The sequence below is a fragment of the Lathyrus oleraceus genome, chromosome 2 (genome assembly GCF_024323335.1).
Source record: "Lathyrus oleraceus cultivar Zhongwan6 chromosome 2, CAAS_Psat_ZW6_1.0, whole genome shotgun sequence".
NCBI classification, from domain to species: Eukaryota; Viridiplantae; Streptophyta; class Magnoliopsida; order Fabales; family Fabaceae; genus Lathyrus; species Lathyrus oleraceus.
In genome coordinates, this window is record NC_066580.1 from 29,087,244 (window position 1) to 29,156,626 (window position 69,383).

General features: G+C 30.3%; 2 protein-coding genes across 2 annotated transcripts; both read left to right on the plus strand.

Annotated features, from left to right (window-relative positions):
- Nucleotides 1–23,277: 23,277 nt before the first annotated feature.
- Nucleotides 23,278–24,216, plus strand: LOC127117844 (albumin-2-like). Its single transcript, XM_051047964.1, has one exon. The coding sequence runs from the start codon at nucleotides 23,348–23,350 to the stop codon at nucleotides 24,011–24,013; it is 666 nt and encodes a 221-aa protein (XP_050903921.1). The 5' UTR covers nucleotides 23,278–23,347; the 3' UTR covers nucleotides 24,014–24,216.
- A 24,268-nt stretch (nucleotides 24,217–48,484) lies between these two features.
- Nucleotides 48,485–49,463, plus strand: LOC127117845 (albumin-2-like). Its single transcript, XM_051047965.1, has one exon. It carries the CDS (start codon nucleotides 48,568–48,570, stop codon nucleotides 49,258–49,260), a length of 693 nt encoding a protein of 230 aa, XP_050903922.1. The 5' UTR covers nucleotides 48,485–48,567; the 3' UTR covers nucleotides 49,261–49,463.
- The last annotated feature ends 19,920 nt before the right edge of the window (nucleotides 49,464–69,383 follow it).

Here is a 69,383-nt window from a genome sequence, read left to right on the forward strand (position 1 = left end):
TTTCCTTTCCTCTAAACTTCCTTTTACTAGTATGTGGAAATGAAACATAGAGCATGTATCACCACATGTGGTTGGTAATATGCCACTAGGTGAGAAACATGTGGACAACAAGAGTGGAAACAATTGTGTGGATATAAATAGTTCTGATAGTAGAAACAAATATCCCAAGTATCACTAACCATAATATTTGTTCTACTAGATCAATTGACCCATTATTAATGTTATCAAAATGTCCCAATAAATAAAAGGTCAGTCCCAAACAATATTAATTAAGTCAATCTGAATTCACTACTCACTCTATTTATCCCAACTGATAAATTTTAGAGCACATAGGAACTCAGTTGATCTCAACTAATATGAATTTGAGTATTTAAGGAAACACGGGGTATTACAATATTCATTCAGATAGATGTCGTGGTAAAATAGAAAGACTAACAACTATAAGGATAAATGCATGTCTGTTATTGTTTAGTGTTACTTAGAAACCTCAGTACTTCTTACCAATGTTACTCATCGCGTGCACATACGATGAAACAAAATATTTTTCCAGCAACTCGATTTTTATAAATATGCCCTATGCTCCCCAAGTTTAGAAAATGTTGAAGAAATCAAAGTTTCAGAGAATATTTTCACATATCTACGGTGAAGATATTATACCACAACCATTTATTCACCATAGTAATATCTCATTATTTACGCGCATTATTTTATTAAGAAACATTTCATCACGGTTCCTAAATCCAATCGTGGTCACAAAATTTGGGTGACAACCTTCGAATCCCAGCATCAATATTTTTCAATAAAAATAAGCATGTGACCCTTAACATTTTTTGTTATTTTAACATTGAAAGTATAACAGCTACGGTTGTTTCATTCAACCGTGGTTATAATTTCAAAATTTCACTACGGTTGTTTCTTGAAACCGTTGTGAAATTATTTTCACTTATTAAAAACGTAACAAATACTTTATTTCATTCATAACACACAAGGGTGCAATAGAGAATGAGACAACAACGATAGCGGAATCATTTATGAAAACAAATATCATTTCTGGAAACAAAATCTTTATCCTCTTCGACTTACGTTACGTTACCACTATGTGTTTGTTGTTCTCTCTCTCTCTCTCTCTCTCTCTCTCTCTCTCTCTCTCTCTCCCCCTATGTGTCTCTCTCGTTGTGGAAATGGTACTATTTTCTTAAAGTTAATGTTCTTCGCTAGGGTTACATTATATTTTTTAGTTTCTTTTCTTAACATAATGACATTGTGATGTGTATTGTTCATGTTTCCATGTTCATGTTTTGTGACTATAACTTTGTATAGTTACAAACTCATTATTAGATTGTTGGTTGTAGTCATGGTTATGAATATGCGTTAGATTTTGGTGTTGTTAAAGGAAGTAAATGACAACAGACACTAAGAGAAGGAAATTCTTTTATTCATTAAGATGACATTACATTTTGGATCCTAAAGACATTATATAATTTTGTTCTTCATCCCACTCTTCTTCCATTGGATCCTCCTTCCTCTTAGGATTTATCATTGTTGTCTCTATTATCCCCACTTTGGGATTTAACAGTTCTTCCTACTCCTTCTGAGACTTCCTCAGACTTCTGAATCTTTGAAGCTTCCTCAGGCTTCTACTTCTCTTTCTTTGCTATTTTCTTCATTAACTTTCTAATCTTCTTTTGAAAATCTCTCTTTTGAGCCTTATACTGCTTTGATTTACCAATTTTAGATGAAGAATAATGTTATTTGGATGGTTATGCAAACGTTTGTTTTTATAAGAAAAAATCTTGGATAACATATAATCTGCCTTGAAGACTATGTATCTTGGGAAGCTTTGCCTTACAGAATCTGACTTTGACTATCTTGGATATTATATATAATTGCTTACCTTTTTCCCCAACCATTGAGATTTTATGAATATTTTCTATTTTTACTCAGACTCTCTTATTTTTTTTATCTTCTGTGTGTAGATTCTTGTTCTTAAGTAACACAACTGCCTACTTCATATGAAGAACATCAAGAAGGAATATGGAAAAAATAACAAGTAAGTATTTTATATTCTTCATTCATAATTTATAGTAAGTTATAATTTTTAAGGTTATTTACTCATAACTATTTTTATTTGAAATTATATGTGTTTAAAGTCAAGACACCAAGAGAAAAAACACAAAGACAATAACATAGTATTATTTCTAAGGTTATTCACTCACCAATTGGTGTATTGATGTTTCAGGTCTGATACAATTTAGAAATATTCAAGTTAAAAAAAAACAAATAATATCACAATGGTTGTTATACATAGCGCGCTACTTAACTTATAACAACGGTCACTCGCCCGTTTTGGAAACCAGCATACATACAATCACACCTTACCTAACAACAGACATACAACTGTCATTATATGTGTTTTGCAACCGTCATTATATATTTTTTGCATAGTAGTGTTAATTGTTTTTAGTTATTTTAGGGAGGTTTGTAACCCCCACAATCTAACACGTTTTTTTTCATGTTGACTTTAAGTGACGTGGCGTTGCACGCCAGCTTTCGATATACCAAATAAATGGCAGAGATTAAAATTATGGACAAAATATTTTAGGAGAATCATTCTTTGGAAAATACTTTTATAGGGACTAAAACTGAATTTTGGATTATTTATAGGGAGCACAAAGATATTTAACCCTAAAATAAATTACTCTGGTAAATTAAATTATTAAGTGATAAATAAATAAAATTTTCTTTAAATAAAAACAAAGTGAAATATACTAGAGAAAATATAATTTATAACATTCAAATGTTAGATCCCAAATTTTATTTTAAATATTTATGGTATATAATAATGAAATAACCATAAAGAGGTCGAGGTGGACCTGCCTCTCAAGTTGCCAATAGTCCTTCAACAACCATAATAATGAAATAAACAATCTTAACCAAATATTCAAAATGTTTCCTACAACTTAGACTTACTTAGACTCAAAGTCTTTTTTAGAACCCTTGAACACATTTGACTCACGCACCCCTAGAAACAACACGATTTATCATAGTTAATGTAAAGATTTCAATTACTCGCTTTTAAATGACACAACATTTCTCTAGGATGAATATTGATTTATCTATATCCTACAACCTAATTGAGTCAGAAAAGATTTATATAATTTAGTCTTAATTCTCGATGTTTCAAAAAGTAAAAATTAACCTCTAATAACCATATATTATAAACATTAAGTAGGAAGGTAAATGCAATAAATAATCAACCAACAAGCAGGAAGCATACAACATATAATACCAGCATTCATATTTTCAACTATTTTCTTTAAACACACATCAATGATATTTATCCATAGTACTCGATTACATCATATCATTATACATTCACTCCATCAACTAATACAAAATTTAATTTAATAAAAAGCAAATATTGTTTCATTTATTTTTATACAGACTTATTTAGTATTAACATCACTAAAAGGATAGATACTTTCACATAAAATTTAATAAATTTAATATAACATAACTAATGTCTGAAATGAATACATAATCGAAAAAATATTATTTTTAATGCCAGACTGAAAAAAACATATAATTCATGAACAATTTTTCGTGACATTCTGCAGAAAACAAATAATACTGGAAATAACATTTAGTAAAAGAGAGATCGTATTAGATAGATATAACTGAAAATTATATTTAATGACAGACAATGATAAAATACGTTAGGCAGAAAATAAGTTATAGTGACAGACAATAATAAATAGATTACGAAGAGAAAAACTTATAATGAGATATAATAGTAATTATATTCCAAAGAAAAGAACTTATAATGACCGACAATAATAAGCCGATTATGAAGAAAAGAACTTATAATAACATATAAATAAAACAAATTAAGAAGAAAAGAACTTATAAAAACAAAATTTATAATAATAAAATTATCAAATAAATAAATAAAAGAGTGAAAATATGATTGCATATTCATTACTTACAAAAAAAAAATCTCTAATTTAAAATTAAAATGACTATCACATTTTATGGAGAAATTAATGCACCAAAAATAAAATAAAATTGTTGGCATGTGATGATCTGAATATGAGACTTAACCTCTTTAATGCCACAATTAGAAATATATATATATATATATATATATATATATATATATATATATATATATATATATATATATATATATAATATAAATTCAAGTATCAAGAAACAAAAATTACAAATGCTCTTAGCATTAATATGGAAAAAAACTAATTTCAAACATATAAAATTGTGGAAGAATATCATATGTTGCAACATTTTAAAAATAAAAACCAAATTAATCTTAAGGAAGTATTATTAACTGTGACATTCATTTATATTTATAATATCTTCGTGTTTTTTTGTATTATCACTCCCTGTATAAAAAAATTATAGAAGAGGAAACAATTATTAGGACACGAGTGTCGATATTATGTGATGAAATACGGATTAAATATTGTCTATGAAGACATTGATGATTCATGGAAGTAGGTCATTTTAAAGTTTTTATTATTAAGTATTTTTATATTTCATTCAACTTATAAGTGTTTATCAATCGAAAACCATTGATAGAAGAAGATATACATGACGTCAACTCACGTTAAACAACTTGCTTACTTAAGTTTTATGAGTCATGCCCATTTGATCGGTTGGTTATTGCCTTCTTGGTTGAACTATTTTATAAGTATCATAAATATTTTTAATTTTTGTTTTGGCCTTATAGTCATTAAATATAAGCTACAAAATTTGTCAATGAGTGGTTGCAATAAAAAATATGTAAACTTTTGAAATAAATATATTTTAAAAATACAAGGGATTTCACCTTGGTTAACAATTTCAAACGACATGAAAAGTGGTCCCTTGATTCGCATCTCTTCGGTTAACAGTCTCAACTGAGAGAAAAGTCAAAATTTCAACCGATGTGAAATGTGTGGAATTTCCAACTGTTTAACCTCTCAACTGAGGAAAACATGATGATTTTACCGTTTTTTGACTCGATCAATAGACCAATAAATAGAAGTAACACATTTATCATAATACCCTACCCTACATTACCTCGGCATCCCATGCAAAATAAGAATCATCTCCCAATAAAAGAAAACTACACGTAGTGATGGCGCATGATACGTGTAGTTTTATCTCGTATATCATGCAGTGATAAGTGTTTGTTATGTTCGAAATTTTTTCATCTTGTGCGTATTCAACTTTTATTATATGCTCTCATAATTTGAAAATTAACATAGGGAAGAATTTAAATATATGATATGTACATGTGAGAAGACATCGACAATTATTAAATATTTACATAATCATTCAACTGCATGTTGCATGTGAAGAGACGAGTGATCTCTAAAACAAAAGAGAAAATGGATTAAATATTAATAGTGGAAAATAGTCTTATACTGACAATTAATAATCATCAAATTAATGATATGATATCACACATGAATTTCTATTGAATAATAATATAAAATTATTTTATAGTAACCGTGCATCTCAATTAAATTCAAAATAAAAATTTAGAAATTTAGATGGTAAAAAACTTATTCTAAATTATATTTATATCATACAATATTCTTTATCTGCAGCAGACCTAGTTTAATATTAACCATTGCTGCAAACTTCCAGCTAAAAATGTGGGATATTGAATTTTGTTAATTATTTTACTTAATTTTTCATGTCAATCCTTTAGCGGAAATTAAATATTTAGCATTACTTCCACGTGCAGTTAAAATTATGCGATATAGCATGGAAATTTAATATTTAGCACTACTGCCATGTGCAGCTAAAATTATGGCATATAGAATGGAAATTTAATATTTACTGTCAAAAATAAATCACTTTATTGAAATTGTAGTATTTTTTATTATATCTTGTATATTTTTATATTTGAATTTATTTATTATAAAAAAACACCATACCTCATAAAAAATAATGTTCAACATAAAATTAAGGGATGTCAAAATAAAAGTTGAAAAAAAAAAGGAAATGTTTTGAAAACTAAAACTCAAATAATAACGGTGTAATAAACGAAAAGAAATGCTTCTAAGAAAAAATTAATCAAAAGTTATAAGTCAAGCATATAAAATAAAAATGTTTTAATATTTTGAAAGAAATAAAATTATGGTCTCTAATCTTTAAACTTTTTGATATAAAAAAACAAATATTTTTTTATAAATCCGACCACTTTACAACAACAAAAAAAACATTTAGTAAACTACGACTGACGATATATCAGGTAATATCGTTTAGATAAAATGCAAAGTGTTTATATAGTTCATATATTGTCTAATTTTTTATAGAGAAACACTAACAATTGAGAAATACTCAGGGAAATCATGATTTAAAAAATGATTAATCAATTATTTAGATTGTTTTAAAGTCTTACTTTTGTCAAGCAAATTATTATCTTTATGCTATAATTTGTTAATAGTCATGATATTGATTATGAACAAGTATTCGCAAGAATAAATTGTCATAAAAATAATTTAAAAATTATTTTACCTGAGTAAGTCAACCTTGTTAGTGAAACATGAATTCAAAATATTTTTGAATCATGTGATTAATTTTCTTTGAACACTTATTGATAAGTGTCCTGTGAAATACGTAAGGACTTGTTAACTTATTTTATAAGTTAACAATATTAAAACCCCGATTTATAAGTGTCAAATTTATATGAAATATGTAAGGACTTTTTAACTTATATTACAAACAAACAATATAAAATTCCTGATTTATCTATTAAAAGATATAAACAACCTTAATGCTCTCAATATATATATATATATATATATATATATATATATATATATATATATATATATATATATATATATATAGAGAGAGAGAGAGGTGTGGATCAACTTATTCTAAGATTAAGTATTTTTTAGCTTAGTGGAAATCAACGCCTTTGAATTTAATTTAATTTAATAGTTAATTAAGTAAAAAACTATATTAAACATTAGACTAAATTAAATTCAAAGACTTTGGAGTAAGTTAAAAAAACTTACTCTTGGAGTAAGTTGATTCCCATTCTAAGAACTGATATCTTTTGTAAATAACAATAATTAATAATATCAATCGTCGAATTTATTTAACAATTAAGATTTATTAATTTTATTTAAAGAGCATCTTAGTGAAATTTTTTTATATTATGGCTAATATTAGAAATTTCTACAAAAAAGAATCTTGTCATAAATATTTTTCTATGTGTTATCATAATATTTAGTTTAAATTAAAGATTAACATTTATCTATTTAATTTATTTGAATAAATTAAATAGTTTGATAATATTCCAAAAAATCCATAATCATTAAAGTATTGTCGCAATATAGAATTTGTTTAAAATGATTACAATTGTAGAATTTTTAAAAATATTTTTTTTGGAACTTACTATTAAATAAATCAATTAAATTGATATATAGGTAATAATTTTACGTTCTCTAATATTGCACGAATTCAACTAGGCATGAAGATTGAAGATCTTGTTATGTTTTACATCATTTGTTGTTAGTTGTTGTTGTTGACAAGTTTTTGATTTGTTGTGGATAGTTGTTGTTAGGTTTGTTAACATGCTGTTTTTTGTCGTGTCATGATTTACTTTCTTTTTGGGTTAACAATGTACTGTTGCTTATTATGTTACAATGTTAATGGTAGTTATGTTGTGGTTGTTTTTGCTTGTTATGTTATAATGTATTGCTTATTTATGTTGACATGCCGCTTTTTGTTGTGGCATGATTTACTTCCCTAATGATTTGTTATTGCTTGTTATATTATAATATTAATGCTAGTTTATATTTTCAAAACAGGTTGACTCTTATGATCAGTGTGGTTCATAAATGCTTTGTTTTTTTACGGAGAAACAATACAAGAAGTACAAATCAATTTTGGAAGCTTCATTCTCCTTGTGCTTTTTATTCATGGCAACACAAAGTCGATCAACTTCAGATCATTCCACGAATTTTTTCTATAAAAGGTATGTTGTTGTTGTTGAGTTTATTATAATGTATGTAGATTGTTTGTTTTACCCTCTTTATTGAACATGCTTTCATTTAAAGTGATTTAGAAAATAATAATCTGAAAAATTAAGTTATATTTGAAATGCAACTTAGATCAAACATGATTTTCGAATTACATTCATCTCATAATTCATCTATATCGGTCTTTAACACATAGAACTTGGTTTATTGCCCCAAATTCTTCAAAGCAACAGTTCATGCCTAGTTTATTTTGCAAAGCTTCAATATGTTAACTAATTCCAAAATCATCATCATCGCTATCATCATCATTACTTTAATCAATAAACTCATACACCCCCCCCCCCCCCCCCCCGAAATCTTAGGGTTTATACAGTGGCTCCTAGCTGACCCAATGAATAGTTCTCTTGTTTTCATTGCCTCACCATATAAAATTTCTTTGATTACGAATAATCTCTTTCAACATCTTGATCAGAGCTTTACACAGTGGTAGTGAGAGTTGGGATGATTAAAATAGGATTATGTGTGTAATGTTGTTGTGGTTTTAATGATGATGTGAAGAACCGTTTGACGGAATGTTGAGTTTTCGTTGCTAATATAACTGCAGATTGTTTAATTGTTGTATTTTGATGATTAAAATAGGTTTATGTGTGTAATATTGTTGTGTATTGTTGTGAAGTGGGTGAAATTTAAATACATGTGTTGTGTTTTATATTAGATTATGTTCGAATTGTATTGTATTTAATATACTTTGATTGTTTATGCACCGTTTATATTTGAATGTTGCCTTTACATGGGAATCATGCAGATACTCAGGAGTAGCTGCTGTAGTAAGTGAAGTTAGCTCGAGAAGTTACTTCTTAAGTTTCGTTGTCTTAGAAGTCTTGCTCCGATCTTGTAATATCGGGGTCAGGAATGTTTATTTGATAATTTAGTTGAATTTTAATAGCTCATTGACTTATGTTGAAGTGTTTAAGAATCGAGTTTAATAAACCTTGTTTTTGAAGAAGTTTTTATTTAAATGAGTTTTAAAGACTAACTGTTGATTTTATGTTTACTTATCCAATTAGGAACAATGTTGCCGCAATGATACCCTAAGTGAAGGTGAGTGTGCAATGACATGTGTTGTATAACGTTAGTATATTCCGCTGCATGTTTATTAATTTTTGAATGATTTTAGAGGTTTGTCGTTGGTGACACCTTAAATTTTTCATATAATTATTAATACATAAGTTTCGGGAATTAGGGTGTTATATAGTGGTATCATAGCAGATTGGTCCATCTGACCATGTTTTATAATATTGTTTGTCCCCTAGTACGCAACATGTGTGTGAACACTGGCGGTGCTTGTTTGTTTTTTTAACCGCTTGTTGGCAGGATCAGGATAGAAACAAGTGGGGGAAGCTTCTGCTTCTCTGAGATGTTTCTGGTGTGGAAGATTGGTTCGGCGTGCTACTGATTGCAAGAGGGCAGATTGATGGATGATTCAGTGTTGTTTCCTGAGTTGTTGATGAATAATATTCGAAGTTCATATTAACTGTTTTGACAAATCAGTATCATTTCTAGAGTTGGATGCTAATGATGAGGGGTTTGTGTCTGCTAAGCAAATGGATGAGCTCGTAAAGGATGATGCCACAATATTTATGGTTATAGCTTCTATGATGGCTGAAGGTAAGGCTGCAATTAGTTAGTTACCAGTGGTATGTAATTTTCCAGAAGTGTTTCCTGATGATATAAGTGATTTGTTATCGGAGCATGAAGTTGAGTGTTATAGTTTTAGTACCTGGTACTAGTCCGGTGTTTGGCGGCTCCTTAAAGAAGTTTGTTCATCCGAGTGTTTCATTGTGGGGTTCGTCGGTGTTGCTAGTTAAGAAGAAAAATGGTAGCATGAGGTTGTATGTCGATTATAGACAACTGAATAAAGTGATGAGCAAGAATAAGTATCCACTTACGAGGAATTAATGATTTGATGGACCGGCTTGTAAGTGATTATGTGTTTAGCAAGATGGATTTGTGTTTGGGTTATCATCAAATCTATGTGAAGCCAGAAGATATTCTAAAGACTACTTTCTGAATGAGATATGGTCACTACGAGTATTCAGTAATATCATTTGGTATGTCTAATGTGCCTGGAGCGTTCATGGAATACATGAATAGAATCATTCATCTGTATTTAGACGAGTTTGTGGTTGTGTTTATAGACGACCTCCTGATATACTCAAAGTCTGATAAAGAGAATGTGGGACATTTGAGAATTGTATTGCAGACATTGAAAGAGAATCATTTGTACGCAAAGTTGTCCAAGTGTGAGTTTTTGTTAAGAGAAGTGAGTTTTCTTGGTTATGAGATTTCTAGTGGTGGTATAGTTGTGGATCCATCAACGATAGATGCTATTTTGCAATGGGAGCCTCCAAAGTCTGTCACTAAGATTGGAAGTTTTTTTAGATTGACTGGTTACTACAGGAAGTCCATTGAATGTTTTTCAAAGTTAGCGTAACCATTGACTCGGTTGACTCGAAAGGGTCAAACCTATGTTTGAGATGTGCATTGTGAAGAGAGTTTCCAAGAACTCAAGAAGAAGTTGACGTCTGCTCCAATTTTGATTTTACTGAATCCAAGTGAGTCCTATGTAGTATATTGTGATGTTTCGAAGATGGGTGTGGGATTTAGCTGAGGAATCTTGTCACTGGACTGTGAGTTATGGAAGGAATTGAAAGACCATTTAAGTTATACTATGATAACAAATCAATCGTCTTGTATCCCAACAATAATATGAGCTCGACCAAGTCAAAACATATTGATATCAAGTTCCTAGTTGTTAAGGAAATGGTACAACATGGACATATTTCCATAAAACACTTGGGGACAAACTCCATGATAGCAGATCCTCTTACAAAAGGTCTTTCACCCAAGGTCTTTCATGACCACACTGCTCGCATGGATGTTTTACCATTAGAGGAGTCTTTAGTTTAGTAGGAGTTAGTTGAATTATGAATTTTATATGTTGTTATTGATATTATGTATGCATACTATGAATATTTTCCAATTAATAAAGTTTGATATTCAGCAGTTTAATTTTGTACATTAAAGTTGTTGAATGATCTCACTAAAGTCAAGTAGGACTAGTTGAAAATCGACATATAGAGATCAACTTCATGTTATTTTCATGATGCACATTTTATGATGGATCTATGTCATTTAGTTGTGTCACTATTAATGATCATTGAAGGGTTTAATTATGATTGATATAACGAAAATCACTTTGACTTTGTATACAAGCATGACTAATGAACGAGATACTTTGGATATTTTAAAAATATAATGGAAAATTTTGAACTAATAAAATCTTAACACATGTCTAAAGTTATATATATGAGATCAATGGAAGATTGGAAGAATTATATTACAATGCACATGTTTTCATGTGAGGCAATGTGAATTTTATATTACAATCATGTAGCATTTATGTTTATTAATTCTTTCAGTGCCATGCTTTCAAATAGAATCGTTAAATTCTTATTTCTTGATGTCTATCCATTATCTGCAGCAGACCTAGTTTAATACTAAGCATTCCTGCCAAGTTCCAGCTAAGAATTGGTCCCATGAGATTTATCTAAAATGTGGTACATTGAATTTTGTCAATTATTTTACTCATTTTTACATGTCAAAACTCTAGAGGAAATTTAATATTTAGCATTTCAGCCATGTGCTGCTAAAAGTATGGGATATAGCATAGAAATTTAATAATAAAAGTATTGAATATAGCATGGAAATTTATCATTTAACATTATTGCACTGTTTATTTATCGGTTTTTATTGACTCATGTATACTTTAATATTTTTAAAATCAAAAATTTGGGAAAAATAATATTTTAGAAAATAAAACTCAAGTAATAGCAGTGTAATAAATGAAAGAAAATTTTATCTTGTACCCCTACAATTAGTCTCATACCCCTATAATTTTTTAAAAATTCTCATTCTACCTTTAATTGGTTTTAATCAATTTATTATTTCATTTTTACCATTCAGTTGAAAATTTCAGAAATTACACGTTTCACACCCCTCGCACCGGAACTCCTGCAAAAAGACTTCCGGTATGTACTTTTTTTAAACCGGAAGACTTCAAAAATGATTTCCGGAACACACGAATCAATGAACCGGAAGACTTCACAAAAGAGTTCCGGTTCAATCAGAAAGAAGTTACAAACCGGAACACTTCTTGAAAGAGTTCCGATAAACAAATTTACACATACCAGAACTCTTTGAAGAAGTGTTCCGATTTGTGTAAATTTGTTTACCGGAACTCTTTCAAGAAGTGTTCCGGTTTGCTTTTTTTAAAAAAAAATTTTAATCTGTTTTTTATTTTGCAGAAGTGGGAAATCTTCCCCAAATATGTGTAGATACTACTGATGCGTTTATAAATGAAGTGTTGTTCATGAACATGTTATACATATTGGAATTGGTTAAGCATTTCCATTTTTTATTATAATTTACTTACATCTTTAATATCCATTACATATGATTTATGTCGTTTCTATATGTTGTGGTTTGTTTTCAAGATGAGATGGATGTTAATGGACAAAAATATATGTTATTAGATTAAGTTACAGTAGGACAAATGTTGTGTGTGAGGTTGTGCAAATTTATTACTTTTAACTATAATAGTTTTGAACCCTTGATCTAATCTCATGGAATATTCTTTGAGTTTCACCAGTGGGATACTTAATTAAACTCTCACCTTATATGCCACCATCTTTATATAATCAATTTTTTAAAGCATTAGTTTGATTCATAATACCATTGCATTTTAACTTTTTAGACTATTGAGACTGGTAAGACTATTGGTCGAGGTCTAATGTGGAATATGACTCACAAAAAGAAAGATGGAAGCTATGTGAATGAAAAAGCTAAGGAGATAGGGCTAAATTAATAATATATATTTCCAAATATATTTTAAGTTTATGTTCATTATTTTATAATATATGTAAATGAGTTATACTCATTGATTATTTGTATTTTATGTAGGAAAAGATTGACACTCATTTAAATAAAAATCCCGAGGCTTCTTATGAAATTTCTTCAAATGATGTTGTTGGAAAGGTATTAGGAAGAGAACATCCTGGCCGTGTTCGAGCAATGGGCATGGAAGTGGTTCCTACCACTGCTTTTAAACATACCACTACAAGACTTAGTGGTATGGATTTTGGTTCTTCAAGTGGTAGTTCTTCATTAGTGGAACAAAGACTTGCATCTGTGACTGCTCTATTGGAAGTAGTTGTTGGCTACATTAGTGCGAAAGAAGGTGGTACACTCCCTACAGAGTTAGTTGCCGTACTTGTAAATCAAACACAACAGGTATATTAATTAGTTAATTTTTTTTTTTTACTGAATCTTATGTTTTATATTTCTAGTTTAAAATCATTGTAGTTAATTTTGTAGCTTTTTCCTCCTTATGTGCTGTTATTTTTGTGATTTCGTGTAGTTTTAATTTAATCACATGAGCACATAACATTTAAGCTATCAAAGGAATAATTTCAACTTACCAACTTATCGCAAACTTCATATAGAATCATATTTAGTGTCTTTTATTTTCTCAGATGCAATGCAAATGAGAGTTTCATTGGGTATATATAATACGGAAATTCACATAGATATATGTCAGACTATTCAATTGTTCTATTTGTTTAACGTTATTGTGATATGGTCACTAGTCTCATTAGTTGAAAAAGTGAAGGAAGAATCCACAATTGTCTTCTTCATTCATAATGAAAGTGATTTTTGTCACTTGACTAAGTTGTTGCTGCTTATCCTCTTTATTTTTGAAACAACAAAGGAAATATATTAAACTAGGCATAAGACATGCCCATGACCCAAACAAATACACTACTAAGAAAATAGTGATGATACGTCCCATTTAATTATTCTAGTGATGTTCTAATATAATAATTATTTTGTTTTTCATAGGCTTCTGAAGCAGGAAGTGAACCTTCATCACCTTGTGGCATAAGAAGATCACTAGATGCAAGCAATATACATGAATAAAATCATCAAAATCCTTCAAAGGACATATGATTATTATGGTACTTTTATGAGAATAGCTTAAGATACTAGATACGAAAATTATTGATCATTTTTATGTTTTAATATTTTAGGAATAAAGTGAAAAATATATCAAACATTTAAAATTTCTATGTATTTTAATAAAGTTAAACAATTGCATCGAGTATATATATATATATATATATATATATATATATATATATCTATATATATATATATATATATATATATATCTATATATATATATATATATCTATATATATATATATATATATATATATATATATATATATATATATATATATATATATATATATATATATATATATATATATATATATGTGTGTGTGTGTGTGTGTGTGTTTCTTTTACAAAAATGCATAAATATAAATTTATTATAGATATTTTAATTTACTTTTAGTGTTTGTGTTAAATTGTGGAAAAAAAATTAAATATGTTTTAGCATATTTCAAAGAGATTTTATTTCAAACTAATTTGAAAATAGTGGTGGTTTATACAATGTTGTTAAACTAGGACGGTTTTAAATGGTGTACCTTTTAGTATATTAAGACCGTTTAAAATTCCGTACCTTTTAGTATATTAGGACGGTTTTAACGGACTTAATTGTTTAGTTAGAAAAATATGGCATTTAAACCGCCACTAATTTCAAACAAAAACCAACACTTTCCACTGCGTAAAATACGACGGTTTGCACGGCGTTTAATTTTAAACCGTCGCTATTTTCTTTGCGGCAGCCAAATTTACAGCGATGCTAAGAACGTCGTAATTATAAATTCTGGCGGTTCAAATCGCCACAATGGTCTTCTATTAACCGACGTAATTTACGCGTTTTTTTGTAGTGTAAGTGATTTGTTATCGGAGCATGAAGTTGAGTGTTATAGTTTTAGTACCTGATACTAGTCCGGTGTTTGACGACTCCTTAAAGAAGTTTGTTCATCCGAGTGTTTCATTGTGGGGTTCGTCGGTGTTGCTAGTTAAGACGAAAAATGGAAGCATGAGGTTGTATGTCGATTATAGACAACTGAATAAAGTGATAAGCAAGAAGAAGTATCCACTTCTGAGGAATTAATGATTTGATGGATCGGTTTGTAACTGATTATGTGTTTAACAAGATGGATTTGTGTTTGGGTTATCATCAAATCTGTGTGAAGCCAGAAGATATTCTAAAGACTACTTTCTGAATCAGATATGGTCACTACGAGTATTTAGTAATATCATTTGGTATGTCTAATGTGCCTGGAGCGTTCATAGAATACATGAATAGAATTATTCATCTGTATTTAGACGAGTTTGTGGTTGTGTTTATAGACGACCTCCTGATATACCCGAAGTCTGATAAAGAGAATGTGGGACATTTGAGAATAGTATTGCAGGCATTGAAAGAGAATCAGTTGTACGCAAAGTTGTCCAAGTGCGAGTTTTGGTTAAGAGAAGTGAGTTTCCTTGGTTATGAGATTTATAGTGGTGGTATATATATGGATCCATCAAAGGTAGATGCTATTTTGCAATGGGAGACTCCAAAGTATGCCACTCAGATTGGAAGTTTTCTTGGATTGGCTAGTTACTACAAGAAGTCTATTGAATGTTTTTCAAAGTTAGCATAGCCATTGACTCGGTTGACTCGAAAGGGTCAAACCTATGTTTGAGATGTTCATTGTGAAGAGAGTTTCCAAGAACTCAAGAAGAAGTTGACGTCTGCTCCAATTTTGATTTTACTGAATCCAAGTGAGTCCTATGTAGTATATTGTGATGTTTCGAAGATGGGTGTGGGATTTAGCTAAGGAATCTTGTCACTGGGATGCGAATTATGGAAGAAATTGAAAGGCCAATTAAGTTATACTATGATAACAAATCAATCGTCCTATATTCCAACAATAATAGGAGCTCGATCAAGTCAAAACATATTGATATCAAGTTCCTAGTTGTTAAGGAAATGGTACAACATGGACATATTTCCATAGAACGTTTGGGGGGCAAACTCCATGATAGCAGGTCCTCTTATAAAAGGTCTTCAACTCAAGATCTTTCATGACCACACTGCTCGCATGGATGTTTTACCATTAGAGGAGTCTTTAGTTTAGTGAGAGTTAGTAGATTATGAATTTTATATGTTGTTATTGGTATTATGTATGCATACTATGAATATTTTCCAATTAATAAAGTTTCATATTCAACAGTTTAAATTTTGTACATTAAAATTATTGAATGATCTCACTAAAGTCAAGTAGGACTAGTTGAAAATCGACATATAGAAATCAACTTCATGTTATTTTCATGATGCACATTTCATGATGGATCTATATCATTTATTTGTGTCACTATTAATGATCATTGAAGGGTTTAGTTATGATTGTTATAACAAAAAACACTTTGACTTTGTATACTAGCACGACTAATGGACAAGATATTTTGGATATGCTTAAAGAATATAATGGAAAATTTTGAGCTAATAAAGTCTAACACATGTCTAAAGTTACATATGTGACCCGTGGAAGATTGGAAGAATTTTTGGGTCACAAATGTAATATTACATGTTTTAGAGCCATTATTTAATTAGTTAAAACTGCAGTGGTTGAATTAATATTAAGTATGTGACTAAAAGTATAAATGTCATGAAATATGAAATTATTGTGTATATACTATAAGTCAATATCTAATTTGATGAGGAGTCAAATTAGATTATTGAAAATTAAGAAATAACCCTAAGGTTATTCATAAGGGATATGATTCATATTTTTAGAGCGGTCGAAAATACGGCTCATCGAAAATATTCTCTCTTCATCTCCATCAGAGGAGATTCAATGATCCATAAGGAACTCTACAATTGGAATATCACACAGTTGATAACATTCAACTATTTACAATGGCAGCCTCAAGTAAGCTTCCTTATTCATTCTCATAATTATATTTGGGTATGGGTCTATGGAATATGAGTCGATCCCATATCTGGTTCACTCGAATTAGTTTAGAATTTTGTTTTTAATTTCTATATTGATAGTAATCTTAAGGTTAGAACAGGTTTATAGTCCTGCTCTTGATTTATGTATTGATAGTAATCTTAATTAAGGTTAAAATATATATTCCAACAATAGTCTTTCTATGTCTTTCTTTATTGAGAATGTATCAAGTGTGAGTAGCGTGGATAATAGTCACACATTGGTTGGAAATATGGAGATTTGAGTATTTATAAATGAGAGAATCCACCCACCTATTATCTTAAGATTTTAGATGAATATGTGGTGTGTGTCTCACATAGATATTGCTCTAGAAAGGAAGTCTCACAATATTCAATGCTCCATAGTGAAAAATTCCCCCAACATTCCTTACTCTCTAATATTTTAATGACCTCCAATAGAGCTTAAATTTATATAGTACCTATCTACTTGTTTTCTTAAATATACTACCATTAAAAAAATTATATTCAAAATACGTTACATTAACTCCACGATTATATTACAATGCACATGTTTTCATGTGAGGCAATGTAAATTTTATATTACAATCATGTAGCATTTATGTTTATTAACTCCTTCAGTGCCATGCTCTCAAATAGAACTGTTAAATTCTTATTTCTTCATGTCTATCCATTATCTGCAGCAGACCTAGTTTAATATTAAGCATTCCTGCCAAGTTCCAGCTAAGAATTGGTCCCATGAGATTTATCTAAAAATGTGGAACATTGTATTTTGTTAATTATTTTACTCATTTTTACATGTCAAAACTCTAGAGGAAATGTAATATTTAGCCTTACAGCCATGTGTTGCTAAAAGTATGGGATATAGCATAGAAATTTTAAAAAGAAATTTTTTTATGGTCTTTTATCTTTAGATTTTTTTATTTCAAAAGAAAATTTATATTTTTTATAAGCTCAACTACGTTATAATCAAGATAAAACATTTAGTGAGTTATATTGATGATATATCCAATGATACTGTTTAGATGAAATCAAAGTGTTTTTATAATTCATGTATTGTCTTAATTTTTAGGAAAAGTTTGATAAACACAGTGAGATCATGATCCTGGAGAATGATTATCTATTGTTCTAGATATGTTTTAAAATCTTACTTTGGTCAAACAAATGATTCATCTTTATGCTATGGTTTTTGGATAGTCATGATATTGATTATGAATTGAGATTTAAAAGAATACCTTGTCATAAAAACAATTTAAATTTTTTAACCTGAGTAATCCACCTTGTTAGTGAAACATGAATTCAAAATATTTTTGAACCATTTGATTAATTTTGTTTGAGAACAAACAAAAATATAAGTTGCGGAGAGTTGATAAGTGTCTGGCTTATGTGAAATACATAAGGACTTGTTAACTTATTTTAAAAAGCAAACAAATTAAAAACCTCCAATTTTTATTTTTATCTTTTGTGTGTACATCCGTGTTCTTAAGCAACACAAGTGCCTATTTCATGGGAAGAACATTAAGAAAGAATCTGAAAAAAAAGAACAAGTATTACTTTCAAGAACTTGTTCCTCTACTTACTTTGTTTCTCTTTCTCTTCTTGCATACCTTTTTAGAAGTCTTTTAATGTGAATAGAAATGTTCTTTTCATTCTCACCATGAATTTCTTTTTTTGCTTGTCTTGGAGTACATATGAATGTGAACTGTTTGACAAAATGCCTCAAAGGAATGAAGTTTAGTGCAGCACCATGATAATGTGTTATAGTCATGCTTGCTCCGACAAAAACAATGTTTGAACTCAAGAATGTTGAATATGAATGGTTTGAATTTTTTCATAACAACCGTTTTTCCTTATGGAATATTATGGATATACATATTTGGGATTCAATATATTCGTCTTTTGTTGGGAAGACTGTGGAGTTGTTTGCACAGCTCAGCGAGATTCAAAATATGCAGTACCTAAAATTCTGGTTCTAGTTTTTTTCCAGTGCTATTCAGTTTAATCTCATGCCCGAGGAGCAGCTGTTGAATGCATGAGGGACGTTTAAGATAATGTTTATAGGGATGGCATGATTATATACAGCGATGAGGATGTTAAGAAACAAATCTTGAAAGAAAAGTTAGCAGCTCAATTTAAGAAGACAAACATTGGTAAAAAAACCAAGTCACATACAAACTAGAGATAACGCCTGGAAAAAAGCTTATAGAAAAGGAGATCTCATATCTTACATGTTGTTTTTGTGGAGTTGAGTAAGTCCCTAAATCTAAGATTAGTTAAACAAATACAGAAGATAGATTTTGTGTGTGTGTGTATATAAATAATCATTTTTCTCATTTGTTGTTGCAAGTATTACAACAGATAAACCCAAAGGTTGCAGACTGACAATACAACTTCCTAACATATCGGGATCATGTATTGTAAAAGACAAAATGAAAAAATTTATTTGTTCCACTGTACAAATAGAGAACTCAATAATGGACTGTTGTTGAAAATTATTTGACATATCTATTGCTCCTTTCCAATAAGATTAGTTCTTTCTCCAGCACATCCCACATTATCAGTTGTTGCATGTGAATTTTGTGGACGAGAATTTTTAGGAGAAAAATTCTTTCAAGGAAATTTTTATAGAGACTACAACCGAATTTTGGGTTATTTACCACAAACATATTTAATCCTAAAATAAAATAATATAGTAAAATAAATTATTAAGAGGAAAATAAATATAAAAAATTTCTTCAAATAAAAACATAGTAAAATATACTCATTATAAAAGATGGGGGAAATATATTTTAGAACATTCAAATCCGAAATTGTTTTTTAATATTTTTGGTATATAATAAATCACGAGAGCTTTAAAATTAAAAGCTAAAAAATGAAAGTTACATCGCTACTTTGCTTTATATGTCCAATGATCTTCACACACTCCAATAGTTGATGAGGTCCATTATGATTTCGCGTAATATCAATAAGAGATTGAGGTGGATCAACCCTGAAGTTGTCAATAGTCATTCAACAATCATAATAATGAAATAGACAATCTTAACCCAAGAATTATAATGTTTCCTACAACTTACACTCAAAGTCTACTGAATTTTCCATTATCCTTCAACACATTTGCGTCATGCTCTCCTAGGAACAACACGACATATCATATCTAATGTAATTTAACTTATTCGTTTCTAAATGACAATACATATCTCGAGGATGAATATCTCCTACAAACTTGTCGAATCATAAAAGATTTATATTACCTAGTCTCAACTTTGGGTGCTCTAAAAGTAAAATTTGACCTATAATAATTGTATATTATAAACATTAAGTAGGAAAGTAAATGCAACAAATAATCAACCAACAAGCAAGATGCGCACAATGCATAATATCCGCATTCATATCTCATTCCATATTTTTCGCTATTTTCTTTAAACTCGCATAAATAATATCAATTCATAGTATTCAATTAAATCATATCATTATACATTTAGTTTTTCCGGATCAATTCATACAAAAATTTATTTAGTATAAAAACAAGTTTAATCTAATTATCTTAATTCTACAAATATTATTTAATTTATTTTTGTACATACTTATTTAGTTTTAACATCACTAAAAGGATAGATAATTTGTAACACATAAATACCAAATTTAATATATAAAAGCTAATGACGACCGAAAATAATATTACTTTTAGTGATAGACTGCATAAAATATTTAATTCAAGAACAATTTTTATTGACAAATTACAAAAAGAAATTAATACAAGAAATATCATTTAGTAAAAAAGAGAAGATAGTAGATTTAAACAAAAAATTATATTTAGTGAAACATTCTTGTAAAACACATTATGTAAAAAGATAATTGATGGTGACAAACAATAATAAATAGATTATGAAGAAAAAAACTTATAATGACAATAATAAACATACTACGAAGAAATGAAATTATAATGACAGAGAATAATAAATATATTATGAAATAAAAGAACTTATAGTGACAAACTATAATAAGCAGATTATGAAAAAAAATAGCTTATAATGACAAAAAAAATTAGATACATAATGAAGAAAAGAATTTAACATATAATGATTTAATTCATAAAAAGATATAAAGACCAAAATAAGAAACACATCAATTTAAAGAGACCAAAATATTATTTAAATTAATGAATGAAAAACTCAATACTCCAAACTGATTTCAACTATCAGCGCATAATATTTGACCTTATTTTATTGCAGCAAACACACAACATCTCAGAAGAAAAAACTGCATTCACCATGCATCACCAATATCTGCACACTTTTCACCATTGCTTTTATCCACCATTTTAAAATGCAACACATACTAAATTTCTCCCAAATCAATCATGAGATCCACCGTTGAATAAATAATAAAATACTTACCAGGGTTACATTTCATTTATTTGGTTTCTTTTTTAACATAGTGACATTGTGATGTGTATTGTTCATGTGTTTTCTGTTCATGTTTTGTGACTATAACTTTGTGTAGTTACAAACTCATTATTTAGTTGTTGATTGTAGTCATGGTTATGAATTTGCGTTAGATTTTGGTGTTATTAAAAGAAGTAAATGACAACAGACACTAAGAGAAGGAAATTCTTTTATTCATTAACAAGGCATTACATTTTGGATCCTAAAGATATTAGATAATTTTATTCTTCATCCCACTCTTCTATCATTGGATCCTCCTTCCTCTTGGGCTTTATCATTGTTGTCATTGTTCTTCCCACTTTCGGACCCAACAGTTTTGCTTACTCCTTTTGAGACTTCCCCATACTTTTGAATCTTTGAAGCTTCCTCGGACTTTTACTTCTCTTTCTTTGCTTTTTTCTTCACCAGCTTCCTAATCTCTCTCTTAAAATCCCTCTTTTGAGCCTTATACTGCTTTGATTTACCCATTTAAGCTGAAGAGTAATGTGATCTGAATGGTTACATAAACGTCTATTTTTATAAGAAGAGATCTTGAATAACGTACAATCTTCCTTAATTACGATGCATCTTGGGAAACTTTGCCTTTCAGAATCTGACTTTGGCTATCTTGGATATTATGGATAATTGCTTACCTTTTTCTCTAACCATTGAAATTTCGTGAATATTTTATTTCTATTTTTACTCATATTCTCTCTCTCTCTGTTTTTTTTAATCTTTTTTGTATACATCCGTGTTCTTAAGCAACACAAGTGCCTACTTCATATGAAGAACATTAAGAAAGAATCTGAAAAAAAGAACAAGTATTTTATATTCTTCATTTATAATTTGTTATAAGTTATAATTTTCTAAGGTTACTCACAACTATTTTTATTTGAAATTATATATTTTTGAAGTCAAGAAAATAAGATATAATGTCAAACAACAACAACAAAATTTATAATAATCAAATTATCAAATACATAAATGAAAAGAGTAAAATTATGATTGCATATATCATTACTTACAAAAAAATCACTAATTTAAAATTATAACTATCACATTTTATTTTATTGAAATTATTTACATAATCAAAATAAATAAGACACTGTCAAATTTAATACAAATATATTTTTCATTAGATCAAATAAACTTTTATCTTAATTGCAACTTTATTGACAAATAAAATTACATTTTGTTTAGTATTGATATGCGCTCTTTAAAATCTGGATTTTTAATTGCTAAATTTAATTTTTTAAAGAAATTTAGTAACCTTTCTAATTTAAACTCAATTTTAATTCCGAATTATTTTATCAAATTTTGATTATATATTATCAAGGGTATAGGCACAACCTACTTGCCACTTATCAGTGATATATAATATTTAATCAATGAATGAATGAGAGACTCAATACTCCAAACCAATTTCATCTGCCAGCACATAAATTTGGCCTTATTTTATTGCAGCACATGTTTATTGAATAAATAGTAGTACAATATTTACTACACCGTTGAATGAAGGACATAGTTAGAGGAGAAATTAATGCACCAAAAATGAAATAAAATTGTTGGCATGTGATTATCTGAATATGAGACTTAACCTCTTTAATGCCACAATTATGTATATGCAGCACATGTTTATTGAATAAATAGTAAAATATTTACTACACCGTTGAATGAAGGATATAGTTAGAGGAGAAATTAATGCACCAAAAATGAAATAAAATTGTTTGCATGTGACCAATCTGAATTTTATATTTGAATAGATTGATAGCTAGATATATAGTGAGCATTAAAAAAATAAAATAAAATAAACACGTGCAAAGGCATTGTGTTTGTATATATATCCTTGCTGCTTTCATTGTATTTGCTCACAACATAACCTTCCTTGTATTTGCTCAAAACATACCTCACCCTCACTTGTTAAGAAGATGACAAAAAGTGGTTACATCAACGAAGCTTACTTTTTCATCAATGATAACTACATTTTGTTGGATTATGCTCCAGGAACAACCAACGATAAGCTTTTGTACGGGCCTATTCCTCTTCGTGATGGGTTTAAATCACTTAACCACACCATATTTGGAAGCTACGGGATAGATTGCAGCTTTGACACGGATAACAATCAGGCATTCATCTTTTATGAAAATTTTTGTGCTCTCATAGACTATGCTCCACACTCTGACAAAGATAAAATCGTCTCAGGTCCTAAGAAAATCGCTGACACGTTTCCTTTTTTCAAAGGAACCGTGTTTGAAAACGGAGTAGATGCTGCCTATAGATCATCAAAAGGCAAAGAAGTTTACTTATTCAAAGGAAATCAATATGCTCGTATAGACTATGGCAGTAACAAGCTCGTTCAAAATATCAGGAGCATTACTGGAGGATTCACTTGCTTCAAGGGAACAATCTTTGAAAATGGAATGGATGCAGCTTTTGCTTCTCACAAGACCAATGAAGTTTATTTCTTCAAAGATGACTACTATGCACGTGTAGCCGTTACCCCAGGCGCATCAAATGATGTTATTATGGATGGTGTTAGGAAAACTCTTGACTACTGGCCATCTCTTCGTGGCGTCGTACCTCTTAAAAATTAACAATATCATCTATGTTTTCTTTTTCAGTTGTAATAAAAGTGTGGCTTTTCATGTTTTCCACACATTTACTTGTTGTTTTCTTATGTTTCTTGTTGTAATAAAAGTGTGGATTTTCCTTCTTTAATTTCCACACATTTACTTATTGTTTTCTAATGTTTCTTCTAGTAATAAACTAAGTCATGCTTTTCCTTCTTTTCCACAAATTTACTTGTTGTTTGCTTTTCAATTTAGTGTAAGCTACATTATCATAATGCATGTATTAATGTAGCAGCATGGAAGTGTGATTATTGTCATAGTTTATAGTTACTATGTATTATGATATAGAAGAATTACATAAAATGAGTTGAGTTGTATCCACTACAATGTTAGCAATGCACTTTTTTCCGAGTGATAATCAAGAGAATGCCTACATCTTAAGCCTTAAAGGGATATAATTTATTAAACTTTACTGAGCTAATTAATATTTGGTGCAAATTTGGCATCAAGACTAGATTTTCACTATCTTCAAAGTAGATTTTGAAAAATCTTAGAAATACATTTAACAAAGACTCTTCATTCACGAATACTCTCAGAAATCTTAGTTTTGTAAATTAGTATATGTGACTAGTGAAAGATTATTAAATTTTTTGAGTCACAAATATAATATTGCATGTTTTAAGGCCATTATTTAATTAATTAAAACTGCCGTGTTTGAATTAATATTAAGTATGTGACTAAAAACATAAATGTCATGAAATATAAAATTATTGTGTACATACCATAAGTCAGTATCTAATTTGATTAGGAGTCAAATTAGATTATTGAAAAATAAAAACTAACCCTAAGGTTATTTATAGGGGTTACGATTCACATTTGTAGAGTGGTCGAAAATAACATAAAATAACAACGCATGTTCCATATAAAGCGTGTCACTCTCAACTATAGCAACCATCCATTCACAATTCTCACGTAGGTATCGTACGAATGAATGCCGTTTTCTAATGTTATCAAAGTTAAATGGATAACTTATAGCCTAAAGCAGATCACTAAGTTAACTCACTTGATTCAACATGTAATTCTCACATTTGTTATTGATTTAATGCATAAAAGTTGTAGCAATTGATCATTAGTTGATACAATGCATATAGAACATCAAAAAAATAAGACATGAGGTAAAAAGCATGAGCCAATCTATTGGTTAGGGAGGCCCAATCGATTGGTCTATCTCACATTTCTATTTTTCAAGGAATGCAAAGGATTAATCGGTTGGTGTTGAGTGTCAATCGATTGACAGCCGAACGAAATTCCAATTTTCAAAGTTAGTGAGTGCATGCAATCGATTGGGGTCCAATGTCAATCGATTGGTTCCTGAAAAATTTCCCTTTTCTCCAATACAGGAAGACAATACAATCGTTTGTCACTAAGGGCCAATCGATTGGCCCCAAATATTTTCCATTTCTTCACAACTCAGGAACTCCACCCAATCGATTGGTCCCTGCAACAAACCACAATTTTCTCCTGCAACCCCTAGTTTAAACTTGTATAATGATTCTTATTCTCCAACCACCAAAACCCATAACTTCTCAACAAAATACATCACACAACACACACACACACACACACACACACACACACACACACACACACATATATATATATATATATATATATATATATATATATATATATATATATATATATATATATATATATATATATATATATATATATCATAGTTCACATGTTCATAAACCCATATTCATAACATCAACCATATCCAAACATTGAGTAACAAAATCATGAAAAATATAACAAAACATTTGTTCATGGAAATCATCATAGTCAAGAGAAAACATTCACCATTTTAGCATGGATTGTTCTACTCAACCTATGATTCTACAACTTTAACTCTAGAAATTTTAGGGTTTCTAACTAGAACCCACCTTAGAAAACAGAAGAGGAGGTTGACGAATATGGTGAGATGGTGAAATGAAGATGATGATCTTGTTCTTCCAAGTTCTTCTAGTTCCTCTTCTTCCCAAGTTTATCTTCCTTCACTCTCCACTTTCCTTTCCTCTAAACTTCCTTTTACTGGTATGTGAAAATGAAACATAAAACATGTATCACCACATGTGGTTGGTAATATGCCACTAGGTGAGAAACATGTGGACAACAAGAGTGGAAACAATTGTGTGGATATAAATAGTTCTGATAGTAGAAACAAATATCCCAAGTATCACTAACCATAATATTTGTTCTACTAGATCAATTGACCCATTATTAATGTTACCAAAATGTCCCAATAAATAAAAGGTCAGTCCCAAATAATATTAATTAAGTCAATCCGAATTCACTATTCACTTTATTTATCCCAACTGATAACTTTTATAGCACATAGGAACTCAGTTGATCTTAACTAATATGAATTTGAGTATTTAAGGAAACACGGGGTATTACAATATTCATTCAGATAGATGTCGTGGTAAAATAGAAACACTAACAACTATAAGGATAAATGCATGTCTGTTATTGTTTAGTGTTACTTAGAAACCTCAGTACTTCTTACCAATGTTACTCATCGCGTGCACATACGATGACACAAAATATTTTTCCAGCAACTCGATTTTTATAAATATGCCCTATGCTCCCCAAGTTTAGAAAATGTTGAAGAAATCAAAGTTTCAGAGAATATTTTCACATATCTACGGTGAAGATATTATACCACAACCATTTATTCACCATAGTAATATCTCATTATTTACGCGCATTATTTTATTAAGAAACATTTCATCACGGTTCCTAAATCCAATCGTGGTCACAAAATTTGGGTGACAACCTTCGAATCCCATCATCAATATTTTTCAATTTTTTCAATAAAAATAAGCACGTGACCCTTAACATTTTTTGTTATTTTAACATTGAAAGTATAACAGCTACGATTGTTTCATTCAACCGTGGTTATAATTTCAAAATTTCACTACGGTTGTTTCTTGAAACCGTTGTGAAATTATTTTCACTTATTAAAAACGTAACAAATACTTTATTTCATTCATAACACACAAGGGTGCAATAGAGAATGAGACAACAACGATAGCGGAATCATTTATGAAAACAAATATCATTTCTGGAAACAAAATCTTTATCCTCTTCGACTTACGTTACGTTACCACTATGTGTTTGTTGTTCTCTCTCTCTCTCTCTCTCCCCCTATGTGTCTCTCTCGTTGTGGAAATGGTACTATTTTCTTAAAGTTAATGTTCTTCGCTAGGGTTACATTATATTTTTTAGTTTCTTTTCTTAACATAATGACATTGTGATGTGTATTGTTCATGTTTCCATGTTCATGTTTTGTGACTATAACTTTGTATAGTTACAAACTCATTATTAGATTGTTGGTTGTAGTCATGGTTATGAATATGCGTTAGATTTTGGTGTTGTTAGAGGAAGTAAATGACAACAGACACTAAGAGAAGGAAATTCTTTTATTCATTAAGATGACATTATATTTTGGATCCTAAAGACATTATATAATTTTGTTCTTCATCCCACTCTTCTTCCATTGGATCCTCCTTCCTCTTAGGATTTATCATTGTTGTCTCTATTATCCCCACTTTGGGATTTAACAGTTCTTCCTACTCCTTCTGAGACTTCCTCATACTTCTAAGACTTCCTCAGACTTCTGAATCTTTGAAGCTTCCTCAGGCTTCTACTTCTCTTTCTTTGCTATTTTCTTCATTAACTTTCTAATGTTCTTTTGAAAATATCTCTTTTGAGCCTTATACTGCTTTGATTTACCAATTTTAGATGAAGAATAATGTTATTTGGATGGTTATGCAAACGTTTGTTTTTATAAGAAAAAATCTTGGATAACATATAATCTGCGTTGAAGACTATGTATCTTGGGAAGCTTTGCCTTACAGAATCTGACTTTGACTATCTTGGATATTATGTATAATTGCTTACCTTTTTCCCCAACCATTGAGATTTTATGAATATTTTCTATTTTTACTCAGACTCTCTTATTTTTTTTATCTTCTGTGTGTAGATTCTTGTTCTTAAGTAACACAACTGCCTACTTCATATGAAGAACATCAAGAAGGAATATGGAAAAAATAACAAGTAAGTATTTTATATTCTTCATTCATAATTTATAGTAAGTTATAATTTTTAAGGTTATTTACTCATAACTATTTTTATTTGAAATTATATGTGTTTAAAGTCAAGACACCAAGAGAAAAAACACAAAGACAATAACATAGTATTATTTCTAAGGTTATTCACTCACCAATTGGTGTATTGATGTTTCAGGTCTGATACAATTCAGAAATATTCAAGTTAAAAAAAACAAATAATATCACAATGGTTGTTATACATAGCGCGCTACTTAACTTATAACAACGGTCACTCGCCCGTTTTGGAAACCAGCATACGTACAATCACACCTTACCTAACAACAGACATACAACTGTCATTATATGTGTTTTGCAACCGTCATTATATATTTTTTGCATATAGTAGTGTTAATTGTTTTTAGTTATTTTAGGGAGGTTTGTAACCCCCACAATCTAACACGTTTTTTTTCATGTTGACTTTAAGTGACGTGGCGTTGCACGCCAGCTTTCGATATACCAAATAAATGGCAGAGATTAAAATTATGCACAAAATATTTTAGGAGAATCATTCTTTGGAAAATACTTTTATAGGGACTAAAACTGAATTTTGGATTATTTATAGGGAGCACAAAGATATTTAACCCTAAAATAAATTACTCTGGTAAATTAAATTATTAAGTGATAAATAAATAAAATTTTCTTTAAATAAAAACAAAGTGAAATATACTAGAGAAAATATAATTTATAACATTCAAATGTTAGATCCCAAATTTTATTTTAAATATTTATGGTATATAATAATGAAATAACCATAAAGAGGTCGAGGTGGACCTGCCTCTCAAGTTGCCAATAGTCATTCAACAACCATAATAATGAAATAAACAATCTTAACCCAATACTCAAAATGTTTCCTACAACTTAGACTTACTTAGACTCAAAGTCTTTTTTAGAACCCTTGAACACATTTGACTCACGCTCCCCTAGAAACAACACGACTTATCATAGTTAATGTAAAGATTTCAATTACTCGCTTTTAAATGACACAGCATTTTTCTAGGATGAATATTGATTTATCTATATCCTACAACCTAATTGAGTCAGAAAAGATTTATATAATTTAGTCTTAATTCTCGATGTTTCAAAAAGTAAAAATTAACCTCTAATAACCATATATTATAAACATTAAGTAGGAAGGTAAATGCAATAAATAATCAACCAACAAGTAGGAAGCATACAACATATAATACCAGCATTCATATTTTCAACTATTTTCTTTAAACACACATCAATGATATTTATCCATAGTACTCGATTACATCATATCATTATACATTCACTCCATCAACTAATACAAAATTTAATTTAATAAAAAGCAAATATTGTTTCATTTATTTTTATACAGACTTATTTAGTATTAACATCACTAAAAGGATAGATACTTTCACATAAAATTTAATAAATTTAATATAACATAACTAATATAACATAACTAATGTCTGAAATGAATACATAATCGAAAAAATATTATTTTTAATGCTAGACTGAAAAAAACATATAATTCATGAACAATTTTTCGTGACATTCTGCAGAAAACAAATATATATATCACAAAAATATAAATTCAAGTATCAAGAAACAAAAATTACAAATGCTCTTAGCATTAATATGGAAAAAAACTAATTTCAAACATATAAAATTGTGGAAGAATATCATATGTTGCAACATTTTAAAAATAAAAAACCAAATTAATCTTAAAGGAAGTATTATTAACTGTGACATTCATTTATATTTATAATATCTTCGTGTTTTTTTGTATTATCACTCCCTGTATAAAAAAATTATAGAAGAGGAAACAACTATTAGGACACGAGTGTCGATATTATGTGATGAAATACGGATTAAATATTGTCTATGAAGACATTGATGATTCATGGAAGTAGGTCATTTTAAAGTTTTTATTATTAAGTATTTTTATATTTCATTCAACTTATAAGTGTTTATCAATCGAAAACCATTGATAGAAGAAGATATACATGACGTCAACTCACGTTAAACAACTTGCTTACTTAAGTTTTATGAGTCATGCCCATTTGATCGGTTGGTTATTGCCTTCTTGGTTGAACTATTTTATAAGTATCATAAATATTTTTAATTTTTGTTTTGGCCTTATAGTCATTAAATATAAGCTACAAAATTTGTCAATGAGTGGTTGCAATAAAAAATATGTAAACTTTTGAAATAAATATATTTTAAAAATACAAGGGATTTCACCTTGGTTAACAATTTCAAACGACATGAAAAGCGGTCCCTTGATTCGCATCTCTTCGGTTAACAATCTCAACTGAGAGAAAAGTCAAAATTTCAACCGATGTGAAATGTGTGGAATTTCCAACTGTTTAACCTCTCAACTGAGGAAAACACGATGATTTTACCGTTTTTCGACTCGATCAATAGACCAATAAATAGAAGTAACACATTTATCATAATACCCTACCCTACATTACCTCGGCATCCCATGCAAAATAAAAATCATCTCCCAATAAAAGAAAACTACACGTAGTGATGGCGCATGATACGTGTAGTTTTATCTCGTATATCATGCAGTGATAAGTGTTTGTTATGTTCGAAAATTTTTCATCTTGTGCGTATTCAACTTTTATTATATGCTCTCATAATTTGAAAATTAACATGTGAGAAGACATCGACAATTATTAAATATTTACATAATCATTCAACTGTATGTTGCATGTGAAGAGACGAGTGATCTCTAAAACAAAAGAGAAAATGGATTAAATATTAATAGTGGAAAATAGTCTTATACTGACAATTAATAATCATCAAATTAATGATATGATATCACACATGAATTTCTATTGAAAAATAATATAAAATTATTTTATAGTAACCGTGCATCTCAATTAAATTCAAAATAAAAATTTAGAAATTTAGATGGTAAAAAACTTATTCTAAATTATATTTATATCATACAATATTCTTTATCTGCAGCAGACCTAGTTTAATATTAACCATTGCTGCAAACTTCCAGCTAAAAATGTGGGATATTGAATTTTGTTAATTATTTTACTTAATTTTTCATGTCAATCCTTTAGCGGAAATTAAATATTTAGCATTACTTCCACGTGCAGTTAAAATTATGCGATATAGCATGGAAATTTAATATTTAGCACTACTGCCATGTGCAGCTAAAATTATGGCATATAGAATGGAAATTTAATATTTACTGTCAAGTGCAGCGAAAAATATAGGATAAATCACTTTATTGAAATTGTAGTATTTTTTATTATATCTTGTATATTTTTATATTTGAATTTATTTATTATTAAAAAACACCATACCTCATAAAAAATAATGTTCAACATAAAATTAAGGGATGTCAAAATAAAAGTTGAAAAAAAAAAGGAAATGTTTTGAAAACTGAAACTCAAATAATAACGGTGTAATAAACGAAAAGAAATGCTTCTAAGAAAAATTAATCAAAAGTTATAAGTCAACCATATAAAATAAAAATGTTTTAATATTTTGAAAGAAATAAAATTATGGTCTCTAATCTTTAAACTTTTTGATATAAAAAAACAAATATTTTTTTATAAATCCGACCACTTTACAACAACAAAAAAAAACATTTAGTAAACTACGACTGACGATATATCAGGTAATATCGTTTAGATAAAATGCAAAGTGTTTATATAGTTCATATATTGTCTAATTTTTTTATAGAGAAACACTAACAATTTAGAAATACTCAGGGAAATCATGATTTAAAAAATGATTAATCAATTATTTAGATTGTTTTAAAGTCTTACTTTTGTCAAGCAAATTATTATCTTTATGCTATAATTTGTTAATAGTCATGATATTGATTATGAACAAGTATTTGCAAGAATACATTGTCATAAAAATAATTTAAAAATTATTTTACCTGAATAAGTCAACCTTATTAGTGAAACATGAATTCAAAATATTTTTGAATCATGTGATTAATTTTCTTTGAACACTTATTGAGAAGTGTCCTGTGAAATACGTAAGGACTTGTTAACTTATTTTATAAGTTAACAATATTAAAACCCCGATTTATAAGTGTCAAATTTATATGAAATATGTAAGGACTTTTTAACTTATATTACAAACAAACAATATAAAATTCCTGATTTATCTATTAAAAGATATAAACAACCTTAATGCTCTCAATATATATATATATATATATATATATATATATATATATATATATATATATATATATATATATATATATATATATATATATATATATATATATATATATATATATATATATATATATATATATATATATAGAGAGAGAGAGAGAGAGAGAGAGAGAGAGAGAGGGGTGTGGATCAACTTATTCCAAGATTAAGTATTTTTAGCTTAGTGGAAATCAAAGCCTTTGAATTTAATTTAATTTAATAGTTAATTAAGTAAAAAATTATATTAAACATTAGATTAAATTAAATTCAAAGACTTTGGAGTAAGTTAAAAAAACTTACTCTTGGAGTAAGTTGATTCCCATTCTAAGAACTGATATCTTTTGTAAATAAGAATAATTAATAATATCAATCGTCGAATTTATTTAACAATTAAGATTTATTAATTTTATTTAAAGAGCATCTTAGTGAATTTTTTTTATATTATGGCTAATATTAGAAATTTCTACAAAAAAGAATCTTGTCATAAATATTTTTCTATGTGTTATCATAATATTTAGTTTAAATTAAAGATTAACATTTATCTATTTAATTTATTTGAATAAATTAAATAGTTTGATAATATTCCAAAAATCCATAATCATTAAAGTATTGTCGCAATATAGAATTTGTTTAAAATGATTACAATTGTAGAATTTTTAAAATATTTTTTTTGGAACTTACTATTAAATAAATCAATTAAATTGATATATAGGTAATAATTTTACGTTCTCTAATATTGCACGAATTCAACTAGGCATGAAGATTGAAGATCTTGTTATGTTTTACATCATTTGTTGTTAGTTGTTGTTGTTGACAAGTTTTTGATTTGTTGTGGATAGTTGTTGTTAGGTTTGTTAACATGCTGTTTTTTGTCGTGTCATGATTTACTTTCTTTTTGGGTTAACAATGTACTGTTGCTTATTATGTTACAATGTTAATGGTAGTTATGTTGTGGTTGTTGTTGCTTGTTATGTTATAATGTATTGCTTATTTATGTTGACATGCCGCTTTTTGTTGTGGCATGATTTACTTCCCTAATGATTTGTTATTGCTTGTTATATTAAAATATTAATGCTAGTTTATATTTTCAAAACAGGTTGACTCTTATGATCAGTGTGGTTCATAAATGCTTTGTTTTTTACGGAGAAACAATACAAGAAGTACAAATCAATTTTGGAAGCTTCATTCTCCTTGTGCTTTTTATTCATGGCAACACAAAGTAGATCAACTTCAGATCATTCCACGAATCTTTTCTATAAAAGGTATGTTGTTGTTTTTGAGTTTATTATAATGTATGTAGATTGTTTGTTTTACCCTCTTTATTGAACATGCTTTCATTTAAAGTGATTTAAAAAAATAATAATCTGAAAAATTAAGTTATATTTGAAATGCAACTTAGGTCAAACATGATTTTCGAATTACATTCATCTCATAATTCATCTATATCGGTCTTTAACACATAGAACTTGGTTTATTGCCCCAAATTCTTCAAAGCAACAGTTCATGCCTAGTTTATTTTGCAAAGCTTCAATATGTTAACTAATTCCAAAATCATCATCATCGCTATCATCATCATTACTTTAATCAATAAACTCACACCCCCCCCCCCCCGAAATCTTAGGGTTTATACAGTGGCTCCTAGCTGACCCAATAACTAGTTCTCTTGTTTTCATTGCCTCACCATATAAAATTTATTTGATTACGACTAATCTCTTTCAACATCTTGATCAGAGCTTTACACAGTGGTAGTGAGAGTTGGGATGATTAAAATAGGATTATGTGTGTAATGTTGTTGTGGTTTTAATGATGGTGTGAAGAACCGTTTGACGGAATGTTGAGTTTTCGTTGCTAATATAACTGCAGATTGTTTAATTGTTGTATTTTGATGATTAAAATAGGTTTATGTGTGTAATATTGTTGTGTATTGTTGTGAAGTGGGTGAAATTTAAATACATGTGTTGTGTTTTATATTAGATTATGTTCGAATTGTATTGTATTTAATATACTTTGATTGTTTATGCACCGTTTATATTTGAATGTTGCCTTTACATGGGAATCATGCAGATACTCAGGAGTAGCTGCTGCAGTAAGTGAAGTTAGCTCGAGAAGTTACTTCTTAAGTTTCGTTGTCTTAGAAGTCTTGCTCCGATCTTGTAATATCGGGGTCAGGAATGTTTATTTGATAATTTAGTTGAATTTTAATAGCTCATTGACTTATGTTGAAGTGTTTAAGAATCGAGTTTAATAAACCTTGTTTTTGAAGAAGTTTTTATTTAAATGAGTTTTAAAGACTAACTGTTGATTTTATGTTTACTTATCCAATTAGGAACAATGTTGCCGCAATGATACCCTAAGTGAAGGTGAGTGTGCAATGACATGTGTTGTATAACGTTAGTATATTCCGCTGCATGTTTATTAATTTTTGAATGATTTTAGAGGTTTGTCGTTGGTGACACCTTAAATTTTTCATATAATTATTAATACATAAGTTTCGGGAATTAGGGTGTTATATAGTGGTATCATAGCAGATTGGTCCATCTGACCATGTTTTATAATATTGTTTGTCCCCTAGTACACAACATGTGTGTGAATACTGGCGGTGCATGTTTGTTTTTTTAACCGCTTGTTGGCAGGATCAGGATAGAAACGAGTGGGGGAAGCTTCTGCTTCTCTGAGATGTTTCTGGTGTGGAAGATTGGTTCGGCGTGCTACTGATTGCAAGAGTGCAGATTGATGGATGATTCAGTGTTGTTTCCTGAGTTGTTGATGAATAATATTCGAAGTTCATATTAACTGTTTTGACAAATCAGTGTCATTTCTAGAGTTGGATGCTAATGATGAGGGGTTTGTGTCTGCTAAGCAAATGGATGAGCTCGTAAAGGATGATGCCACAATATTTATGGTTATAGCTTCTATGATGGCTGAAGGTAAGGCTGCAATTAGTTAGTTACCAGTGGTATGTAATTTTCCAGAAGTGTTTCCTGATGATATAAGTGATTTGTTATCGGAGCATGAAGTTGAGTGTTATAGTTTTAGTACCTGGTACTAGTCCGGTGTTTGGCGGCTCCTTAAAGAAGTTTGTTCATCCGAGTGTTTCATTGTGGGGTTCGTCGGTGTTGCTAGTTAAGAAGAAAAATGGTAGCATGAGGTTGTATGTCGATTATAGACAACTGAATAAAGTGATGAGCAAGAATAAGTATCCACTTCCGAGGAATTAATAATTTGATGGATCGGTTTGTAAGTGATTATGTGTTTAACAAGATGGATTTGTGTTTGGGTTATCATCAAATCTGTGTGAAGCCAGAAGATATTCTAAAGACTACTTTCTGAATGAGATATGGTCACTACGAGTATTCAGTAATATCATTTGGTATGTCTAATGTGCCTGGAGCGTTCATGGAATACATGAATAGAATCATTCATCTGTATTTAGACGAGTTTGTGGTTGTGTTTATAGACGACCTCCTGATATACCCAAAGTCTGATAAAGAGAATGTGGGACATTTGAGAATTGTATTGCAGACATTGAAAGAGAATCATTTGTACGCAAAGTTGTCCAAGTGTGAGTTTTTGTTAAGAGAAGTGAGTTTTCTTGGTTATGAGATTTCTAGTGGTGGTATAGTTGTGGATCCATCAACGATAGATGCTATTTTGCAATGGGAGCCTCCAAAGTCTGTCACTAAGATTGGAAGTTTTTTTAGATTGACTGGTTACTACAGGAAGTCCATTGAATGTTTTTCAAAGTTAGCGTAACCATTGACTCGGTTGACTCGAAAGGGTCAAACCTATGTTTGAGATGTGCATTGTGAAGAGAGTTTTCAAGAACTCAAGAAGAAGTTGACGTCTGCTCCAATTTTGATTTTACTGAATCCAAGTGAGTCCTATGTAGTATATTGTGATGTTTCGAAGATGGGTGTGGGATTTAGCTGAGGAATCTTGTCACTGGACTGTGAGTTATGGAAGGAATTGAAAGACCATTTAAGTTATACTATGATAACAAATCAGCCGTCTTGTATCACAACAATAATATGAGCTCGACCAAGTCAAAACATATTGATATCAAGTTCCTAGTTGTTAAGGAAATGGTACAACATGGACATATTTCCATAAAACACTTGGGGACAAACTCCATGATAGCAGATCCTCTTACAAAAGGTCTTTCACCCAAGGTCTTTCAGGACCACACTGCTCGCATGGATGTTTTATCATTAGAGGAGTCTTTAGTTTAGTGGGAGTTAGTTGATTATGAATTTTATATGTTGTTATTGATATTATGTATGCATACTATGAATATTTTCCAATTAATAAAGTTTGATATTCAGCAGTTTAAATTTTGTACATTAAAGTTGTTGAATGATCTCACTAAAGTCAAGTAGGACTAGTTGAAAATCGACATATAGAGATCAACTTCATGTTATTTTCATGATGCACATTTTATGATGGATCTATGTCATTTAGTTGTGTCACTATTAATGATCATTGAAGGGTTTAATTATGATTGATATAACGAAATCACTTTGACTTTGTATACAAGCATGACTAATGAACGAGATACTTTGGATATTTTAAAAATATAATGAAAATTTTTGAAGTAATAAAATCTTAACACATGTCTAAAGTTATATATATATGAGATCAATGGAAGATTGGAAGAATTATATTACAATGCACATGTTTTCATGTGAGGCAATGTGAATTTTATATTACAATCATGTAGCATTTATGTTTATTAATTCTTTCAGTGCCATGCTTTCAAATAGAATCGTTAAATTCTTATTTCTTGATGTCTATCCATTATCTGCAGCAGACCTAGTTTAATACTAAGCATTCCTGCCAAGTTCCAGCTAAGAATTGGTCCCATGAGATTTATCTAAAATGTGGTACATTGAATTTTGTCAATTATTTTACTCATTTTTACATGTCAAAACTCTAGAGGAAATTTAATATTTAGCATTTCAGCCATGTGCTGCTAAAAGTATGGGATATAGCATAGAAATTTAATAATAAAAGTATTGGATATAGCATGGAAATTTATCATTTAACATTACTGCACTGTTTATTTATCGGTTTTTATTGACTCATGTATACTTTAATATTTTTAAAATCAAGAATTGGAGAAAAATAATATTTTAGAAAATAAAACTCAAGTAATAGCAGTGTAATAAATGAAAGAAAATTTTATCTTGTACCCCTACAATTAGCCTCATACCCCTACAATTTTTTAAAAATTCTCATTCTACCTTTAATTGGTTTTAACCAATTTATCATTTCATTTTTACCATTCAGTTGAAAATTTCAGAAATTACACGTTTCACACCCCTCGCACCGGAACTCCTGCAAAAAGACTTCCGGTATGTACTTTTTTTAAACTGGAAGACTTCAAAAATGATTTCCGGAACACACGAATCAATGAACCGGAAGACTTCACAAAAGAGTTCTGGTTCAATCAGAAAGAAGTTACAAACCGGAAAACTTCTTGAAAGAGTTCCGATAAACAAATTTACACATACCAGAACTCTTTGAAGAAGTGTTCCGATTTGTGTAAATTTGTTTACCGGAACTCTTTCAAGAAGTGTTCCGGTTTGCTTTTTTTTAAAAAAAATTTTAATCTGTTTTTTATTTTGCAGAAGTGGGAAATCTTCCCCAAATATGTGTAGATACTACTGATGCGTTTATAAATGAAGTGTTGTTCATGAACATGTTATACATATTGGAATTGGTTAAGCATTTCCATTTTTTATTATAATTTACTTACATCTTTAATATCCATTACATATGATTTATGTCGTTTCTATATGTTGTGGTTTGTTTTCAAGATGAGATGGATGTTAATGGACAAAAATATATGTTATTAGATTAAGTTACAGTAGGACAAATGTTGTGTGTGAGGTTGTGCAAATTTATTACTTTTAACTATAATAATTTTGAACCCTTGATCTAATCTCATGGAATATTCTTTGAGTTTCACCAGTGGGATACTTAATTAAACTCTCACCTTATATGCCACCATCTTTATATAATCAATTTTTTAAAGCATTAGTTTGATTCATAATAACATTGCATTTTAACTTTTTAGACTATTGAGACTGGTAAGACTATTGGTCGAGGTCTAATGTGGAATATGACTCACAAAAAGAAAGATGGATGCTATGTGAATGAAAAAGCTAAGGAGATAGGGCTAAATTAATAATATATATTTCCAAATATATTTTAAGTTTATGTTCATTATTTTATAATATATGTAAATGAGTTATACTCATTGATTATTTGTATTTTATGTAGGAAAAGATTGACACTCATTTAAATAAAAACCCCGAGGCTTCTTATGAAATTTCTTCAAATGATGTTGTTGGAAAGGTATTAGGAAGAGAGCATCCTGGCCGTGTTCGAGCAATGGGCATGGAAGTGGTTTCTACCACTGCTTTTAAACATACCACTACAAGATTTAGTGGTATGGATTTTGGTTCTTCAAGTGGTAGTTCTTCATTAGTGGAACAAAGACTTGCATCTGTGACTGCTCTATTGGAAGTAGTTGTTGGCTACATTAGTGCGAAAGAAGGTGGTACACTCCCTACAGAGTTAGCTGCCGTACTTGTAAATCAAACACAACAGGTATATTAATTAGTTAATTTTTTTTTTTACTGAATCTTATGTTTTATATTTCTAGTTTAAAATCATTGTAGTTAATTTTGTAGCTTTTTCCTCCTTATGTGCTGTTATTTTTGTGATTTCGTGTAGTTTTAATTTAGTCACATGAGCACATAACATTTAAGCTATCAAAGGAATAATTTCAACTCACCAACTTATCGCAAACTTCATATAGAATCATATTTAGTGTCTTTTATTTTCTCAGATGCAATGCAAATGAGAGTTTCATTGAGTATATATAATACGGAAATTCACATAGATATATGTCAGACTATTCAATTGTTCTATTTGTTTAACGTTATTGTGATATGGTCACTAGTCTCATTAGTTGAAAAAGTGAAGGAAGAATCCACAATTGTCTTCTTCATTCATAATGAAAGTGATTTTTGTCACTTGGCTAAGTTGTTGCTGCTTATCCTCTTTATTTTTGAAACAACAAAGGAAATATATTAAACTAGGCATAAGACATGCCCATGACCCAAACAAATACACTACTAAGAAAATAGTGATGATACGTCCCATTTAATAATTCTAGTGATGTTCTAATATAATAATTATTTTGTTTTTCATAGGCTTCTGAAGCAGGAAGTGAACCTTCATCACCTTGTGACATAAGAAGATCATTAGATGTAAGCACATATGATTAATATGGTACTTTTATGAGAATAGCTTAAGATACTAGATACAAAAATTGTTGATCATTTTTATGTTTTAATATTTTAGGAATAAAGTGAAAAATATATCAAACATTTAAAATTTCTATGTAATTTTAATAAAGTTAAACAATTGCATCGACTATATATATATATGTGTGTGTGTTTCTTTTACAAAAATGCATAAATATAAATTTATTATAGATATTTTAATTTACTTTTTTAGTGTTTGTGTTAAATTGTGGAAAAAAAATTAAATATGTTTTAGCATATTTCAAAAAGATTTTATTTCAAACTAATTTGAAAATAGTGGTGGTTTATACAATGTTGTTAAACTAGGACGGTTTTAAATGGTGTACCTTTTAGTATATTAAGACCGTTTATAATTCCGTACCTTTTAGTATATTAGGACGGTTTTAACGGACTTAATTGTTTAGTTAGAAAAATATGGCATTTAAACCGCCACTAATTTCAAACAAAAACCAACACTTTCCACTGTGTAAAATACGGCGGTTTGCACGGCGTTTAATTTTAAACCGTCGCTATTTTCTTTGCGGCAGCCAAATTTACAGCGATCCTAAGAACGTCGTAATTGTAAATTCTGGCGGTTCAAATCGCCACAATGGTCTTCTATTAACCGACGTAATTTACGCGTTTTTTTGAAGTGTAAGTGATTTGTTATCGGAGCATGAAGTTGAGTGTTATAGTTTTAGTACCTGGTACTAGTCCGGTGTTTGACGACTCCTTAAAGAAGTTTGTTCATCCGAGTGTTTCATTGTGGGGTTCGTCGGTGTTGCTAGTTAAGACGAAAAATGGAAGCATGAGGTTGTATGTCGATTATAGACAACTGAATAAAGTGATGAGCAAGAAGAAGTATCCACTTCTGAGGAATTAATGATTTGATGGATCGGTTTGTAACTGATTATGTGTTTAACAAGATGGATTTGTGTTTGGGTTATCATCAAATCTGTGTGAAGCCAGAAGATATTCTAAAGACTACTTTCTGAATCAGATATGGTCACATCGAGTATTTAGTAATATCATTTGGTATGTCTAATGTGCCTGGAGTGTTCATAGAATACATGAATAGAATTATTCATCTGTATTTAGACGAGTTTGTGGTTGTGTTTATAGACGACCTCCTGATATACCCGAAGTCTGATAAAGAGAATGTGGGACATTTGAGAATAGTATTGCAGGCATTGAAAGAGAATCAGTTGTACGCAAAGTTGTCCAAGTGCGAGTTTTGGTTAAGAGAAGTGAGTTTCCTTGGTTATGAGATTTATAGTGGTGGTATATATATGGATCCATCAAAGGTAGATGCTATTTTGCAATGGGAGACTCCAAAGTATGCCACTCAGATTGGAAGTTTTCTTGGATTGGCTAGTTACTACAAGAAGTCCATTGAATGTTTTTCAAAGTTAGCATAGCCATTGACTCGGTTGACTCGAAAGGGTCAAACCTATGTTTGAGATGTTCATTGTGAAGAGAGTTTCCAAGAACTCAAGAAGAAGTTGACGTCTGCTCCAATTTTGATTTTACTGAATCCAAGTGAGTCCTATGTAGTATATTGTGATGTTTCGAAGATGGGTGTGGGATTTAGCTAAGGAATCTTGTCACTGGGATGCGAATTATGGAAGAAATTGAAAGGCCAATTAAGTTATACTATGATAACAAATCAATCGTCCTATATTCCAACAATAATAGGAGCTCGATCAAGTCAAAACATATTGATATCAGGTTCCTAGTTGTTAAGGAAATGGTACAACATGGACATATTTCCATAGAACGTTTGAGGGGCAAACTCCATGATAGCAGGTCCTCTTATAAAAGGTCTTCAACTCAAGATCTTTCATGACCACACTGCTCGCATGGATGTTTTACCATTAGAGGAGTCTTTAGTTTAGTGAGAGTTAGTAGATTATGAATTTTATATGTTGTTATTGGTATTATGTATGCATACTATGAATATTTTCCAATTAATAAAGTTTCATATTCAACAGTTTAAATTTTGTACATTAAAATTATTGAATGATCTCACTAAAGTCAAGTAGGACTAGTTGAAAATCGACATATAGAGATCAACTTCATGTTATTTTCATGATGCACATTTCATGATGGATCTATATCATTTATTTGTGTCACTATTAATGATCATTGAAGGGTTTAGTTATGATTGTTATAACAAAAAACACTTTGACTTTGTATACTAGCACGACTAATGGACAAGATATTTTGGATATGCTTAAAGAATATAATGGAAAATTTTGAGCTAATAAAGTCTAACACATGTCTAAAGTTACATATGTGACCCGTGGAAGATTGGAAGAATTTTTGGATCACAAATGTAATATTACATGTTTTAGAGCCATTATTTAATTAGTTAAAACTGCAGTGGTTGAATTAATATTAAGTATGTGACTAAAAGTATAAATGTCATGAAATATGAAATTATTGTGTATATACTATAAGTCAATATCTAATTTGATGAGGAGTCAAATTAGATTATTGAAAATTAAGAAATAACCCTAAGGTTATTCATAAGGGATATGATTCATATTTTTAGAGCGGTCGAAAATACGGCTCATCGAAAATATTCTCTCTTCATCTCCATCAGAGGAGATTCAATGATTCATAAGGAACTCTACAATTGGAATATCACACAGTTGATAACATTCAACTATTTACAATGGCAGCCTCAAGTAAGCTTCCTTATTCATTCTCATAATTATATTTGGGTATGGGTCTATGGAATATGAGTCGATCCCATATCTGGTTCACTCGAATTAGTTTAGAATTTTGTTTTTAATTTCTATATTGATAGTAATCTTAAGGTTAGAACAGGTTTATAGTCCTGCTCTTGATTTATGTATTGATAATAATCTTAATTAAGGTTAAAATATATATTCCAACAATAGTCTTTCTATGTCTTTCTTTGTTGAGAATGTATCAAGTGTGAGTAGCGTGGATAATAGTCACACAATGGTTGGAAATATGGAGATTTGAGTATTTATAAATGAGAGAATCCACCCACCTATTATCTTAAGATTTTAGATGAATATGTGGTGTGTGTCTCACATAGATATTGCTCTAGAAAGGAAGTCTCACAATATTCAATGCTCCATAGTGAAAAATTCCCCCAACATTCCTTACTCTCTAATATTTTAATGACCTCCAATAGAGCTTAAATTTATATAGTACCTATCTACTTGTTTTCTTAAATATACTACCATTAAAAAAATTATATTCAAAATACGTTACATTAACTCCACGATTATATTACAATGCACATGTTTTCATGTGAGGCAATGTAAATTTTATATTACAATCATGTAGCATTTATGTTAATTAACTCCTTCAGTGTCATGCTCTCAAATAGAACTGTTAAATTCTTATTTCTTCATGTCTATCCATTATCTGCAGCAGACCTAGTTTAATATTAAGCATTCCTGCCAAGTTCCAGCTAAGAATTGGTCCCATGAGATTTATCTAAAAATGTGGAACATTGTATTTTGTTAATTATTTTACTAAATTTAATATTTAGCCTTACAGCCATGTGTTGCTAAAAGTATGGGATATAGCATAGAAATTTTAAAAAGAAATTTTTTTATGGTCTTTTATCTTTAGATTTTTTTATTTCAAAAGAAAATTTATATTTTTTATAAGCTCAACTACGTTATAATCAAGATAAAACACAGTGAGATCATGATCCTGGAGAATGATTATCTATTGTTCTAGATATGTTTTAAAATCTTACTTTGGTCAAACAAATGATTCATCTTTATGCTATGGTTTTTGGATAGTCATGATATTGATTATGAATTGAGATTTAAAAGAATACCTTGTCATAAAAACAATTTAAATTTTTTAACCTGAGTAATCCACCTTGTTAGTGAAACATGAATTCAAAATATTTTTGAACCATTTGATTAATTTTGTTTGAGAACAAACAAAAATATAAGTTGCGGAGAGTTGATAAGTGTCTGGCTTATGTGAAATACATAAGGACTTGTTAACTTATTTTAAAAAGCAAACAAATTAAAAACCTCCAATTTTTATTTTTATCTTTTGTGTGTACATCCGTGTTCTTAAGCAACACAAGTGCCTATTTTATGGGAAGAACATTAAGAAAGAATCTGAAAAAAAAGAACAAGTATTACTTTCAAGAACTTGTTCCTCTACTTACTTTGTTTCTCTTTCTCTTCTTGCATACCTTTTTATAAGTCTTTTAATGTGAATAGAAATGTTCTTTTCATTCTCACCATGAATTTCTTTTTTTGCTTGTCTTGGAGTACATATGAATGTGAACTGTTTGACAAAATGCCTCAAAGGAATGAAGTTTAGTGCAGCACCATGATAATGTGTTATAGTCATGCTTGCTCCGACAAAAACAATGTTTGAACTCAAGAATGTTGAATATGAATGGTTTGAATTTTTTCATAACAACCGTTTTTCCTTATGGAATATTATGGATATACATATTTGGGATTCAATATATTCGTCTTTTGTTGGGAAGACTGTGGAGTTGTTTGCACAGCTCAGCGAGATTCAAAATATGCAGTACCTAAAATTCTGGTTCTAGTTTTTTTCCAGTGCTATTCAGTTTAATCTCATGCCCGAGGAGCAACTGTTGAATGCATGAGGGACGTTTAAGATAATGTTTATAGGGATGGCATGATTATATAAAGCGATGAGGATGTTAAGAAACAAATCTTGAAAGAAAAGTTAGCAGCTCAATTTAAAAAGACAAACATTGGTAAAAAAACCAAGTCACATACAAACTAGAGATAACGCCTGGAACAAAGCTTATAGAAAAGGAGATCTCATATCTTACATGTTGTTTTTGTGGAGTTGAGTAAGTCCCTAAATCTAAGATTAGTTAAACAAATACAGAAGATAGATTTTGTGTGTGTGTATATATATAATCATTTTTCTCATTTGTTGTTGCAAGTATTACAACAGATAAACCCAAAGGTTGCAGACTGACAATACTACTTCCTAACATATCGGGATCATGTATTGTAAAAGACAAAATGAAAAAATTTATTTGTACCACTGTACAAATAGAGAACTCAAGAATGGACTGTTGTTGAAAATTATTTGACATATCTGTTGCTCCTTTCCAATAAGATTAGTTCTTTCTCCAGCACATCCCACATTATCAGTTGTTGCATGTGAATTTTGTGGACGAGAATTTTTAGGAGAAAAATTCTTTCAAGGAAATTTTTATAGAGACTACAACCGAATTTTGGGTTATTTACCACAAACATATTTAATCCTAAAATAAAATAATATAGTAAAATAAATTATTAAGAGGAAAATAAATATAAAAAATTTCTTCAAATAAAAACATAGTAAAATATACTCATTGTAAAAGATGGGGGAAATATATTTTAGAACATTCAAATCCGAAATTGTTTTTTAATATTTTTGGTATATAATAAATCACGAGGGCTTTAAAATTAAAAGCTAAAAAATAAAAGTTACATCGCTACTTTGCTTTATATGTCCAATGATCTTCACACACTCCAATAGTTGATGAGGTCCATTATGATTTCGCGTAATATCAATAAGAGATTGAGGTGGATCAACCCTGAAGTTGTCAATAGTCATTCAACAATCATAATAATGAAATAGACAATCTTACACTCAAAGTCTACTGAATTTTCCATTATCCTTCAACACATTTGCGTCATGCTCTCCTAGGAACAACACGACATATAATATCTAATGTAATTTAACTTATTCGTTTCTAAATGACAATAAATCTCTCGGGGATGAATATCTCCTACAAACTTGTCGAATCATAAAAGATTTATATTACCTAGTCTCAACTTTGGGTGCTCTAAAAGTAAAATTTGACCTATAATAACTGTATATTATAAACATTAAGTAGGAAAGTAAATGCAACAAATAATCAACCAACAAGCAAGATGCGCACAATGCATAATATCCGCATTCATATCTCATTCCATATTTTTTCGCTATTTTCTTTAAACTCGCATAAATAATATCAATTCATAGTATTCAATTAAATCATACCATTATACATTTAGTTTTTCCGGATCAATTCATACAAAAATTTATTTAGTATAAAAACAAGTTTAATCTAATTATCTTAATTCTACAAATATTATTTAATTTATTTTTGTACATACTTATTTAGTTTTAACATCACTAAAAGGATAGATAATTTGTAACACATAAATACCAAATTTAATATATAAAAGCTAATGACGACCGAAAATAATATTACTTTTAGTGATAGACTGCATAAAATATTTAATTCAAGAACAATTTTTATTGACAAATTACAAAAAGAATATAATACAAGAAATATCATTTAGTAAAAAAGAGAAGATAGTAGATTTAAACAAAAAATTATATTTAGTGACACATTATTGTAAAACACATTATGTAAAAAGATAATTGATGGTGACAAACAATAATAAATAGATTATGAAGAAAAAAACTTATAATGACAATAATAAACATACTACGAAGAAATGAAATTATAATGACAGAGAATAATAAATATATTATGAAATAAAAGAACTTATAGTGACAAACTATAATAAGCAGATTATGAAAAAAATAACTTATAATGACAAAAAAAAATTAGATACATAATGAAGAAAAGAATTTAACATATAATGATTTAATTCATAAAAAGATATAAAGACCAAAATAAGAAACACATCAATTTAAAGAGACCAAAATATTATTTAAATTAATGAATGAAAAACTCAATACTCCAAACTGATTTCAACTATCAGCGCATAATATTTGACCTTATTTTATTGCAGCAAACACACAACATCTCAGAAGAAAAAACTGCATTCACCATGCATCACCAATATCTGCACACTTTTCACCATTGCTTTTATCCACCATTTTAAAATGCAACACATACTAAATTTCTCCCAAATCAATCATGAGATCCACCGTTGAATAAATAATAAAATACTTACCAGGGTTACATTTCATTTGTTTGGTTTCTTTTTTAACATAGTGACATTGTGATGTGTATTGTTCATGTGTTTTCTGTTCATGTTTTGTGACTATAACTTTGTGTAGTTACAAACTCATTATTTAGTTGTTGATTGTAGTCACGGTTATGAATTTGCGTTAGATTTTGGTGTTATTAAAAGAAGTAAATGACAACAGACACTAAGAGAAGGAAATTCTTTTATTCATTAACAAGGCATTACATTTTGGATCCTAAAGATATTAGATAATTTTATTCTTCATCCCACTCTTCTATCATTGGATCCTCCTTCCTCTTGGGCTTTATCATTGTTGTCATTGTTCTTCCCACTTTCGGACCCAACAGTTTTGCTTACTCCTTTTGAGACTTCCCCATACTTCTGAATCTTTGAAGCTTCCTCGCACTTTTACTTCTCTTTCTTTGCTTTTTTCTTCACCAGCTTCCTAATCTCTCTCTTAAAATCCCTCTTTTGAGCCTTATACTGCTTTGATTTACCCATTTAAGCTGAAGAGTAATGTGATCTAAATGGTTACACAAACGTCTATTTTTATAAGAAGAGATCTTGAATAACGTACAATCTTCCTTAATTACGATGCATCTTGGGAAACTTTGCCTTTCAGAATCTGACTTTGGCTATCTTGGATATTATGGATAATTGCTTACCTTTTTCTCTAACCATTGAAATTTCGTGAATATTTTATTTCTATTTTTACTCATATTCTCTCTCTCTCTCTGTTTTTTTAAAATCTTTTTTGTATACATCCGTGTTCTTAAGCAACACAAGTGCCTACTTCATATGAAGAACATTAAGAAAGAATCTGAAAAAAAGAACAAGTATTTTATATTCTTCATTTATAATTTATTATAAGTTATAATTTTCTAAGGTTATTCACTCACAACTATTTTTATTTGAAATTATATATTTTTAAAGTCAAGAAAATAAGATATAATGTCAAACAACAACAACAAAATTTATAATAATCAAATTATCAAATACATAAATGAAAAGAGTAAAATTATGATTGCATATATCATTACTTACAAAAAAATCACTAATTTAAAATTATAACTATCACATTTTATTTTATTGAAATTATTTACATAATCAAAATAAATAAGACACTGTCAAATTTAATACAAATATATTTTTCATTATATCAAATAAACTTTTATCTTAATTGCAACTTTATTGACAAATAAAATTTCATTTTGTTTAGTATTGATATGCGCTCTTTAAAATCTGGATTTTTAATTGCTAAATTTAATTTTTTAAAGAAATTTAGTAACCTTTCTAATTTAAACTCAATTTTAATTCCGAATTATTTTATCAAATTTTGATTATATATTATCAAGGGTATAGGCACAACCTACTTGCCACTTATCAGTGATATATAATATTTAATCAATGAATGAATGAGAGACTCAATACTCCAAACCAATTTCATCTGCCAGCACATAAATTTGGCCTTATTTTATTGCAGCACATGTTTATTGAATAAATAGTAGTACAATATTTACTACACCGTTGAATGAAGGACATAGTTAGAGGAGAAATTAATGCACCAAAAATGAAATAAAATTGTTGGCATGTGATTATCTGAATATGAGACTTAACCTTTTTAATGCCACAATTATGTATATGCAGCACATGTTTATTGAATAAATAGTAAAATATTTACTACACCGTTGAATGAAGGATATAGTTAGAGGAGAAATTAATGCACCAAAAATGAAATAAAATTGTTTGCATGTGACCAATCTGAATTTTATATTTGAATAGATTGATAGCTAGATATATAGTGAGCATTAAAAAAATAAAATAAAATAAACACGTGCAAAGGCATTGTGTTTGTATATATATCCTTGCTGCTTTCATTGTATTTGCTCACAACATAACCTTCCTTGTATTTGCTCAAAACATACCTCACCCTCACTTGTTAAGAAGATGACAAAAAGTGGTTACATCAATGCTGCTATTCGTTCATCTAACACCAACGAAGCTTACTTTTTCATCAATGATAACTACATTTTGTTGGATTATGCTCCAGGAACAACCAACGACAAGCTTTTGTACGGGCCTATTCCTCTTCGTGATGGGTTTAAATCACTTAACCACACCATATTTGGAAGCTACGGGATAGATTGCAGCTTTGACACGGATAACAATCAGGCATTCATCTTTTATGAAAATTTTTGTGCTCTCATAGACTATGCTCCACACTCTGACAAAGATAAAATCGTCTCAGGTCCTAAGAAAATCGCTGACACGTTTCCTTTTTTCAAAGGAACCGTGTTTGAAAACGGAGTAGATGCTGCCTATAGATCATCAAAAGGCAAAGAAGTTTACTTATTCAAAGGAAATCAATATGCTCGTATAGACTATGGCAGTAACAAGCTCGTTCAAAATATCAGGAGCATTACTGGAGGATTCACTTGCTTCAAGGGAACAATCTTTGAAAATGGAATGGATGCAGCTTTTGCTTCTCACAAGACCAATGAAGTTTATTTCTTCAAAGATGACTACTATGCACGTGTAGCCGTTACCCCAGGCGCATCGAATGATGTTATTATGGATGGTGTTAGGAAAACTCTTGACTACTGGCCATCTCTTCGTGGCGTCATACCTCTTAAAAATTAACAATATCATCTATGTTTTCTTTTTCAGTTGTAATAAAAGTGTGGCTTTTCATGTTTTCCACACATTTACTTGTTGTTTTCTTATGTTTCTTGTTGTAATAAAAGTGTGGATTTTCCTTCTTTAATTTCCACACATTTACTTATTGTTTTCTAATGTTTCTTCTAGTAATAAACTAAGTCATGCTTTTCCTTCTTTTCCACAAATTTACTTGTTGTTTGCTTTTCAATTTAGTGTAAGCTACATTATCATAATGCATGTATTAATGTAGCAGCATGGAAGTGTGATTATTGTCATAGTTTATAGTTACTATGTATTATGATATAGAAGAATTACATAAAATGAGTTGAGTTGTATCCACTACAATGTTAGCAATGCACTTTTTTCAGAGTGATAATCAAGAGAATGCCTACATCTTAAGCCTTAAAGGGATATAATTTATTAAACTTTACTGAGCTAATTAATATTTGGTGCAAATTTGGCATCAAGACTATATTTTCACTATCTTTAAAGTAGATTTTGAAAAATCTTAGAAGTACTTTTAACAAAGACTCTTCATTCCCGAATACTCTCAGAAATCTTAGTTTTGTAAATTAGTATATGTGACTAGTGAAAGATTATTAAATTTTTTGAGTCACAAATATAATATTGCATGTTTTAAGGCCATTATTTAATTAATTAAAACTGCCGTGTTTGAATTAATATTAAGTATGTGACTAAAAACATAAATGTCATGAAATATAAAATTATTGTGTACATACCATAAGTCAGTATCTAATTTGATTAGGAGTCAAATTAGATTATTGAAAAATAAAAAATAACCCTAAGGTTATTTATAGGGGTTACGATTCACATTTGTAGAGTGGTCGAAAATAACATAAAATAACAACGCATGTTCCATATAAAGCGTGTCACTCTCAACTATAGCAACCATCCATTCACAATTCTCACGTAGGTATCGTACGAATGAATGCCGTTTTCTAATGTTATCAAAGTTTAATGTATAACTTATAGCCTAAAGCAGATCACTAAGTTAACTCACTTGATTCAACATGTAATTCTCACATTTGTTATTGATTTAATGCATAAAAGTTGTAGCAATTGATCATTAGTTGATACAATGCATATAGAACATCAAAAAAATAAGACATGAGGTAAAAAGCATGAGCCAATCTATTGGTTAGGGAGGTCCAATCGATTGGTCTATCTCACATTTCTATTTTTCAAGGAATGCAAAGGATTAATCGGTTGGTGTTGAGTGTCAATCGATTGACAGCCGAACGAAATTCCAATTTTCAAAGTTAGTGAGTTCATGCAATCGATTGGGGTCCAATGTCAACCGATTGGTTCCTGAAAAATTTCCCTTTTCTCCAATACAGGAAGACAATACAATCGTTTGTCACTAAGGGCCAATCGATTGGCCCCAAATATTTTCCATTTCTTCACAACTCAGGAACTCCACCCAATCGATTGGTTCCTGCAACAAACCAAAATTTTCTCCTGCAACCCCTAGTTTAAGCTTGTATAATGATTCTTATTCTCCAACCACCAAAACCCATAACTTCTCAACAAAATACATCACACAACACACACACACACACAGATATATATATATATATATATATATATATATATATATATATATATATATATATATATATATATATATATATATATATATATATATATATATCATAGTTCACATGTTCATAAACCCATATTCATAACATCAACCATATCCAAACATTGAGTAACAAAATCATGAAAAATATAACAAAACATTTGTTCATGGAAATCATCATAGTCAAGAGAAAACATTCACCATTTTAGCATGGATTGTTCTACTCAACCTATGATTCTACAACTTTAACTCTAGAAATTTTAGGGTTTCTAACTAGAACCCACCTTAGAAAACAGAAGAGGAGGTTGACGAATATGGTGAGATGGTGAAATGAAGATGATGATCTTGTTCTTCCAAGTTCTTCTAGTTCCTCTTCTTCCCAAGTTTATCTTCCTTCACTCTCCACTTTCCTTTCCTCTAAACTTCCTTTTACTGGTATGTGAAAATGAAACATAAAACATGTATCACCACATGTGGTTGGTAATATGCCACTAGGTGAGAAACATGTGGACAATAAGAGTGGAAACAATTGTGTGGATATAAATAGTTCTGATAGTAGAAACAAATATCCCAAGTATCACTAACCATAATATTTGTTCTACTAGATCAATTGACCCATTATTAATGTTACCAAAATGTCCCAATAAATAAAAGGTCAGTCCCAAATAATATTAATTAAGTCAATCCGAATTCACTATTCACTCTATTTATCCCAACTGATAACTTTTATAGCACATAGGAACTCAGTTGATCTTAACCAATATGAATTTGAGTATTTAAGGAAACACGGGGTATTACAATATTCATTCAGATAGATGTCGTGGTAAAATAGAAAGACTAACAACTATAAGGATAAATGCATGTCTGTTATTGTTTAGTGTTACTTAGAAACCTCAGTACTTCTTACCAATGTTACTCATCGCGTGCACATACGATGAAACAAAATATTTTTCCAGCAACTCGATTTTTATAAATATGCCCTATGCTCCCCAAGTTTAGAAAATGTTGAAGAAATCAAAGTTTCAGAGAATATTTTCACATATCTACGGTGAAGATATTATACCACAACCATTTATTCATCATAGTAATATCTCATTATTTACGCGCATTATTTTATTAAGAAACATTTCATCACGGTTCCTAAATCCAATCGTGGTCACAAAATTTGGGTGACAACCTTCGAATCCCAGCATCAATATTTTTCAATTTTTTCAATAAAAATAAGCACGTGACCCTTAACATTTTTTGTTATTTTAACATTGAAAGTATAACAGCTACGCTTGTTTCATTCAACCGTGGTTATAATTTCAAAATTTCACTACAGTTGTTTCTTGAAACCGTTGTGAAATTATTTTCACTTATTAAAAACGTAACAAATACTTTATTTCATTCATAACACACAAGGGTGCAATAGAGAATGAGACAACAACGATAGCGGAATCATTTATGAAAACAAATATCATTTCTGGAAACAAAATCTTTATCCTCTTCAACTGAGAGAAAAGTCAAAATTTCAACCGATGTGAAATGTGTGGAATTTCCAACTGTTTAACCTCTCAACTGAGGAAAACATGATGATTTTACCGTTTTTCGACTCGATCAATAGACCAATAAATAGAAGTAACACATTTATCATAATACCCTACCCTACATTACCTCGGCATCCCATGCAAAATAAGAATCATCTCCCAATAAAAGAAAACTACACGTAGTGATGGCGCATGATACGTGTAGTTTTATCTCGTATATCATGCAGTGATAAGTGTTTGTTATGTTCGAAATTTTTTCATCTTGTGCGTATTCAACTTTTATTATATGCTCTCATGATTTGAAAATTAACATAGGGAAGAATTTAAATATATGATATGTACATGTGAGAAGACATCGATAATTATTAAATGTTTACATAATCATTCAACTGCATGTTGCATGTGAAGAGACGAGTGATCTCTAAAACAAAAGAGAAAATGGATTAAATATTAATAGTGGAAAATAGTCTTATACTGACAATTAATAATCATCAAATTAATGATATGATATCACACATGAATTTCTATTGAATAATAATATAAAATTATTTTATAGTAACCGTGCATCTCAATTAAATTCAAAATAAAAACTTAGAAATTTAGATGGTAAAAAACTTATTCTAAATTATATTTATATCATACAATATTCTTTATCTGCAGCAGACCTAGTTTAATATTAACCATTGCTGCAAACTTCCAGCTAAAAATGTGGGATATTGAATTTTGTTAATTATTTTACTTAATTTTTCATGTCAATCCTTTAGCAGAAATTAAATATTTAGCATTACTTCCATGTGCAGCTAAAATTATGGCATATAGAATGGAAATTTAATATTTACTGTCAAGTGCAGCGAAAAATATAGGATAAATCACTTTGTTGAAATTGAGTATTTTTTATTATATCTTGTATATTTTTATATTTGAATTTATTTATTATAAAAAAACACCATACCTCATAAAAAATACTGTTCAACATAAAATTAAGGGATGTCAAAATAAAAGTTGAAAAAAAAAAGGAAATGTTTTGAAAACTAAAACTCAAATAATAACGGTGTAATAAACGAAAAGAAATGCTTCTAAGAAAAATTAATCAAAAGTTATAAGTCAAGCATATAAAATAAAAATGTTTTAATGTTTTGAAAGAAATAAAATTATGGTCTCTAATCTTTAAACTTTTTGATATAAAAAAACAAATATTTTTTTATAAATCCGACCACTTTACAACAACAAAAAAAACATTTAGTAAACTACGACTGACGATATATCAGGTAATATTGTTTAGATAAAATGCAAAGTGTTTATATAGTTCATATATTGTCTAATTTTTTATAGAGAAACACTAACAATTGAGAAATACTCAGAGAAATCATGATTCTAAAAAATGATTAACCAATTATTTAGATTGTTTTAAAGTCTTACTTTTGTCAAGCAAATTATTATCTTTATGCTATAATTTGTTAATAGTTATGATATTGATTATGAACAAGTATTTGCAAGAATACATTGTCATAAAAATAATTTAAAAATTATTTTACCTGAGTAAGTCAACCTTGTTAGTGAAACATGAATTCAAAATATTTTTGAATCATGTGATTAATTTTCTTTGAACACTTATTGATAAGTGTCCTGTGAAATACGTAAGGACTTGTTAACTTATTTTATAAGTTAACAATATTAAAACCCCGATTTATAAGTGTCAAATTTATATGAAATATGTAAGGACTTTTTAACTTATATTACAAAAAAACAATATAAAATTCCTGATTTATCTATTAAAAGATATAAACAACCTTAATGCTCTCAATATATATATATATATATATATATATATATATATATATATATATATATATAGAGAGAGAGAGAGAGAGAGAGAGAGGTGTGGATCAACTTATTCCAAGATTAAGTATTTTTAGCTTAGTGGAAATCAACGCCTTTGAATTTAATTTAATTTAATAGTTAATTAAGTAAACAACTATATTAAACATTAGACTAAATTAAATTCAAAGACTTTGGAGTAAGTTAAAAAAACTTACTCTAAGTTGATTCCCATTCTAAGAACTGATATCTTTTGTAAATAACAATAATTAATAATATCAATCGTCGAATTTATTTAACAATTAAGATTTATTAATTTTATTTAAAGAGCATCTTAGTGAATTTTTTTTATATTATGGCTAATATTAGAAATTTCTACAAAAAAGAATCTTGTCATAAATATTTTTCTATGTGTTATCATAATATTTAGTTTAAATTAAAGATTAACATTTATCTATTTAATTTATTTGAATAAATTAAATAGTTTGATAATATTCCAAAAAATCCATAATCATTAAAGTATTGTCGCAATATAGAATTTGTTTAAAATGATTACAATTGTAGAATTTTTAAAAATATTTTTTTTGGAACTTACTATTAAATAAATCAATTAAATTGATATATAGGTAATAATTTTACGTTCTCTAATATTGCACGAATTCAACTAGGCATGAAGATTGAAGATCTTGTTATGTTTTACATCATTTGTTGTTAGTTGTTGTTGTTGACAAGTTTTTGATTTGTTGTGGATAGTTGTTGTTAGGTTTGTTAACATGCTGTTTTTTGTCGTGTCATGACTTACTTTCTTTTTGGGTTAACAATGTACTGTTGCTTATTATGTTACAATGTTAATGGTAGTTATGTTGTGGTTGTTTTTGCTTGTTATGTTATAATGTATTGCTTATTTATGTTGACATGCCGCTTTTTGTTGTGGCATGATTTACTTCCCTAATGATTTGTTATTGCTTGTTATATTATAATATTAATGCTAGTTTATATTTTCAAAACAGGTTGACTCTTATGATCAGTGTGGTTCATAAATGCTTTGTTTTTTTACGGAGAAACAATACAAGAAGTACAAATCAATTTTGGAAGCTTCATTCTCCTTGTGCTTTTTATTCATGGCAACACAAAGTAGATCAACTTCAGATCATTCCACGAATCTTTTCTATAAAAGGTATGTTGTTGTTGTTGAGTTTATTATAATGTATGTAGATTGTTTGTTTTACCCTCTTTATTGAACATGCTTTCATTTAAAGTGATTTAGAAAATAATAATCTGAAAAATTAAGTTATATTTGAAATGCAACTTAGATCAAACATGATTTTCGAATTACATTCATCTCATAATTCATCTATATCGGTCTTTAACACATAGAACTTGGTTTATTGCCCCAAATTCTTCAAAGCAACAGTTCATGCCTAGTTTATTTTGCAAAGCTTCAATATGTTAACTAATTCCAAAATCATCATCATCGCTATCATCATCATTACTTTAATCAATAAACTCATACAACCCCCCCCCCCCCCCCCCCCCCCGAAATCTTAGGGTTTATACAGTGGCTCCTAGCTGACCCAATGAATAGTTCTCTTGTTTTCATTGCCTCACCATATAAAATTTCTTTGATTACGACTAATCTCTTTCAACCTCTTGATCAGAGCTTTACACAGTGGTAGTGAGAGTTGGGATGATTAAAATAGGATTATGTGTGTAATGTTGTTGTGGTTTTAATGATGATGTGAAGAACCGTTTGACGGAATGTTGAGTTTTCGTTGCTAATATAACTGCAGATTGTTTAATTGTTGTATTTTGATGATTAAAATAGGTTTATGTGTGTAATATTGTTGTGTATTATTGTGAAGTGGGTGAAATTTAAATACATGTGTTGTGTTTTATATTAGATTATGTTCGAATTGTATTGTATTTAATATACTTTGATTGTTTATGCACCGTTTATATTTGAATGTTGCCTTTACATGGGAATCATGCAGATACTCAGGAGTAGCTGCTGTAGTAAGTGAAGTTAGCTCGAGAAGTTACTTCTTAAGTTTCGTTGTCTTAGAAGTCTTGCTCCGATCTTGTAATATCGGGGTCAGGAATGTTTATTTGATAATTTAGTTGAATTTTAATAGCTCATTGACTTATGTTGAAGTGTTTAAGAATCGAGTTTAATAAACCTTGTTTTTGAAGAAGTTTTTATTTAAATGAGTTTTAAAGACTAACTGTTGATTTTATGTTTACTTATCCAATTAGGAACAATGTTGCCGCAATGATACCCTAAGTGAAGGTGAGTGTGCAATGACATGTGTTGTATAACGTTAGTATATTCCGCTGCATGTTTATTAATTTTTGAATGATTTTAGAGGTTTGTCGTTGGTGACACCTTAAATTTTTCATATAATTATTAATACATAAGTTTCTGGAATTAGGGTGTTATATAGTGGTATCATAGCAGATTGGTCCATCTGACCATGTTTTATAATATTGTTTGTCCCCTAGTACGCAACATGTGTGTGAACACTGGCGGTGCTTGTTTGTTTTTTTAACCGCTTGTTGGCAGGATCAGGATAGAAACAAGTGGGGGAAGCTTCTGCTTCTCTGAGATGTTTCTGGTGTGGAAGATTGGTTCGGCGTGCTACTGATTGCAAGAGTGCAGATTGATGGATGATTCAGTGTTGTTTCCTGAGTTGTTGATGAATAATATTCGAAGTTCATATTACATGTTTTGACAAATCAGTATCATTTCTAGAGTTGGATGCTAATGATGAGGGGTTTGTGTCTGCTAAGCAAATGGATGAGCTCGTAAAGGATGATGCCACAATATTTATGGTTATAGCTTCTATGATAGCTGAAGGTAAGGCTGCAATTAGTTAGTTACCAGTGGTATGTAATTTTCCAGAAGTGTTTCCTGATGATATAAGTGATTTGTTATCGGAGCATGAAGTTGAGTGTTATAGTTTTAGTACCTGGTACTAGTCCGGTGTTTGGCAGCTCCTTAAAGAAGTTTGTTCATCCGAGTGTTTCATTGTGGGGTTCGTCGGTGTTGCTAGTTAAGAAGAAAAATGGTAACATGAGGTTGTATGTCGATTATAGACAACTGAATAAAGTGATGAGCAAGAATAAGTATCCACTTACGAGGAATTAATGATTTGATGGACCGGCTTGTAAGTGATTATGTGTTTAGCAAGATGGATTTGTGTTTGGGTTATCATCAAATCTGTGTGAAGCCAGAAGATATTCTAAAGACTACTTTCTGAATGAGATATGGTCACTACGAGTATTCAGTAATATCATTTGGTATGTCTAATGTGCCTGGAGCGTTCATGGAATACATGAATAGAATCATTCATCTGTATTTAGACGAGTTTGTGGTTGTGTTTGTAGACGACCTCCTGATATACCCAAAGTCTGATAAAGAGAATGTGGGACATTTGAGAATTGTATTGCAGACATTGAAAGAGAATCATTTGTACGCAAAGTTGTCCAAGTGTGAGTTTTTGTTAAGAGAAGTGAGTTTTCTTGGTTATGAGATTTCTAGTGGTGGTATAGTTGTGGATCCATCAACGATAGATGCTATTTTGCAATGGGAGCCTCCAAAGTCTGTCACTAAGATTGGAAGTTTTCTTAGATTGACTGGTTACTACAGGAAGTCCATCGAATGTTTTTCAAAGTTAGCGTAACCATTGACTCGGTTGACTCGAAAGGGTCAAACCTATGTTTGAGATGTGCATTGTGAAGAGAGTTTCCAAGAACTCAAGAAGAAGTTGACGTCTGCTCCAATTTTGATTTTACTGAATCCAAGTGAGTTCTATGTAGTATATTGTGATGTTTCGAAGATGGGTGTGGTATTTAGCTGAGGAATCTTGTCACTGGACTGTGAGTTATGGAAGGAATTGAAAGACCATTTAAGTTATACTATGATAACAAATCAGTCGTCTTGTATCCCAACAATAATATGAGCTCGACCAAGTCAAAACATATTGATATCAAGTTCCTAGTTGTTAAGGAAATGGTACAACATGGACATATTTCCATAAAACACTTGGGGACAAACTCCATGATAGCAGATCCTCTTACAAAAGGTCTTTCACCCAAGGTCTCACTACGCCAAATAAGGGAAAAGAGGGCGTTGTTTTTGGCCTATAACAGCACTTTAAAGCGCCCTCTAATCTGGCGCTGGCATAGGTAAAGACAGCGCTTTTTTTCCTAGTGAAAGCGCTCTCTAAAGTGGTTCTTTAAGCCCTTTAAGGGCCACTTTAGAGGGCGCTTTTTAAAAAAGCGCCCTCTAAAGTGGAAACTTTTAAGGGTTTAGAGAGCGCTTTTACTGGAAAGCGCCCTCTAAAGTGGAAACCTTTAAGGGTTTAGAGGGCGCTTTTACTGGAAAGCGCCCTCTAAAGTGGAAATTTAAAGGGTTTAGAGGACGCTTATTTTGGAAAGCGCCCTCTAAAGTGGGTGATTATTTAACATTTACATGCATCACATGTCTCTGTGACCATATTCTCATTTCAGGTTATGTTGCAGCCACAAGAGGTAACCAGAAGAAAATGACATACAGCTGCTTGTTATAATTCACAAGAGCAACTAAAGGTTCTTTTTATGCTTTTATAATATTAAAATACAAATACTGATATATGCTTATTGTTTATATGATCCTCTTGTTATTTGAAATGTCATGAATCGAAACCACTGCTACTCTAATTGAAATGTATAATAACCACTCTCTTTCATTTATTTGTTTATAATCAATCAATTACAACAAAAATTCAAGTATGCTGCTAGATTAGAAAATCACACTGTTTTGGTATTTTTCATATTTAACAAGACCAAAGAGCACAAAAATGAATTGAGTTAATTCAGAAAAAAAAATATGAATGTGAATACATGAGTGAACACTAGCTGAAGTGCTACTCGAAAGGAAACTTCATCTGAAAAACTGTTGTATTTCTTCAAGAGTTTTTCCCTTTGTCTCGGGGACCCAAATGGCAACAAATCCTGCTATGAAAACACACACTGCAATATATATTGTGAAGGTTCCTGATAAAAACATAGGAAGCTTCTGGTTAGAAACAATAGATATTTCTAGAAAATTAACATAGACAATGCACACAAACCTCCCGAACTCCAATCCAAGAGCAAATTTGCTGTTAATGTAACCAACCAGGAAAAGAACCAATTGGCAAGTGTTGCAAAACTTCCAGCTAGGCCTTTGATGTTAATCGGAAGAATCTATTATGTAAAATATATTCAACACATCAACTATCACATTATATTACAACAAAGGTTTGTTCATATAGGGTTGTCATGCATATTATTATTGAAGAAAATTGTACCTCAGACATTATAATCCATGGCATTGCTCCTAATCCCAGAGAGAATGCAATAACCATGACCTGAAAGAAATTGAAAGTTTATAATAATGAAGTTAGGGAAACAAACAATAGAAACCATCATTTGTGTAATAAAGTTGTATTTACACACCATAACTCCAGCCACCGATACGAGGCTCAATGTCGCATATAAATCAGAATCTAGTGATATATATTCCTGAGAGCAAATTCAACATAAAATATATTATCCATATAAAAAACCAAAAATATAAAGAAAAATTTACTGATATATAATCCCGTGAATCTGTGTTACAGATTTCTGAACATTTATGCATGAATGCATGTGTAATATCTAGTTAATGTATTATGTATATATAAAAATAAACAAAAAAAATGTTCAAAAAATATAACAAACAAAAAAATTATTATTACCTTCAAGTAAAATGATATTGAAACAACCAAAAGACTCAAAGCCATTGTAGATGAAGAAACCTGCAATAGGAGATTTTGATTAATCTCTTATTACCCTCCAAACAAATAGTAATGTGAATGCAAAAATTATCGAAAAAGCTCAGACTCACAATAAGTAAAAGCCGGCGACCAGATTTGTCTGCTAACCACAAAGTTAAAATCGTAGCAAGAACCTAAATGACATGTAAATATTGTTCAGATTATGGTCTGATAAATTTGGAACGTTACAAATTTAGTTTCCTTTCGGTCGAACCTGAACAACACCAAAAATGAACAATAGCGAACGTCAGAAGAGAAACCAAGTAATATGAAGATTAGAAAAATACATATGGTGTCAAAATCGAACAGCTAACAACGAATTAATAGAAGGAGGAAACGTCGTAGATCTAACAGAGGTGGAAGGAGAACGCCTTAGAAGTAGCGAAAATCGTAGCAGTGAGAACCCTAACATGAAAAAGAACGAAAAATAACAGAGAGTGAAATAACAAAACGCGCAGTATGTTATAATTTAAATGTTTACTAAAGGGGACCTTAGAGGGCGCTTGTGGAAAAAAAGCGCCCTCTAAAGGGGGCCTAAGAGGGCGCTTATGAAAGCGCTCTCTAAGGCTTTCCAGAAGCGCTTTATAAACTAGAAATGCACATGGACTTATAGAGCGCTTTTTTAAAAGCGCCCTCTAAGGGTAACCTTAGAGGGCGCTTTCTAAAAAGCGCCATGTATTGTTGTCCCTCTATCTCCTCCTTATTTTTTCGCTTCACCTTAGAGGGCGCTTTATTACAAAAGCGCCCTCTAAAGTGCGCTGTCTATTCCAGTTGTTCGCTCCTTATTTTTTCGCTTCACTTTAGAGTGCGCTTTTGTAATAAAGCGCCCTCTAAGGTGCGCTGTCTATTCCAGTTTTTGGCGTAGTGTCTTTCATGACCACACTGCTCGCATGGATGTTTTACCATTAGAGGAGTCTTTAGTTTAGTAGGAGTTAGTTGATTATGAATTTTATATGTTGTTATTGATATTATGTATGCATACTATGAATATTTTCCAATTAATAAAGTTTGATATTCAGCAGTTTAAATTTTGTACATTAAAGTTGTTGAATGATCTCACTAAAGTCAAGTAGGACTAGTTGAAAATCGACATATAGAGATCAACTTCATGTTATTTTCATGATGCACATTTTATGATGGATCTATGTCATTTAGTTGTGTCACTATTAATGATCATTGAAGGGTTTAATTATGATTGATATAACGAAAATCACTTTGACTTTGTATACAAGCATGACTAATGAACGAGATACTTTGGATATTTTAAAAATATAATGGAAAATTTTGAACTAATAAAATCTTAACACATGTCTAAAGTTATATATATATATGAGATCAATGGAAGATTGGAAGAATTATATTACAATGCACATGTTTTCATGTGAGGCAATGTGAATTTTATATTACAATCATGTAGCATTTATGTTTATTAATTCTTTCAGTGCCCATGCTTTCAAATAGAATCGTTAAATTCTTATTTCTTGATGTCTATCCATTATCTGCAGCAGACCTAGTTTAATACTAAGCATTCCTGCCAAGTTCCAGCTAAGAATTGGTCCCATGAGATTTATCTAAAATGTGGTATATTGAATTTTGTCAATTATTTTACTCATTTTTACATGTCAAAACTCTAGAGGAAATTTAATATTTAGCATTTCAGCCATGTGCTGCTAAAAGTATGGGATATAGCATAGAAATTTAATAATAAAAGTATTGAATATAGCATGGAAATTTATCATTTAACATTACTGCACTGTTTTTTTATAGGTTTTTATTGACTCATGTATACTTTAATATTTTTAAAATCAAAAATTGGAGAAAAATAATATTTTAGAAAATAAAACTCAAGTAATAGCAGTGTAATAAATGAAAGAAAATTTTATCTTGTACCTCTACAATTAGCCTCATACCCCTATAATTTTTTAAAAATTCTCATTCTACCTTTAATTGGTTTTAATCAATTTATCATTTCATTTTTACCATTCAGTTGAAATTTTCAGAAATTACACGTTTCACACCCCTCGCACAGGAACTCCTGCAAAAAGACTTCCGGTATGTACTTTTTTTAAACCGGAAGACTTCAAAAATGATTTCCGAAACACACGAATCAATGAACCGGAAGACTTCACAGAAGAGTTCCGGTTCAATCAGAAAGAAGTTACAAACCGGAACACTTCTTGAAAGAGTTCCGATAAACAAATTTACACATACCAGAACTCTTTGAAGAAGTGTTCCGATTTGTGTAAATTTGTTTACCGGAACTCTTTCAAGAAGTGTTCCGGTTTGCTTTTTTAAAAAAAAAAATTTAATCTGTTTTTTATTTTGCAGAAGTGGGAAATCTTCCCCAAATATGTGTAGATACTACTGATGCGTTTATAAATGAAGTGTTGTTCATGAACATGTTATACATATTGGAATTGGTTAAGCATTTCCATTTTTTATTATAATTTACTTACATCTTTAATATCCATTACATATGATTTATGTCGTTTCTATATGTTGTGGTTTGTTTTCAAGATGAGATGGATGTTAATGGAAAAAAATATATGTTATTAGATTAAGTTACAGTAGGACAAATGTTGTGTGTGAGGTTGTGCAAATTTATTACTTTTAACTATAATAGTTTTGAACCCTTGATCTAATCTCATGGAATATTCTTTGAGTTTCACCAGTGGGATACTTAATTAAACTCTCACCTTATATGCCACCATCTTTATATAATCAATTTTTTAAAGCATCAGTTTGATTCATAATACCATTGCATTTTAACTTTTTAGACTATTGAGACTGGTAAGACTATTGGTCGAGGTCTAATGTGGAATATGACTCACAAAAAGAAAGATGGAAGCTATATGAATGAAAAAGCTAAGGAGATAGGGCTAAATTAATAATATATATTTCCAAATATATTTTAAGTTTATGTTCATTATTTTATAATATATGTAAATGAGTTATACTCATTGATTATTTGTATTTTATGTAGGAAAAGATTGACACTCATTTAAATAAAAATCCCGAGGCTTCTTATGAAATTTTTTCAAATGATGTTGTTGGAAAGGTATTAGGAAGAGAACATCCTGGCCGTGTTCGAGCAATGGGCATGGAAGTGGTTCCTACCACTGCTTTTAAACATACCACTACAAGACTTAGTGGTATGGATTTTGGTTCTTCAAGTGGTAGTTCTTCATTAGTGGAACAAAGACTTGCATCTGTGACTGCTCTATTGGAAGTAGTTGTTGGCTACATTAGTGCGAAAGAAGGTGGTACACTCCCTACAGAGTTAGCTGTCGTACTTGTAAATCAAACACAACAGGTATATTAATTAGTTAATTTTTTTTTTTTACTGAATCTTATGTTTTATATTTCTAGTTTAAAATCATTGTAGTTAATTTTGTAGTTTTTCCTCCTTATGTGCTGTTATTTTTGTGATTTCGTGTAGTTTTAATTTAGTCACATGAGCACATAACATTTAAGCTATCAAAGGAATAATTTCAACTCACCAACTTATCGCAAACTTCATATAGAATCATATTTAGTGTCTTTTATTTTCTCAGATGCAATGCAAATGAGAGTTTCATTGAGTATATATAATACGGAAATTCACATAGATATATGTCAGACTATTCAATTGTTCTATTTGTTTAACGTTATTGTGATATGGTCACTAGTCTCATTAGTTGAAAAAGTGAAGGAAGAATCCACAATTGTCTTCTTCATTCATAATGAAAGTGATTTTTGTCACTTGGCTAAGTTGTTGCTGCTTATCCTCTTTATTTTTGAAACAACAAAGGAAATATATTAAACTAGGCATAAGACATGCCCATGACCCAAACAAATACACTACTAAGAAAATAGTGATGATACGTCCCATTTAATTATTCTAGTGATGTTCTAATATAATAATTATTTTGTTTTTCATAGGCTTCTGAAGCAGGAAGTGAACCTTCATCACCTTGTGACATAAGAAGATCACTAGATGCAAGCAATATACATGAATAAAATCATCAAAATCCTTCAAAGGACATATGATTATTATGGTACTTTTATGAGAATAGCTTAAGATACTAGATACAAAAATTGTTGACCATTTTTATGTTTTAATATTTTAGGAATAAAGTGAAAAATATATCAAACATTTAAAATTTCTATGTAATTTTAATAAAGTTAAACAATTGCATCGACTATATATATATATATATATATATATATATATATATATATATATATATATATATATATATATATATATATATATATATATATATATATGTGTGTGTGTGTGTTTTTCTTTTACAAAAATGCATAAATATAAATTTATTATAGATATTTTAATTTGCTTTTAGTGTTTGTGTTAAATTGTGGAAAAAAAATTAAATATGTTTTAGCATATTTCAAAGAGATTTTATTTCAAACTAATTTGAAAATAGTGGTGGTTTATACAATGTTGTTAAACTAGGACGGTTTTAAATGGTGTACCTTTTAGTATATTAAGACCGTTTAAAATTCCGTACCTTTTAGTATATTAGGACGGTTTTAACGGACTTAAATCTTTAGTTAGAAAAATATGGCATTTAAACCGCCACTAATTTCAAACAAAAACCAACACTTTTCACTGTGTAAAATACGGCGGTTTGCACGGCGTTTAATTTTAAACCGTCGCTATTTTCTTTGCGGCAGCCAAATTTACAGCGATCCTAAGAACGTCGTAATTGTAAATTCTGGCGGTTCAAATCGCCACAATGGTCTTCTATTAACCGACGTAATTTACGCGTTTTTTTGTAGTGTAAGTGATTTGTTATCGGAGCATGAAGTTGAGTGTTATAGTTTTAGTACCTGGTACTAGTCCGGTGTTTGACGACTCCTTAAAGAAGTTTGTTCATCCGAGTGTTTCATTGTGGGGTTCGTCGGTGTTGCTAGTTAAGAAGAAAAATGGAAGCATGAGGTTGTATGTCGATTATAGACAACTGAATAAAGTGATGAGCAAGAAGAAGTATCCACTTCTGAGGAATTAATGATTTGATGGATCGGTTTGTAACTGATTATGTGTTTAACAAGATGGATTTGTGTTTGGGTTATCATCAAATCTGTGTGAAGCCAGAAGATATTCTAAAGACTACTTTCTGAATCAGATATGGTCACTACGAGTATTTAGTAATATCATTTGGTATGTCTAATGTGCCTGGAGTGTTCATAGAATACATGAATAGAATTATTCATCTGTATTTAGACGAGTTTGTGGTTGTGTTTATAGACGACCTCCTGATATACCCGAAGTCTAATAAAGAGAATGTGGGACATTTGAGAATAGTATTGCAGGCATTGAAAGAGAATCAGTTGTACGCAAAGTTGTCCAAGTGCGAGTTTTGGTTAAGAGAAATGAGTTTCCTTGGTTATGAGATTTATAGTGGTGGTATATGTAACACCCTTCTGAAATATCCCAAATTATTTAATTAAAAAAAATAAACATATATCAATTCAGAGTTATTATGCCCTTCAAGGGTGTCACACATAATATTCACACCATTCAACAATATAACGGTCATGCTCTTTTATTAAATCAAGCCAGTTGCATAAAACACAGCGGATATAATTTCATCAATCATATAAAACATTACATGGAAAATGGTTCTCAACCAACAGTAGAACATTCAAAACAAGTTAAGACAACCCATCCCGATGTTACATCTATCAGAGCACGACCCACTACGGAGACTACACTAGACTCCAATGATTAGCTTCTACTCAACTCATTTATCGTTACCTGAAAAATAGTTGTAAGGGTGAGTTCCTCAATCAATATAATGAGTATTATAAAATATCATGTTATGTTAAGTGATTCAACACACTTCATCACCCTAATCAAAACACACATTCAGGAACAGCATATTAATTCAACATCATACTCAATAACCACATAACAATACCAACACAAGTACACGTGTAATATTGGAATACATCCATTCATATTACACGCCATACATATATTATGCAATGAGACTCCATGCATGCGGTACCGACTATTTTGTGAACATATAGTTCAACCTCACCGTCCAATCCCGGCACGGCTACCAAGCTCACTAGTCCCACTCATTTGAGACATAGTGACTCACTCACTAATTCCTCACCATGGGAATTAGCTACCACCCCAAATGGGCCATGCTATGCACGCTAATCACCTAGCATGCAAACATCAACAACAATCAAAATGATTTACTCACTAATTCCTCACCATGGGAATTAGCTACCACCCCAAATGGGCCACAATATGCATGCTAATCACCTAGCAATGCAACAACAACAACAACTCAAGAATAGACATATGCTCACACTCTAAGCCATAAAACAGTCTATTCACAAATGCATACATTCACATCATCATGTATACCATCATATATCATCAACAAAAGCATATCATATCATGCCACATAATCAATCATAGTATTAGCACACTCTACTAATACCTATACTATTCAAAACAACGGGAAATGATCCCTACTACGTCCTACATCAGCTAAGTTACACTACTCAGCCTAAACAACCAAAAACTGCACAACTACAGTGCAGAAAACCACAAGTCTGCCCATACGCGTATCGCCTATGCCTATACGCGTATGGCGCATTTCCTCGCCCATCCCATACGCGTATCGTCCACGCCCATACGCGTATGCTACGCGTACCACATTCTCATACGCGTACCAACAGAGACGAATCTACGTTCAAAATATCATCTTTTTCACTCATACGCGTATAGCATACACCATACGCGTACCACTCCAGGGATACGCGTATGGCGCGTACCAGCGCCAAAACCCCCATTTTCAAGCCATCCCATACGCGTATTGCCTAGTGCCATACGCGTATGACCAGAATCCAGTTTTCCAGATCTGCTATGGGTTTTCTCTGCTACGAGACCCTTCGGATCCAACCTCTCACAGTCCAATTTTTCATACACATTCTTTGTGTTATCAATTACAACTCAGATACATTCAACTTCTCAAATCGCTAACCTTACTACATCTAATTCCTACAATTTCATCAATTATCATCCAATTTCGTTCATCAATATTTCACAAATTCATCACATATCATTTCAATCAGTGTCAAATTCAGAGGTTCATCACTACCCATTACATGCTATCCCATAAGACCCATCAAACGATGATAAACCCCCCTTACCTGAGTTAATCCGGCAGTCTCTGAGCTCCAAGCTTTCCCTTCCTTCAACCTTCGTTCTTTTGCTTTTTGCCCTTTCTGCCTCTTTTCCCTTTTCACGTGAAATTAACCTTTTTACCAAAAATGGGATTTTTCTAAATTCCAACTTATATATTTTCCGAATATTAATAATAATCCAAAAATAATAATAATAAAATTTCCAATTATTTAATTAAATTAATAAATAAATTATTAACTCAATTTAAATAATTATTTTATTATTATCGAGGTGTTACAACTCTCCCCCACTAAAAGAGTTTTCGTCCTCGAAAACATACCTCAATCGAATAACTCTGGGTAAGACTCCTTCATCTTACTCTCAAGTTCCCAAGTCACATTGCCACCTGCTGGTCCTCCCCAAGCTACCTTCACCAAGGCAATCTCTTTACCCCGCAACTGCTTTAACTCTCGATCCTCGATCCTCATAGGTGATGTTTCAACAGTCAGGTTATCTCTCACCTGTACATCATCTACTTGGACTACATGCGACGGATCACGAATGTACCTCCTCAACTGAGACACATGAAAAACCTCATGCAAATTCGCAAGCGACGGCGGTAAAGCGATACGATAGGCTACCTCTCCTATCCTTTCTAAAATCTGATAGGGACCAATAAATCGAGGTGTCAACTTCTTCGACTTCAAAGCTCGACCAACTCCAGTTATCGGAGTAACACGAAGAAACACATGATCTCCCTCTTGGAACTCAAGTGACTTCCTCCTCTTATCATGATAACTCTTCTGACGACTCTGAGCAATTCTCATCTTTTCCTGAATCATCTTAATCCTTTCCGTAGTTTGTTGAACAATCTCCGGTCCAACCACAGCACTCTCACCGGACTCATACCAACATAACGGTGTCCGACATCTCCTACCATACAAAGCTTCAAACGGTGCCATACCAATGCTCGAATGAAAACTATTGTTGTAGGTAAACTCAATCAAAGGCAAATAACAATCCCAAGCACCTCCCTTCTCCAAAACACAAGCTCTCAGAAGATCCTCTAATGACTGAATCGTCCTCTCAGTCTGACCATCAGTCTGCGGATGATATGCAGAACTCAACCTCAGCTTAGTTCCCAAAGCCCTCTGCAAACCTTCCCAGAACTTCGATGTAAATCTAGGATCTCTGTCCGAAACAATACTAGACGGAATACCATGCAAACTTACAATCTTCTCAATATACAACTCAGCTAATCTCTCTAACGGATAATCCATTCTGATCGGAATAAAATGAGCCGACTTCGTCAATCTATCCACAATCACCCAAATAGCTTCAAAATCCCTACTTGTCCTCGGTAAACCTGAAACAAAATCCATACTGATACTATCCCACTTCCACTCTGGAATAGCCAACGGTTGCATTAACCCAGACGGCTTCTGATGCTCAATCTTCGACTTCTGACAAGTCAAACAGGAATAAACAAAACTCGCAATTTCTCTTTTCATTCCCGGCCACCAAAATAGCTTTTTCAAATCATGATACATCTTCGTAGCTCCAGGATGGATACTCAATCCACTACGATGTCCTTCCTCCAGAATACTCTTCTTAAGTTCGGTAACATCCGGAATGCACACCCGATTACCAAATTTCAAAATACCAGTCTCATCAACTCTGAATTCACCACCTTGACCTTGATTCACTAAAGTCAACTTATCAACCAAAAGCATATCGGATTTCTGACCCTCTCTAATCTCATCCAGAATATTACTCGTTAACTTCAACATTCCCAATTTAACACTATTGTGAGTACTCTCACACACCAAACTCAAATCTCTAAACTGCTCAATTAAATCCAATTCTTTAACCATTAACATAGACATATGCAATGATTTCCGACTCAATGCATCAGCTACTACGTTTGCTTTACCCGGATGGTAATTCAAACCAAAGTCATAATCCTTCAGAAATTCTAACCATCTCCTCTGTCTCATATTCAGCTCTTTCTGATCAAACAAATACTTTAAACTTTTATGGTCACTGAAAACCTCAAATCTTGACCCGTACAAATAATGCCTCCACAACTTCAGAACAAATACAACAGCTGCCAACTCTAAATCGTGTGTCGGATAGTTCCTCTCATGAATCCTCAGTTGTCTCGAAGCATA

What these genes read in the sequence shown, in the direction of transcription:
- LOC127117844 (XM_051047964.1), top strand. Translation starts at nt 23,348, where the DNA reads ATGACAAAAAGTGGTTACATCAACGAAGCTTACTTTTTCATCAATGAT.
- LOC127117845 (XM_051047965.1), top strand. Translation starts at nt 48,568, where the DNA reads ATGACAAAAAGTGGTTACATCAATGCTGCTATTCGTTCATCTAACACC.